Here is a 61,640-nt window from a genome sequence, read left to right as displayed (position 1 = left end):
GGGGATATTTTTCTTCACTTATACAAAAATCACCACAGGGACAATTGTACTCTATGCGTAACCGTTGTCCGCAGGGACAACTTCGACGGGACTAGCGAACGAGAATTAACGCGGAAATAACTTCGTTAAACTTTGCACGAAGCGATATTTCCTCGATGGCAACACCACTTTCAACCGAATCCTCGTTATCTCATTTCTCTTTTGGTCAATTTTATTCTTTCTTTTCCTCTCTTTCTCTCTCTCTCTCTCTCTCTCCCTTTCTCTTTTCTTTTCTTACAACGCGCCGCTAAATGGATTCATTTACAACACAAAAAATATCTCTTATTTATCATAGATAGAGCATCCGTTTAGGACAACATCCAGCGTCGCGCAGGAAGTTTCGTCAATTTGCAAGAATTGCAACGCTTCGCTAAGTTACTTGCAGCTGCAGGCATATATTCAACGATTTTTATTTTAATACTTTTTTTTTTCGTTTTTTTTTCCTCTCCCTTTTTCAAATTTTTTTTTTCACGTGTTTGCAAAGGTACCTCTAATAACGCGTTAGAAAGTGATCGAACCGAACGGACACACGGCGTACAATTCTACGATTGTAGTTCCAAAGGGAAAGAGTGTATACGTGTGTGAGTGTAATACATGTGTAATTGGTCAAGCTTGAATTCACCACCGTGACTCCATAATGCCCGGCAACGAAGCACGTCACTCTGATTCCGCGTAGCTCTACAGCTAAATAGCAAAATTCGCGCGTCATGGTTTTTCTGCTCTCTCTCTTCTTCTTCCTCTCACTCACTCATTCACTCACACTCACACGCACGCACACGCACACTCTCTTCTCTTTTTCTTCCATTTTTTTAAATTTCCATTGAACGGAAATAATCTTAATGCCCGTTTACACCTTGGTCGCGATTCGTTGGGACTCGAAACGAACGATGAACAAATTCGTTGAGTGTAAATTATTATTATTATTATTGTTAGTACTATTCATCTTTTTTTTTTCTTTTTTTTTTTTTTCAACCAACAGCTCACCCGTGACAAGGTGCACCGAAGAACAGTGAGATTACTCGAGGCATTAATTCGAGTAGAATTCGTTTTCTTTTCTACATTTTTTTCTTTTTTGGTCTCGTCGAGTCATCGTCATCGTACGACACACAGGGCAATCCAAGCAATTATGGAAATTTATTGTACAATTTGCTCAGTCTTTATGGAGGAAGCAAACGATCTCGTTCCCGAGGCGACGACACGAGGATGAGAGAAGTGTTACAATGAGGAATAAAGCGAAAAAGGGGGGTCTCGACGATCGTCGGCAGTGACGATTGGAAAGGATCGTCTCTCGCTCTCTCTCTCTTTCTCTCTTGCGTTCTCTCTCTCTTTTTTTACAGGATATATAATAAATAAATTCTATTACACTAAAAAACATCTGGCTCGGTACATACAGTTTATGCGTGAATTTCATACACCTGATGCACGGTTTAGGTACATACGAACGCTCTTGGCCTACTCAGGAAACATGGAACTTCACGCTATTGACGAGGCCGCCACTGTCAGGATCTGAAGAGTCGAATTTAACACGTATCGTTATAAAATTTAACAACCAATTGCTTGCCTTAACGAGATCTTAATAACATATACGTAAAGTACAGGTAAGAAAAAAAAAATAAATTCATTGATACTAGTAAATGTCGATACTCTCGCGTCATTAATTCTCAGGATTGTAATTTTGAAGATTGTAAAAATGTAAGTATAGTACATTCAAGGAACGTTACATGCAATTGCGTGTCTCTATTGTCTCTACTCTAATCATTCTACGTTTTAATCTACGAAAGCAATGAGACGAATTCTGGACTGCGGCGACGTGGTCCCAGTTGTGATACTCGATTTCGACTCTAAATTTACGAATATACAGGAGAAATAGCATTGTGTCGTGTCAACGGACAATTGTTACACAATGTCATACGCATACAGCATATTTTTTAACAAAAAGCTGGTTCCTCGAACACGCTAAAATAGAATCGAATGATTCGACCGATTCTCTATTTGAAAAAAAAAAAAACACTATTGACGTCACGTCATAGATATGTGTTCGGAGTATCACCAATGACATAATACGTAATAGTACAGTGAGAATGCAAACAGTGATTCACAACTATACCTAGGACAAACAGCTATTCAACAGTTGCTACGTAACTACAAACTCTTTTCTTGAGAATGTGAAGTGGAACTGATACGCGAGCAGTATCAATGAATCCCCAAGACGTCAAATATTTTAGAAACATTACGTATTATTTTTCGCAATGAAAAGTTCACGAAATCATCAAACTGAACTGTTCAGAAAATAAATTTAAAATTCGATCTTCAAATGTCTAATGTGGCATACCCTCGATCGTAGCGACACACACACATATATATATATAAAAAAGAGGATGAAAAGCGTGTGCACGTAGAATCGCTCGGATTCAGCGAGAGTTCTGCCGAATGACTCGCGTTCGATCTTGAAGGCAATTACGATCCGTCGAATTCCACAAGAGTTCACCGAGTTCCTTCCGACCTAGTTTTCAACGTTATCGATCGACGCGGGAAAGGAGCGTGCTTTGTCATGGACAAACAGTAGTTTCTAGATTAGCACTCGGTAATTCCTGTTTTGTCTCAGGTTGTCCCGTTTCACAGAGCAGCGTGATATCGATTATACTGCGTTCTCCAACGAAAAGAACGCGCGCATTCGGCAACGACGACGACTACGACGATGACGATGACGTTGAAGATGAAGACGGTGAAGTGTGAGGCGCGCGCTGATACTCGCTGCCAATTGCTTCGAATGGCGAAGAAGATCGTCTCTCGTAACTAGACGACAGAAACGAAACATCGCGCCAATCGTTCCGTTACAGAGTTCTGTCCTAGGGGATTTATATCGATGGTCCGTGGTTCGTAGGGTTTTTCAAAGCGTTATTATATTGTCGCTTGAGTATATCTGAACGATGAGTCTTTTTGAAGAGCAGCTCTTCCTTAACTTCAAGTAGGAACAAAGATATTGGATTTCTCGAAGCTTCGTCCTCTTTTTTTCTTTCCTTGGCTTGACAGGCGTCTACTACTCTTGTGCCTTTGTGAATTAGTTGCATAGTTGAAGCAACTTTTCTTTTATCGAACTTGTTTCGCTTTTCACGCTCGTTGATTCTATAAATAAACTGTATGATAAACTGTAGATCACGAACATTTCGTATCTGAACTTTCTTCTGAACTTCTCTCCTGAAAAAGTCGATACCTCTACCTTTGAGAATTCCCATTGTTTCATTTTTAATGTTCCGAGCAATAGCAGTATTCATCCCCTAGAACCAGTCGCGGAACAGCAGCGGTCTTGATGTTTCTTCCTCGTCGAGTGAGATGTTCGCACGTAGCACCGCACAGTACGTTCTTTGATCGAGACGATACGTAAGTCTAATCGATTAGCGTGTTATGTATAAACGTGGTCTCGCTGGTTTGTCTTCTCCTTTGGAGAGGAGGAAGGAAACGCAAAATCCACTCGTCTTTCGCAGCGAGCTACACGAACGCATGCTACTTTGTCACACATACGAAAATATGGTACGGTAACCGCGATTCTCGCGAGGAACAGTGTTTAAAGAGTATGAGAAGGGGAGAAGGGTGGGTTAGGCAGATAAATAAAGGGGAAACATAGAGGAAGATAATCCGTGGTAGCGAGAAATTTCAATATTCTGCAAGTTTGGATAAGTTTCCTTTTTTGCGATTCGATCGATGTCTGCGCGTTATAATAATTAAGAAAATGACGATAATATTAATAATCATAGTAATAATAATAATAATAATAATAATAATAATAATAATAATAATAAAATATCAATAATAATAATAAACTCTGCAATATTTAATATAGATTTGTTCACACGGACTAGATACACTTCCCGCAGAGCGAATGATCGATAACGCGCTCTCCCTCTCGACACGACCCTTAACATTATTCTGGTCTTTCTCCCGGCTACGCGTCACGTTCAAAAGGTTACAGGATCGGGTTTTCTGCCGGTGTAGCATCGGCCTGGTGGAGGGGACAATGACGTGATCGATCGAATACATTGACCATTATAAACGCGAGCTGCGTAATCGGCTGAGAGGTCGTGGTTGTTAACGATCACCACAACGCGTCGCGTACAGAAAATCCTCCTTGTCTTCTGTTCAAACGCGTCGTACCGCGCCGTCTTGCGTGCCTTTCCTTTCGCCATCTTTTTCTTTCTCTCCTCCTCTTAATTTTCCTCCTCCGTGCACGCGAAACGACCGTCACGAAATTGATTGCACTTCGTGATAATCGCGTCTCTTCGCTTCCTGGGTCGCCAGTGATCATTACTCGTCGACGAAACAGCGACGACTCGTTCTTCACGGTCGCACGGACCATCGTTTCGACGACTCCGGATTAAAGTTACGCGCGACTCACCGGTGTCTTCGTCGATGTCCATCGTCGTTTGTGTATCGATTTATTCACCGTGCGGATTCATCAACAGAGGCTGCAACACTTGGACGCGTCGCCCAAGTGAATGTGACAAACGGTAGGCAACGCGCCACACCCTTTTCCCACAACGCTTTCCTGTACCAAATGCGACAGGCCCAAATTCTGGTTAATATCCCCGTCGCTGCCACGATGCTGGTGCTTCGCGTCGCACCACTGTCGACGATCTCGCCACTTATCGTCCGCTGTCGCGCAGAACAACATGGATTTCGGTGACGGCGGACTCACACGATCCCGGGCGATGCTGCCGCAAGACCGAGCCTTGTACAGACGCCCCTTGCCAAACAATCCCGGCAAAGGTACGCACAGTTTTTTATGCACGGCGAAGTACCGACTGAGCAACCGGATCTTCCTGTTCTTGCAGTCGTTTCTATTCATCGACCCGTTCCTGTTCTCCTTGTCGTTGGACGGCATTTGATTGACCGAGCCACCGTTCAATTCCCTCTCGTCGCACATCTCGATCCTCTGACACGTGTTTCGTTGCGTCTCCTGTCTGGTACATCTGCCGCCGTTCGGGTTGCAGTTGGTTTGTTTGTTCGACGGCTGGGACAGCGAGGACTTGCCAGTGCTGAGGGACCAACTTTGCAGAAGCCTCGCGCCAAAACCTTTGGCTTTCTGAACAGTCGCCGCTGCTTGGGACAACGTTTGCGGAAGTCCGTGCGAACCTGTACTGCTCTGAGACACCGACGACGAAGACGAGGACATACTTTGAACGCCTAGAACGGCCGAGTTGCGAGACGCGTGGCAATAATTGTGACAGGACGAAGGACCTTCTGCTTCCTGAACTTCCGTAATGCGATTCAACGATTGACTCTCGCGCAGTCGAGTTTCTCCGGTTCTTCTCCTGCCGGCACGATGCCTCCTGCCGAATATCACCTGACTTTCCGAGCACCTATGCCTTCCCCCCGTTGTCGTAGTCGTCGTCGTCGTTGTGCTCGTGTTGCTTCCGTGATCTTTTCGGCTAGTTTCGCTCGACGGTGTCTCTGTTGTGTGTTCTCCGTTACCCACGCCTCCTCCGCCTCCTCCTCCTTCACCACCTCCGCCGCTGCCGCCAGGATCCTGCGAGTCACTGGAATCATCGTGACTATCGCGTCTAGAAGACATCGACTTGCTCGCGGAGGTGCTCAACTTATGCGCCCTTTTCTTCCTGCTCTCGCTGTCATCGTCACTAGCGTCTGAACTCGAGCAAGAAGTTGTGCGCGTCTTGTGGAACTTGCTCTTCCTCTGTTCGTACCCCGTTCTCCTAACCACTCGGCACTTGGAGCCGCTGCTCTCGCTACCAGACACTGGCAACGCATCTCCGTCTTCCAAGATTTCGTTCAGAGGCGTGGACGTGGAGCCAGTGCTTCCTGGCGAGGGCATGGTCTTGTATTTTGGCGTCAACGATAGACTGTCGCTTAGTCCGCTCAAAGGTCGCAAAGGAATGGACACTGTGGACGATTCCGTGAGAATGGTGGTGGTCGCGCTGGTCTCGGACAGTTTCGACGGGCCTATCGCCGATGAGGAGTCCAACGACGAGGCGGAGGATCGATGTTGCGATCCCATCCTCCATTTGTTCGTCGGAACAGGCCCCATCGATTTTAAGCAGTCGGACACCGATTTCGGCCTGTTCTCCGAGGACCCTCTCCTCGACCAGACAGGCGACGATCCGTCGTCGAAACGGTTCTTCAGGTTCTCCTGGCTGGTGGGATCGAGCATCGTTGCTGCAGGTACTTGCTGATTCCCTACTTGAGGCCTGACCGCTGTCTGGACAGGCAAGGAGGAATCGCTGTTCCCACTCTTTGGACTAGAAGACTTCAGTCGCTCCTCTCCCTCTGCGACCGCAGAAACCACGTTGATGTCCTTCTGCGAATTTCGCTGCGACGACATGGGCTTGTGGCTCGTTTTCTCTGGAAGCTGGGACAGCCTCTCCTGCAGGATGTGCGACAGTTTACCCTCTGATCGAGAGCCTCGACGATTGAACGAGTTCAACGTGGAATTGCTGCCGCGCTCGTCGCGTCCTGAACACGAGGACACGTCGTCCTCGTCCTCCTCCTCTTGGACGATGCTGCACTTTCGCGTTCGAACGTTCTGAAATGAAGAATAAAGTCTTTTTTCCCCCCTAGAAATTCCACTGTTACGTTGTGCATTTTTAAATTTTATATAAATGCATTTTACATAAGTGCGATCTAGTCGTTGGATCAATTCATTAAATACGACTTGTATTTATACGAAGTACAAGTTTGTTGGAAAAGGAATCACTGAATACGTACTTGAGACACGTCACCTGGCGTTCGTGGCACGCTCAACAACGATTGGTTGATCGTGCTCAATGAATTTTGGTCGGCACGTATGTTAGCGGCCGCGTCATCTTGCCGGCTGAAAATAATCGACGCTTATATGTGTAGACAATTGATATATACTTAACGTCTTTTATACTTAGCTGTCTCTCTATGAACGAATTTTGTATACCTGACTGAGACTTCGAGGATTTCCGGACGAGTATTTTGCATTAGCTCCTGACGATGGGCCCGCAACTTCCTTTCCGCCAGCAGGAAGTACGTCGCCGTTATGTGATTGTACTCGTTCTTGTCGAGGGCTCTGCCATTAAATTAATAAAGAACAATTTCGTATCGAGTGTCACCGAATGAGTTTATTGAAAATTACACAGACGATTTGATGTACACGTTTGACAAGCATTCTTACTCCAATATTTCTTCTTTGGTGGCGATATTCCCGTTGACCATCTTGGTGATGATGTGATTGTGATGATCGTCGGACACCTGTTGCCTGGAGACCAGGGGCAACGCTTCCATCGAATCCGAATCTGGCCCAATGGCCAACCACGGATCAGCCGCTATCTCCTCGAGCGTCGCTCTGCCCTCTGGCTCCCTGACGAGCATCCTCGCGATCAGACGCTTGCAGCCCTCGGATACGTGCGGCGGTATCGAGTACTTGCAATCCATGATCATCGTCAAGGTTTCGCTGTCGTTTGCCTCTTGGAAAGGCGCTTGGCCGCATACTAGCATGTACAAAATTACGCCTAGTGACCAAACATCTAAAAAGCCGAATTTCAACGATGAATACCACAGACGAAGTAGAGGGCGTACGATATATCTATGTACATGTAAAAAGTTGTACGTTGGAAATTCTCAAAGTCTCGTGTGGATACACTTTGTGTATTCCATTCGTACTTCGAAACGAGTGGAGGATCTCGTGCGACTCACCGACGGCAGGAGCATCGTAACTATCGCCAAGTAGGATTTCCGGCGCCGAATACGCCAGGGATCCGCAGGAAGTTTCGAGCTTCTGGCCAGGGCAGAACCTATTGCTAAATCCGAAGTCGGTGAGCTTCACGGTGCCGAGTTTCTCGAAGAACACCACGTTCTCGGGTTTCAGGTCCCTGTGCACCACGTGCAATCGATGGCAATACGATATGGCTCTGACTATTTGCCGGAAGTACGTTCTGGCCACCTGTGTGATAAATTGAAAAGTATTATCAGCGGCTACCTTGAGAGAGCAACGGCCACCTTGATGTTTCATCGACCATGTCGAAAACGCAACAACAGATCGAGGGTATTCTCCGCATCCGTAAAAATCGGTGTGAATGAAACGCTATCTATCGCTATTCGCTGACGCAAATATTCGTGACACATTTCCTGCGGCATTTCCAGTAACGAGTGGAGAAAACGTTCCCCGTCTATGGTATACGATGATTAATAGATTCGCTCGTGATTGACAAGTGGTGCATGATAAGTACACTCTAATCAATGGTATAATTGTTGTTAATAGAACTGAAGATGGAGTTAAAAGCTGACAAGTATTAACGATTAATCTCGAGCGAATGGTGCGCGATACTTTTGAGCGAGGAATAAATTTTGATTAAATTCTTCGAAAATCGAGAGAAAACGATTTGTAACTGATCGATCGAACCTTCGTTAAAACAAGTAAAAGGAAATGTAGCGCGTACATACACACACATACGTAGATAAAACAAGAAACTGCGTAAGAAGAACTGCTGCACGAACGCAACGCGTGTAAATTGACTCGGGTCTTTCCCGGCAGAGCAGGATCATTACACGCAATAGGTTCAAATGATCGAGTATATACCTCCTCGCTGAGTCCGCTGTCGTGTCTCATGATGTAATCGTAGAGGTCGCCGCCATCTCCGAGCTCCAGGATCAAATAGAGCTTCGTCTGGGTGTCTATCACCTCGTAAAGCCTGACCACGTTCGGATGTTGCACCAGCTTCATGCATCTCACCTGTGAAACGGAGAAACGAAACGGATGATCGCGATACGCACATCGACGATGATGTTTGACGTTTGCCCTCGTACCCAACAACGCTGGTCAACGACCCTTTCTCTCCTTCCCCCTCGTGTCATTATCTCGTTGACCTTAACGAGATCTACAAGTTCGAAGCGGATCGTAGGATATTTCCTACGCGACACCGTCGGCCGGATCTTGCGCAATCGGTCGTTAATATTTAACGCTGAATGTCGCGGAACGACGTGATCGTAGGAAGCTGCTTCGATGAAAAAGGCGAAGAATTACAGATTCTGCTACGACACTGCCCGATTTCGGCGACGTTGGACCAAAATTTTATAATTGTGTACGTTAATCGATGTTAATGACAAGGAAGAAAAGTTTTGTCATCTTAGACTTTATGACTTTATTATTTCGAACACCTTGGAAACATCAAGTAAGAAAATTTAGAAATTGCTTTTGAATTGAAAGTTGAAAGATGTTTATACAGCAATTTAAGAGGACAGAGATTCTCTCCATTACTCACGACTTCTCAAGTAAAGAGGGCTTTGCGTTCACCTAAGTTTTAACGAACAATACTTCGTTCAATCAGCCACTGGCAACAAATTTCGATAAATGGAGGTCTACCGTAAACCCTCTGGCTTTCACGACTTTCGACATTTACTCCTCCGAGTAGAATTCACCCGAACCTTTCAAACGTACGCCGACTACCACCGGCAACGCTCTCCAGTGCTAATCAAAGGCTTCGCTGCTAGGCTAGAGCTTCTAATTAATTCCAAATTACCACTCTCTACCTCTCTGCTCTACCGAAAATCTATTCGAGAGATGGTACATCCGCGGGAAGATCGTTAGACGAAAGAAGCAAAGCCCTGAAAGAAAGGCTAGAGAGAGGAGGGCTGCAGTAAAAACCTCGTGCTCTCGAGGCACGATACGCGATGCACGGCTATTGAGCGAGCAAACGGAAAGAAGGAAGAGATTAGCGCGCGTTTCCATTTCCTTCGCGACCCGCTTTGTGCTCGACATATTCCTATTCACGCGATGCACACGAGGGGGGGACCAGGAACAAAGGGATGAAGGATATACGCGGTCGCCCTCGTCGACGAGACACGCGACGAGAATGAAAAGGAAAAAAAGACGAGAGAGAGAGAGAAAATGAATGCCACCATATCGTCTATGTGCTCACCTCCTGAAAGAGGTGCGCTCTCGAGACCTCGTCAAGTTTGCTCTTGTCGATGACCTTCACAGCGACCTTCTCGCCGGTGAAAACATGCCGGGCGAGCTTCACGACGGCAAAATGACCGCGGCCAAGCGTCTCCTCCAGGTCGTACAGGCCGGCGATCTTGCCATCGTAGTTGCTGTAGCCCACTCGCCGATGCATCTCGTGTCGCTGAAACAGGGAAACAGCCGTAAATTGCCGATCGGATCGCGCCACGGCGAGACTTACTCCGTTTTCAGCATGTTCGCGGAGGTGTAACGCCGATGGGAACCCTTTGGTTTGGATAGCGGTTCACGTGAGGAGGACGGTGGTACCGGGGGATTGATGAACGAGTGGACTGTGGATTTTTATACATTCGTAGGAGGATTTAAGGGCACGAAAATTTCGCAGAAACTTCTGCTCGAGTTCTAGCGTAAATCAGTGACTTCTAGCGAATCAGCGCGGATGATACTGAAAAAAATGCTGTTCTTATTGATACTTCAATTCAGGTTTGATAGGCATGCGAGATAGATAAAAATCTATTTTTATAGTTCCCCCCGAGTTGGATAAATATTATCCGGTTTATCACGGGCATAACAAACGTAATCTAATCAGATAACGTAGAGGATAGTTAATCGGTCCAATTTTTGGCTGGTGATCATGGCGAAACAGATAGGGATCGTTATTATTATTGTTGACGTTTCAAGTACACATTAAACGGTAGGCCTTTGTTCTCTGATATTTGATAAAAAAAAAAAAAAGATTCAGAAAGCGGCGATTTTTCCGCTCTATATATCGCGCGTTTCGCAACTATTTTTACGTCTTTTCGTTTAATGTTAAAAGTTCATACCTTGAAATAGAAAAATGCAGACTGCTTGTGGCAGCTTGTGATTTCACTAATGAAAAATCAAGACCTTTGAAAAAACAAATTTGTTCAGACTGATTTAAATGACGATCGAGACGTCTCTCGAACAAGCTTTCGTGCATTTAGAAATCGCTACGAGGTTGCTTCTATGAAACTTAACATCTTCCCGACTCGAAAGTTTCGAGGTAAGTGCTGAACGCACTCAAGCACAGTCCTCTTACCAGAAGATTTCCAGAAAACCGTAGCCAGATCCTCCTTTTGCCGTAACGTTTTTTTTTAAACGTTTGGTTATAAATCAAGCTACACTCTCGACGAGCTGTCTGCTTTCGTACAATCTCGAGATTTCTAATGTGTGTTTAAATTATTCGCTACGAGAACGAGTCTCCATTTACGTTCTATTTCTTCAATCGAATATAATCGTAAACAAATAAATATAATTGTACAAAAAGACCTAAACATCTGTCACAATAATTGCTTAAATATCCTAGATAGTGCTTAGAACTTCATAAAACCGTTTCCCAGCTAATCGAACGTAGAGCAAGCATAATGAATTTATTTCCCCCGTTTCAAACGAAAAGGCAAACGTAACGAACGTTCCCACCATTTACAAAGGTTGGGTTCGTGTCCAACACTCTGGCAAATCGCGGCAAGTACTAGCCGTTGTCCGGCGAAACAATTCGAGCACCGCGACTGCAATAGCAACCGTGCACACACGTGCATCGCGTCCGTAAGTGACACAACGAACCGATTGTCCGCCTTATATGGAAAATAAATTTCAACGCCCACTGGACGCGGAGAGGATCAGCCTCAAGGTAGTCAGTAATCGTGCGCGCGCGCGTGTATGGGGTTACTCTCACTTTTGCACTGTGTTTCTTGTCTATGGGAGTGGCGTTGGGGTTTTAGGGTACGTTTACAACGAGAGCGAAGCGTAGAGAAATATGCACGTCCCTTGTTTGGAAGTGGAAGTGGACGCTGTGAAACCTCCACAACATCTTTGTTCCACTGTCGTCTGTCGCTTAGACTTTGGAATGTTTTGCCCGTCCTTTCCCTACCGGTGAAAAACGTACGGTAGTATATATGGCTGAAAGTGCCATTCTGACCGACGTTTTCTTAGCTTTTATCGCGGCTAAACGTTATCCTACTCACCGTAACGTGCATAAAGGTCTGGCTTCCGGCGTCCCTTCCCGGAACACCGAAAACGGCATTTGACTTTACCGTTGCAAAAACGATCGATCGTTCCTCCCTCTCTCTTTCTGGTCGACCGTTTTCCAGTGCAACGGGTTTCACGGATCGGGAAAAAGAGGGTCGGCGATTATTTTTAGAAGTTAGGGTTGGAAGAAGTAATAATTAAGCGGGCCACGATCGACGAGGAACCAACCTCGATCGATCGGCAAAAAGCGTTTCCACGGTGGCTTCTCCAGCTGGAAGCGGTCACGTACCGATTCCAATTTGCGATCACGATTGTTTCAGCGAGCACGCGAAATTGCCTTTCTTATCGTTCGTTACTCTGTACAAAACACACGCCGGAGAGAACCAGTTGCTCTCCTCGTCGCTCCAACGAAGAGAGGGCTTGAATAATTTACCGCGCCGATCCCGAGGCTTAAGTCTCAATGGCCGCGATTTCGCTAAAATTGAATCGTTGATAAATCATGTAAAAAAAAAAAAAAAAAATTTGTAACGCGACGGGTAAGTTCGACAGAGCGAACGAAACAGGTAGCAGGTTTCGCTTCGCAGGTTATCTTTGCGAACGTGGGAATCAGACAGAGGATCGCCAAGTGTCGAAAGAACGGCCTTGGATGAAATTCTTACGATGCATATTTGCATATCTCTACTCCCTGTTATGATATTTTGTTTCTTCGCATATTGCGTATCGCACATTTCGTGCGTTTTCTTTTTCTGAACGTGTGCGCGCTAATCGAATACCGAGAATATATAACCAACTGTTACAAATCATCTAGATTTACATAATGATTCTGTTGCAACGCTTAAGCCCTACAATATATAACTGCGATGCACACAGCTGCCACGGAAAATAGCTCAACGTGTATCAGCTGTAAATAATGCACAGTCACGATCTATAGAGGATGCGCTCTATTTGTGCAGAATATATAAAACGGCCACTAGTAAAAATATCACCGCATAAATATCGTACGTGTAAATCCGAATCGTTTGTACGTTCGAACGGTGAAAAAAAGGACATGCAAACGATCCCTGTCTTTCGTTCAAAGGCAAGAAGAGCAAAAACCACGTCCACAGACTGAAAATATCTACGAATCAAGCACAAAAGATGCGCTTTTTAAAACGAATTCCCTGTGTCTTAAAAATAACTGACCTGTTAATCTTGCTTCGTTATTAGCAGCGAAAAGAATGGTGGATGACAGTCAAGGAGAAGGTACCACGTAACAGATATTCGCGAATATTTGTCCGACTGTCAATGGACACGCGTCACGCTAGTTCCGGTTTCTTTTCCTGCCAGCCACGCTACGAAACACATTTACGTCAGGACTATGTCCGCGTGCGCTACGTCAAAGCGAACAGACGACGAAGACGATGCCTTTAGGAGGAGCATCGACGATACACGCGACTCGTTTCGTGAACGAAACCGACGCAAAAATACATTTTCTTTGAAAGCCACGGAAGTATGAAAGGAATGAACAAAGACGCGCGCGTACGGGATAACCGCCCCCACCGCGGTTCCCCAGTACCGCCATTTAGTTTAAAATTAAACGCGCAACGTTGCGAATTTTACACGCGCAGCAACAATCAACAAGCACACGGATCCGCGTGCCTCTTGTCGTCTCTCCTAATCTCGAAGATATTCGGAAGGAATTACGAACGCGTCGCAACGCGAAATGGTGATAACACGGCGGCTCCTATAACGTGTGTAGTCCTTTTAACGTGTTCACCTTACATAAGCGAATCCCTCGCACGTGTGTGACAAATGAATTTATCCTTTCCTGCGAGCACAGCGATTCGAATCGTTTCATCGATTCGAGATTTAACAGACTTGTTTACTTGTTCGCTGAATAAATGACGTAAAAGAGAATTGTCGACGGACGCGTACTAAATGGTTGACGATACACGATGGTCGGTAATTGTCGATTGATAATACCGTGACATAAGAGAGGGCGATAATTCAACGCGAGGAGGACCTTATATCGATTCAGGGAGAATTGCAAAAAGACGAGCCCGGTTTTTGGACATTTCGCACAATTAAAGTGTTGGATGATCAACCCGGACAATATTGAATCAATGCAAATACTGACAATAAGCTAGCAACAGTCCACATAAAAGTGGACTGTGAATAGTTAGTCATAAGGGTAAGACCCAATAGTTGGTCATCTATGCTCCATCCCCTTCCATTTGACGATGATAACCAAATATATATAAGGACATATTTTAGAGACATTCTCTCTCATAAAACATTCTAAATCATTACAGAGACATTCTATATCGTTAAGAGTATTAGACATACGTCATATTCTAAGACATTGTATATCATCCTATTTCATACACGACCACGACTGTAAGGGAGTAAACTCTTCTAAATTGTAAGCGTGTTGACTCCATTACACGGAATCCAACAGATGTAACTTTTCGTTTTGCGTAACGAGGAAAGGATCGAATAGTTGTAAAATTATTCAAGATCACGATCGAGATAATCCAACAAATCACAGAATCGTAAAATTCTAAAACCGCGTAGAACAACGTGTGGTTTTGTAATGTAATAAATAACTTGGCATTAGACGATCTAGACAACACAGGAAGCGAATTTGAAGATCCTTTGTTGCTCATATTACAGATACACCATTCACATTTATTGTGAACTATATATATATAGCATTGATAACAAGTTCAGTTATAATATATATATATATATATATATATAGATATAATATATAATGTGTGTCCAGCAAGATTCAATACGAAGATTTCATATTCAAACAGTTTCTCTCGATTTCTGCTAGAATTGCCAGAGAACGGAGCTTGGTTCCTCGTAACCGCAGACCTTTCGATTCTCCTTTGCAACAACCGGATAGCCGTGGCGAGCACATGTGTGCCAGAGAAAATACTTCTTCGTATTGTCCGATCGGGGCAATCTCAGAGGCAGAGACAGACAAAAGTGCCTCCAAGGTTCTAAGAAAAGCGAGTAGCGTATGGAGCGAGTCGAGTTAGATCCTCACCGTCCGGCGAGAGGACGGACAGTCTAGGTTACAAAGTTAGTCGACCATTATTTTTGGTCGAGTTGTCACGGCGTGTATTTCTACCACCGTGCTCGGCACAACACCAGAGAGGCCAGAGACGGTGCAGCCGTTTCGCCCCGATTAAAATGCACGGTATGCGGAAAATGGTTTTACAATGGCTATCGGCCTGCCTGGTAATTGATTCGAAGCATCGTTCGGTATCGTTCGGTATCGTTCGGCGATGTGCGTCATTATTGACGGGACGATTTAAGAGCGGAAATAAAATCCCGGTCGGGTATTTTTGCGCTTCGAACTGCCGGATCCTTCCAATTGCCAAAGGAATAAATTATTCATGAATCTTCTTTGTTCCTTCGATCGGCCGGAGTATCGAGAGAAAAGGATAAAAAAAGTTGGAAATTAATGCAAAGGCTATGCATATCATATTATCTACGTTTTAACTTATAAAATGGAAACGATTCGATTGACCCAATAACCTGCCTTATCTGCGCTCCATTACTTAATTACCAAGCGATTAACCAAACCACGTATAAATTCCAGTCCGGAAATTCTTTTTCTTTTTTGTTCACCAGGCTCAATCATTCCGGATAACAACGTATATAAACGCAACTGAACACACAGCGCGCATCAATTGGAGTGTGAAAAAGGTCTCACACTCGAAGAACTTGTACGAGTCATTACATCATATCTGCAATGTGCACTAATAGCGAAACAAGATCAGTCGGAGCGTGTGCTCCCTTTAAAGCCTATCTACGTCCCTCTCCTCTTTGAAATACTCAAGGGTATATATCTTATGGAACTCGCTATTACCGTGTACCTAATTAATTTTATCGCGTTCATCAGTGGTTACCTGTACCTTATCGAGCGGCCGATATTCCGGAACTCGAACACGGCAGCATTGTTACACGGGAAACGACGATCCAACGAGAGTATGTATATACACACGCACGCACGCACGCACACATACATACATACATACATACGTACACACATAGAGGCGGATGCTGTGTGCAGCCAGCTATGAAACCTTTCGCCGAGAAGTAGGCGTGAAAAACCTACAATACGTCGATTCGTCCAAATATCTCGCCGCGACTGATTGGACTTGACGTTTTCCCGATAACAACCTTACATTCGCCCCAGTATCATCGTCCACCTGCGCACGACGCGTATATATCTCGCCGCGCTCGCCCGTTGACCTGGTTCCGTTCCGCGCTCGGAGTTGCGAGCCGCGGGACCGCCTATCAACTACCCAAAGATAAAACTTTCACGGTGTGTCCCGCTCGAAATCCACCGCGCACACGGGACCGACACGCGCCCATCGCGACTCGGAAACTATGTTATCAATGCGCCAACGTTGTTGCGTAACATGTTGGAGGAAGTGTAAACTCGTGTACACACCACGGGTCGCTGCATTCCTCCGCGAATCGACGACACACGACTGGTTTATCTCGAGGACAACCGTATCGGTGATTCGAGCAGAAGGGAGAAAAAGAAAAGAAGAAGAAGAAAAAAAAGAGACACTCCCGTTCAACGTTCGAGTGAATTATGAAATAAAACGACCGTGCTTTCAATTGATTCGCGGTCGATCGACCGATCTTTTTTTTCTCCTTTTCCCTTCGCGGAGCAGTAGTATCGTGTCACCGATATGACTCGACGAGTTTTGTCGAATCGAAAATTATGAAATGGTAACGTACAAAGCGAGCACCGCGTAATCTGTAGCTTGCTGTAATTTGCTGATTCGTCGTTGTTATTAATGGTAGATTGTTGTGCAAAGTAGAGCGGTCAACGATCATACACGGCTACAACTAGCGCCATGCGAGTGCTAACTACATATTAGACAACAGTGTTCCCAATATTCTTGATTCTACGATTCTCTGAAATCGGAATAAATGGGGAATGATTCTCTAATAATCGAAATAATGATAAGATTGACAGACTGAATTTTATAAAGTTGATAACCACTGAGTTGCGACGTACTGACACGCGCCGAAAACAGATAATGATGAACGCGGGTAAATTGGATTTAAAAAAAAAAAAAAAAAAAAAAAAAACGTGGCAACGGAGATGCTTAATCCGGTCATGCAAACGGAATCACACACAGGATTATCCAGAGTAATTCAATTAGGATTTGTAGAGTCAATTTCACCGCAAGGACGCCGTCTATTTACGTCTGAAGATCTGCAAAATAACGCCGCTTCGTCGTGCCTACTATCTATCGGCCGAATATGATTTTTCACTTAAAACATCGAATTGCACGTTTAATAGCTGCGTCGTTAAATTTTATGTCGCACACACGGTTACCTTACACAAAGAGTATTTCAATGCGCGTTTAAGCGCATCAATTTAAAATTGTCCGATAATTCATCTTGTCATTTAATTGCTCGCTTAAAACTGGCTATTTAATTTAATCTCATAAATTACAGCTCATTAACTATACAGGATGATTCGACATGTGTTTAAAGTCAGAAAGTGAGATAAGAAACGAAAATAAATCATGATTTAAATAATTAACAATTCATCTCATCTCGAATCATCTCGTACTACTAGTTGCAATATCGACTGAAAACGACAGCATATTTAGCGTTGCAATTTAAACGAGACAAGATCGGATCCAGCGAAGGCACGGTAATCCAATTTCCCGGTTTCTCGGTTAGTTAGAAATCAAGTAAACGGCAATTCGTTGGAAAGTCGGGTAAGAAAAAAACATTTCATTACCCTGCAATTTCTTAAAGGAGAAACGAGTTTCGCTGATCACTGCTCGTTAACATTGCCCGGACGGATCTCAACGAGGAACAACGACAGGGACCCTCGTTGAGCCTAAAGTCGTCGTCGTCGTCATTCGTGGGAGATCCTCCCATAAATTTCCTCTTCGTCGATGTGCCTCTGGGACGAGTGAAATGCCAACGAACGACACGCACGAGTCGCGCTGTTAATAACAAGCAAATCGAGCAACAAGCTCTGCCTACTTCTGCTCAACGCAATAGGAGTGAATTAATCGTTCGTTCGATTTCATATAGCGCAAGAGCGCTACACCAAGTGTGCCTCGTTCACATGTAAGTAGACATGTGTACAAACAACGCGGTTACCATTCTTTCATTTGTTTCATTATCACCCATCATTGTATATATTATCAGCTGTATATCGTGCCTCTCACTGCCAGATAACGTACGGATTCCGATAGAAATTATCTACCCGATCGTTTTGCATTTCACGCGCAAACAACAAAGAACGAGCTGACATCGTAGTCGTTATCGTGACTCGGACGATTTTCGCGATTTCATCGATAACTGTTTTACCATCGTTTTACGCTGCCGGATGGTCACGTGTTAACGCTTTCCAGCGAAAAGAAAAGTGTGTGTGTGTGTGTATGAGAGAGAGAGAGAAGAAAGGGAAGAAAGCAAGCGAGACGAAAATGTGCGGATTGCACAACGTTCCTTCGCGAAAACGATGTTTCACAATGGCGCGAGGGGAGAAGAACGGCGGTCGTTGTGCACGCGTACGCAATCCCTTGGCGAATTTTTCGCGATTTAAGAGGCGATAACCTGTGGTAATGTGTAATGTAAACGCACCACCGCGGCTGCGTAACAGGTAGTGCTCGCGTCCCGTTACCGAGATTCCCTCTTGGTCTTTGACACGCGAAAGATGCCGCGGTTGTGCCGTGCACGGAAACGCGTCTAATAACTCTCGCTGTATAAAACGGTTACCAATATCCTTGCCTATTGTTTTAGCTGTTCGTCCTTCAACCGAGAACAATTAGAAACGATTAGAGTGTTTCTCCTCTCGCGACTATGGGGCGCTGTAGAGCGAGACAATTTCACGGGTGCAACGCGACCAAGTGCGTGCATGCATTCCGCGTTATACGCACATACGCAAAGGGAAATGAAAAGAATTAAACGAAGAGGGGAAAAAACTGGACTGTCGAAGCGTTAACTGACCACACACTGCGACTCGATTATCGAGCAAGATGTATCTATTCTCTCATTGAACGCGAGTAAGACACGGACACTTCTTTCTTCTATTTATAAAACTGCAAATAATCGTGCAAGAAATAAAATTCAAGTGGATATGTTTTTTTTGTCACGTTTCTTTCGGGAAAGATTTTCTCGCAGAAACTCGTGTCAGTTTCAAGAATCTAGCAGGGATAACTATAGCCAATTACGCGAAGCGTACGACGCCTGGTCCTAGTTAAACGTGGCACCACCACGATTAGAGATTCTGTAATCTGTATCCGTGAGACGATGGTGTACAGTGTGCCACGCCATTTTTAGTCGTCTCGTACTCTTTTCCTCCTCCTCCCTTCCCTTTCGTCTCTTTGACCCCTTTCTCTGACCACGGTAAACGAACGTGACGTAATAAGACATTAACATTTCAGAGAGCTCCTGGTTCGTTAACCTGCCGATAATATCGAGGGCCCCTCTCTCTCTCTCTCTCTTTTTCCTTTTTTGGGTCACTCTCTTTCCGAACCGTTCTAGTTCAGACCTACTCGATCAAAGTACATATTTTGACTCTATCGTATCACACATGTTGCATTGTGTTACACTGGACTCAAAAATGAGATCGGATATACCTGCGTACCTCTCCGTTGCCCGTTTCTGTTACGATAACTTTGCGCTAGTTTTCCAACACACGAGTGCAGAGCAAATACTTTCACAAATATTTCAAGTAGGTGTCCGAGATATGTCGAGTTTTTTCCAGAGATACTGTTACAGTGGAAATAACGAAGGATCTATGACACCGAGAGTGTATAAACGCACGTATACCTTTCGATCGTGCAACTTTTTCGAACATTGGCGGACAGGGTCGAAGATGCGTGACACGTAACTTTGCGCAAAACATTCGAAACTAGTTTTAGACGATTGTTCGTCTAATAATCGCGTTTCAAGGTCGTATTCTTGTTATATACCTACATGGAATGAACATGGCGGAGTGTTAGACTCGCAGAAAATGCAAAAAGTTGTCCCTTAAAATATACACAACATAGAGGAGTGTCAATTACGTCACGGGTGTCAGCGTCTCTTGTCAATTACGTTTTATCGCATGCAGGCTGCGCGCTATATCGCGCAAGTATATATGTACTCGGGATAGATCGCGAATGTTTATAAACGAATCACGTTCGACCTTATACTTTCAGTCCTGTGCACAGGATCGGGGGAAATTCTGGCATACAAGAATCACGTAACACGTCAATGGAGGATATTTCGTTTAGGAATATGATCTCTATCCCAAGATTAAGCTTCACCTGCAAGAATTTTCTACTTATACCCGTGACTTATGTGCGATAATACAATTCTCGATTCCAAAAATACCATCTTTAATTTGTAAGAAACTCTCGATGGGAAAATAGTGGAAGGACAAGTGGATTTCACGCGGAATGCCGGAGGTTGCTTAAAAAAAACGGATGCTAGACTAGAAAGTGGGAGTGTACGGCGTGTTATACGGAAGGAAGAGTGAGGAGCCATTTTTACAGAAGAGAGGAGTCCACTAAGTGTACCGTTGAATAAAAATTACACGTACCGCTTTGCTCGCTAGACAGACGAATCCAGCCAGCACTCGACTTCCCTGTCCGTCCGATTGACTGTCATTTGTGAAGTTTCATACGCGTGTCAAACACCACGGGCCCCGGGTTAGTTGCCCCGTTACGATATTTTCGTACGTTTGTTCCCCTCCTCCTCCCGAGTTACGAGTTAAACGTTCCCTCTTCTCTTCTTGTCGCAAGGAGAGATGCGTCGACCATGTACTTTCGTACATACGATCTTGACGATTTGCGATGACGACGACGACGACGACGACGATGACGACGACAACAACGGCAACGGCGATGGTTAAGTCGTCGGTGATTGCCACTCGCGCACGCACTCACGCCAGTAGGATGTATGTTTACACACGGCACACCGCACTGTCTCTTTCTCGCACTCTCTCGTTTGTCGACACGATACTCTTTCCCTCCCGGAGAGAGAACACGGCGACGGCTCTCCTCTCGTACACCCTTCGCGGCTGGATTATCTCCACCTTTTTCGAGCTGTCTCCTCTTCCCCGTTCCTCTCTTTTTACCACCCCACCCGCCTGCACACCCTCTGCCCCTTCGATCCGACTGTACGAAGAGGAAACGCAAGATTTCCCTGCTCGTTCCTCGATGTGTAGCGGCCCGACACACTTCTACCTTCTCTCTTCCGTCGTTTAGCTCCGTCCTCGTTCCGACTCACTCTCTCTCCATCGCGATCGTTCCGTATCCCCTGTTCCCCCTTTACATGCGTTTTCTCTTTCTCTGTCTGTTCCCGTGGCTCGTCTCTCACCGTCGACTGACTGGTCGTTCCGTCGTCGTCCTCCTCTTCCTCCTCCTCCTCCTCCTCCTCTTCTTCTTCTTCTTCTTCTTCCTTCTCCTTCTCCTTCTCCTTTGCCGTTTCTCGGGCGACTTCTTTCGATCGCCTGCAACGGCGCACACGTCTCGGCCCGAGCACTCGCCACCACCGGTATACTCACACTCTCGCGGAATTGAATTTTCCTTCACCGATTAGATAAAAAAACCGACGGACACCGCGAGCGTCCAACGACAGACGCGCTCGCGACACCGTGACACGGGAAAGCTGAGAAAACGTACTCGTCGGACACGGGCCTCTACCAACGATTCTCTGGCGTCTGTGTGCTTACGTTGCCGCCACCTGCAGGCGACTGCTGACAAACTACTGCCGCCTTTAAAGACCGCGAATATTTGAAACAGCCGGAGACTTTCTCGCGATATATCACGTAAACGATTCAACTGTAGAACGTTTGTACGTTCGTGGGAAATTTGAGGATGCACAAGCGTACAGGAACGTGTACAAAGAAATGGCCAATTTCCATTTGCAAGAAGGCTAATACGTGACAACGAATGTACATTAATAGTAGAATTATATAATGATTACGTAATGAATAATTTGTTTTTTTTTAGTACACACAGTTGGCTAGTTGTGCCAATTGATATCGATATATGGGTGAATCGTTGAAAAACATTGTCGTTATTTTACCGACCGAGTCGAGGCGAATGATTCCGCAGAGGAAGAGATTGTTCAGGGACGTACCGACAGATGTCCACGGTTCGTACCGCAATTTTATTACTGGCGGAATAATTTTAATCACACTTGCCCTATTAATTACACTAATTACGCAACTCCAACTTGCCCGATAGTGAAGACGTATCTTTTCGACTCCAATCTCTACGAGTCATCATGCCATTTTGACTCGAACGAAACTATCGAAAACGACGAGCCTGGTACTTCTTATATACCCAAAAGTCATTCTTATATGGCCGATGATAAATCGCGTAACTATGTATTTCCTCTGAAATTGGTCTACCAACATTTCGCGAATGCCACGCAATCCGCTAAATATTCCTTCTACGTGGAAACTAAATTTTCTAGTAGGGCCAGCGCGACGCAGCCGAAATAAACGCATTTATCTCACTCGAATGGACGTTTAGCACATTCCTCGCGAAATATATCCACCGTTGTTCCACTTTTCCCCCGAGGGCCGTGTTTCCACACGTGAAAATAACTCGCGAATTAGTCATCGTTTCCATAAAGCTCGCAGAAAGCTCATCGTGTCGCGACGCAGACGCATCAATTTTCCCCGGGGCCGCGATTACGCGTTCAGCCACCTCGTGGCACGTGGTTTCTCCCGTGAAAATCGCAAAATTAACACCGGTCGTTCGGAACAATCGCGAGTCAACGTGGAAATTCACCGCGTGAACGAGTAAAAATTCCGCTGGATAAACGAGCGTTGTTCGACCGATCGACGACGACCAAGTCGATTCACACGAAAAGACGACACACGTCCGCGGCGAGGCGTTAGCGCGCGCGGCCAAGCCGGCTCGGCGCCAAAATCAGCTCGCCAGTCGCGCTTTCCGGTCGGTGTTTTATAAATACTGCAGACAGCCGAAGAGTGCAGTGAACACGGGAGTAGCTGTAAAATCACGAATCCCGGCGGACACGTTTACAGTTACAGCAGCCGAAAGGAGCGAAACTCGAGTTTCAACGCTTCGAAAAGGCAAAAACGATTCGGCGAGATTTTGGAACGCTGTGAAGTTGGGAGATTGTCGAATAAGTGTCTGTGATAGCGGTGACATTTTCGCGGATTAATTGTGGCCCGGGTTGGCCGAGCAAATTCTTGGGACCAAGTGCCAAAAGTGCGAGCGAGTGCGAGTGTGTGTGCTCGGGAATCGGAGTATTCGGTGAATCGTATTATCCGGTCTGGGAAAGTGATAAGAAGCCTCTAACTCGGGGAAAGTGCGATAAGAAACAGTAAAGTGATTGCTTAGGCACCAGTTGAATCTTTCATGGGCTTTTTTGGGAACTTTTTTGCTACTTTCTTAGGTGAGGAATTAAGTATTCGAACCTATTTCTAATACCAATTAAAGAGAACCACTTACATTCACATTGACGAGTGGAAACTTGTTAAATTAGAAAATTAAAAGAAGTTGTTGAATCATCGCTCCCTTTCTCGTTGAAGATTAAACGACAATAATATTTAATATTTTAATATTTCAACACTCGATAAGATAACGCAAAATCTCAGAAGCTTATCTGCCCCACGGTTCGAAGAGAAATAAAATCGACGTAGATACTAGAGAAAGGGAGTTTCACATCCGGTGAATATAAGAACGATATAGCTAATGAAATTTGGCCAAAGACGAAGAATCCGTATGTATCGGTGTTTCGTTCGTCGTGTTTCAAATTGCGCAACAATTATCGCGAATGAAAAGTACAATGGCGGACATTATCGAATCCAGTTTCTCCAGTTGGAGAAAAAATATGCCCAAGCCTGCGCGTGGCAATTGCAAACCGAAACAACTTATTCGGCCCAATAATATACAACGACGATTTATAGCCAAGAATCTGTAACGCTATTTTCGTCGTAGGCACGTGTACTTTGCTCTAGCAGACGATCTTGTCCGAACGCTGTTACACTCTTTCCTCTAATTTCTCCTTCAATGTGAGAAATTCATCTAAACTACGTTGAATTATTGCTCGATTAATTTATCCGAATTCTTTCAAGCAATTCGAAATTCGTTAAATTACGAACGATACAGAAGACGCTACTTAGTAAAACTCGAGTTTTATAAAAATGTAAATTCTGAATTTCGTCCCGTCCAATAGTTCCAATTTCCAATTTTTCCAGAAATTGTGTGTTTAATGAAAGGTAACTAAAACCAACTCTGGCACTCTCTGTAATTCACGCGATACCATACATCTTCAACTTCGTATTTTCACGGTCTTCGTTCTGTTTCGTTTATTTTTGTCTGTCTAGTATCGATACTTCTTTCTTTTATTTCCTTTTTCATCTTCGCGTCGGCATGAATGTTTCATGGTCTGAATGCGCCGCTCTGTATCGTAAAAAAAAAAAAAACGCGTTCTCCATCGGAAGTGGCTGAACATCAAACGACGCAGGCTCGATTCTTTTCACGATCTCTGATACACCCTCGCTCCAAGCAAGTACACATCTTTTTCCTTCGAGACGGCGCGACGTGACGAAAGCGAAGAACCTTGCCCAACGCAACGCGTCATTCACCAAACTCTTCCTCTCTTCTCCCCGCTCTCTCCTCATTTTCTCTCTCTGTTGCTGCTTCGTAGGTTTCTCTTTCCCTTTCTCTTCTCATTCATGAGGAGGCCGTGTCCACTTACGAGCTTTGTAACTCCGTGAAAACGCGTCGTTAGCCTGCACGGGGCGCACAAAGGGCGCATTATCTAAAACTTAAGCTTTCGCTTTGCGGCCACGCGGAAGCACGTGATCGCGGTTTAAGTGGCTTTCGGCAAACTTTCCCCTACCGGCTTCGCCAGTACTTTGACGAACACTTTAATTCTCGACAGGATCTTGTTGCTACAAAACGCCGCTAGCCTACTCTACGAGCGGAGCTTCGAACGCGTTTACGTAACGTTCGCGAAACAGAATGGAAGTTAATCGGACGAATTGGCGCAACTTTCTTAGACAATTGAGAATTATGAAAACTACAATCCTATTTAGTTGATTTCGACGGTTACGACGAGAAGACAAATCTCGGGAACTTGGAACTTTCTCTCGGCAATTTGTGGAAAATTTTAAATAAAATTATTAAATCGATGATTTATCGCCATGGACGTTCAACGTCTTTTCGACGAGTCTTGAAATTTTTTTATTCGTTCCAATTTGAGACTAGCTGTGAATCAACCTACGCACGTTCGTAGACCGTAGGGTGAAACCTTAGTTCTCTACCCTCGAATGCATGCGAATAAACGATACACGTTTCGCTCATCCATCACCGGCCGCGATTGAGAACATGCGGCTAGGAAAATACAAACGACAAGAAATGAACGCGAAGCATGTAACCAACCACTCGAGTGGTATAAAATGTGACGCTTGTAAGAATTACGGTTTTCATCGTTATTGACATTTGTTTCGTTTCCGATCGAGTACTATGTGATACGATTTTCCGTGCAAAACAATTCGTCAAGAAACTCGAATTTCATCCAACTTTCGCTTCTGACATTTACGTTAATCGTCACTGGAATTCGTCAATCTTCAATGAAACTTCATCCTCAAACTCGTAACTTCGACTGCAATCATTGCAGGGTGAATATCCATCGACTTTGCGAAGGGATCAAGGATTGATCGACGCGAGGATCAAGACCAACACGCGACAAAGGTGAACGTTCACCGCGAGATGATAGAATGTGAAGTTCGCAATCTCCTGGTCGACCACAGCGGACAGTTAAACGCGACGTTTGGCTTGACTTCAGCTTCGTGGCAAGCGATTGACGACCGTCCGTCAGAATGAGCTTAATGAAGAAAGCCATCGGCGGGTCCATTCACAGGATACGAGAGTTCGAGCTCGAAAAGGTAACTCGATTGACGAATCGAATCTTCCTCGTGATACGACCAACCCCTTTTTCTCCTCCCTCTTTCCTTCGTTTGCGCGTTCGTTTCGATCGTTCGGACCGAGCCCTTTTGATGCTCTCTCTCTCTCTCTCTCTCTCTCTCTGCTCTTTCTGGGTAATATAATTTTTCGATCGACCAGATTGAATGAAGCTGTTGGTCCAATCGAATGGGAAGGATAAACACGATAGACGTAAATTCAGAGTACCTTGACTGAAATTGCTCGATTACTCGGGGCTTTTACCGAGAATTCCTCCGATTGTCCGTATATTGCAGTCGAATTTAATTATCAAGCCCCCTGTTTGCCATCCGATAACTTTCGCGTTCTGGAAACGACAAAGATTGCTTTTATCATTAGATTGCATGCAACGCGCGAAACGTTCGATTCGTATTGAATTTTGAAAGAAAGTCGAGGCGAAACAATAGAATGATCCGCGACGATACAATAATCCACGAAGATAACGATATTTGCTGGGGACTGAAAGCTTCGGGAAATTTGATGTTACGACCCAATGAAACGCGCTTTTGCTCGCTGGAAAATGCAACGTGGATATGCATGCATATGCATAGGGTGCAAGAGCGGAGGACGATTTCCTCTTCCGTTTTCTGGCACTAAACCAACCTTCTCGCTCGATGCTCACTTTATGACAGTGCGCGACGCGATTGTAACCTTTAACACCTCGACAAGTTGCGCGAAACAGCCTGTTTGCGACCGCTCGAGTAATAAAACGGCGCCGGTCGTTTCCATTGTTCCATCAAGCATGTTCTGGCAAATCGTGTTTCTCCCGGCGAGTTTCTCCACTAATTTCGGAATACCTGAGAATCCAGCGAAGAACGAACGACACGCCGTTTACCGCGGTGAAGTCTATGACTCTGTTGGCGCTTTGCTCTAATGATTGCCTGTCGAATGAATATGTGTCGCCACGTGAATGAGACTTCTTTTCCAAGGTTTTGAAACGCGCTTCTCGCGTAAATCAGCCCGCAATAGTTACACGACGTTAACACAGTTTCGCGGGTTTTGTAGCTTCGTGAAAATAGCAGGCGATAACAGACGACGTGATTCGTTTTGATGGAAGAAGTTTCAATGGAAGCAAACACTGGGTTTTACAGTTTTACAGAGTGAAAGCGTCGAATTTCACAGTTTCGTAGATAAAACAAACTGTGTCGTATCTCGTAAAAAAAATTTCATCGCTTTCATTGGTTAAATCAAGAGAACTCTCGCACTAAATCACAGAAAAGCAGAAAGCCATTCGCGATTCCCACAAGTCATTCGAGAATTTTTTCTCAGCGTTCATGGACATCGAATCCAATCCTTATTCGTGATTTCACTTTCAATAATTGAAGATCGCATTACGCTTTCTGGCCGTTTTAAAGGTCGTTTGACGTTTGCAGCGCGCTTCACTAAATTATGCATCTTCGTGGATCCACGAACAGCTTCTGGTCGGAGTAAAAAAAAAAAAAAGAATCTTCTACCCTCGGACCGAACGTTATCCATCGATCTCACAGCAGAATCGAGTCGTGCCTCGAATTAAAAATCGACAATCTCGACCAAAAGCTGTAGATAATGTATGAGAGATTATAGCATCTTCTTGTGAAATATTTTGCACGTTAAAATGTGAGCGAGACTCTGGCAGATAAAATATTCTCTTGATATTCTCCTAATATTGTTCTTTTAATAATCGTCTTGCCCGAGTATATGTACATCTCTCTCGTTCGAAGCAAGCCTAAATTTGACAAATATTTGCTAAACAGGTGAACCTGATCGACGAGTTCGATATCCTGCAAATCGTCGGGGAAGGATGGTTCGGCAAAATCTTGCTAACCGAGCATCGGAGCACCCAGACCGAGATGGTGCTCAAAGCGCTGCCAAAGGCGTACACCGGTATCTCGGACTTCTTTCGCGAGTTTCACTACGGGCTGCACCTGGCCGCGCACAAGAACATCATCACCACCTACGACGTGGCCTTCGAGACCGCTGGCTTCTACGTTTTCAGCCAGGAGTACGCTCCACTCGGTGAGAGTTCCCTTCACGTACACGTCAGTTTTCAGTTTCATCTTCACCTCACGAACGAATCCCGAAAGGAAGAGCAACGAAAGTGACAAAGAGTGTGTGTTATCGCAAAAATTATATCTGCACTCGACGAGTATTCCTGGTACTATCAGCGATTGATTCTTCGCTGATAAGATAGTTAGGCGAATTCTGACTCACAGTCTTTGAGCGAGAAATTCAATTCGAACTTTCCCAATGGAATCCGCGATGAATGGGGGATGAAACGAAGTAATCGATCGCGAATGCTTTATGGTTTCGACGATTTTTCGAACGTGGATTTATGTCGTGATGGTGGTAAAAGTAATGTCCTTGGGAACTCAAATGCGTGGGATAATGGAATATTTGATGCAAAGGAATCTTGATAAAGTTGCGGGAAAAGGGGGAGGGGGGAGGAAGTAAAGGCCGGCAAAAATGTCGAGATGATGAATTGACGGTCCTTCTTGAAATTCCAATTTCCTTTTCGCTGAGTAATCGTCTGTGCTGAAGCACACCGCTCCTCCCTGACAAAATATCGTTCCATCGTGATGGTGATTGCAAATTGTTTCTCACATTCTGCGTGAATTTGGAAGCATGCCCGCAATTGATGTAGCGTCCCACCTTCTTTGCACTTCTTCCTCGTGTTGTACGCAAAATTATCGAGTAGCAGCACAGCACCGTGTTCAATACGGTTGTACACAAATTTCAGGAGATCTAACGTCCAACGTAACAGAGACCGGTTTAGGCGAGCTTCACGCAAAGAGGGTGGCCAGACAACTGGCCGCGGCGGTGCATCACATTCACAGCCGCGAATTGGTGCACCGCGACATCAAGCTCGACAACATCCTCGTGTTCAGGAGCGATTTCTCGCGGATCAAGCTGTGCGACTTTGGCGAAACGAGAAGAATAAACACGGTGGTGCGACGGCACAACGAGTGGCTGCCATACTCGCCGCCCGAGGTATTGCAGATCGACACTGACGAAACGTACAAGTAATTATACGATTGACCATTATCAGCATATATCGTGATTATCGTTTATCTCGACCTCGTGCAGATAAACGTCGTCCCGAGGTTACTCGTCAACGCGATCACTTTATTTGTGATAACTTTCAAACCGATTTGAAATATACCCGAGATAAAAGTTTCGATTCAACAGTATATAACAAGTTCGAGTAATTAACATTTTTAAACAAGTGTTGTGTCGAAATTGGCACGAGAATCGCGTCCAGAAGAATTTAGGAAAGTACTTATACACCGGAGAATAAGTAATCTCGCCGTTGACGTAACCGGTGTCCAAATGTTCGATCGATCGACGATATGAAAGATACATCTCGTGTTTAGCCTGTCCATTCTCTGAAAAGACGAATGGAACGTAATACGAACGTGTTAAATTCACTTTATTACCCGCGTTAAATTCAGATAAATTCACTTTATGGCCGCGTTAAATTCATTTTATGTTTGGTTCAGAAAGGGACATATACATAGCTCTTGATACATATATTTTGTAGAAAGCTTCATTATGCACTATGCGCACGAGTCGTTAATTTTGAATGAGATTTCTCTAGTTCGTTGTAACTCTCGGGTATTTTTGCATCGAATCGTACAGCAACGAAAGCAGACTGATCGTTCGAGGCTACCTCGTTGTGGTCGCGGGCTTGCGTGATCATGAATGACAAAATATGCAGGCGCGCGCGTACATCTTATTTACGTTTGACGTTTTCAGAGCTCTCACGTCGCACGACGTCTGGCAATTCGGCATTGTCCTATTTGTCTGTCTGACCGGATGCTTGCCGTGGCAGAAGGCGGCGTTGGACGACCCGCGTTACACCAGATATCAAAACTGGCACAACGCGACGCTCAACATAGCCAAGAAACCGAAATTATTTCAGCTGATCAGCTCACGGGCGCAGAGGTCAGTTTCTACTTGTGGGAGGGAATCAGGCGCCAGTCTGATTAAATTACTGGAATGTTGCAAATGATCGAGATATTTCGCAATTGAAACGTGATTAAACAACAAATTCCAAAAGTTTATTTCGAACATTTATATTTCTTATGGAATAATTCCAAGCCGTTAAGGAATTATTCATATTTCGAGAAATTGAGAAATCTCAAGTATCTCGGAATTATTCATAGCTCGAGAAATCGTAGAATTTACATTCCCACGGAGTAGTTTGAAGTTTTGAAAGCCGGCAAAGTTCAATTCTCGTTCGTGTTTGATACGTTTCTAGATTCTTCGTCAATATTCTTCACGTTTCATTATCATTTCATTTTAATTCCGTTTCTGCCAATTCTCATTCGTACGTTCCTATTTTTTCCAAAACTTCTGGATCAAGGCGCGCTTTCAAATTTCAATATCCCGATTTCTAATTGTAGATCGTAGAATTCGCCGAACGAGTAACATTAACCGGTGGCGCGCGGCAACCTGGCTAAATAGAAAGTTAAAAGTGTAAATCGGCGATCGTTTGTTAAACGCTCGGCGAAGTTCATGAAAAGGGTGGCGTTTTCAGGATTGATTCCACGCGTTAAAACAAGCAGAAGGATTCACTGCGTGTAACAGATCATATCGTGCAAAGAGTGATACCGAGAAACGTTTCCATTTTAACATCTCGGTTTGTTTTCGAAAGAGGCGCGAGAGCGATTGAAAGCGAGCCACCCCTGGTTTATTGTCTCAGGATACTGAACGGAGTCGTTAAACGTAGCAACGTGACCACCCATTAAATTTACGAAATTACGTGTAAAAGGAAATATGACGTTAACAACGATTACAATTTCTGGATACGTTCTGAAATTTCCGCCTGAAATATTCTCCCCTATAATTATTATTTAACTATCATTATTTTCGTTTTATCGATTCTTCACACTGCTCTGCAGGATGTTCAAACGACTATTGGACCCCAAGGCCGAGAAGCGTCCCGTCAGCGTGTTGGAGGTAAACAAATACCTGGAGGACAGGTGGTTAGCGAAACTCGGCACGGAGAAGGCCCTGAACGGTAACGATCGATCCGAATTAAAGACCTTCTCCTCCTCCTCCTCTTTCGCCCGTTCTCTTGTTGACTATCCTCGTTGACTTGACGTTTGCACAGGTGGCGCCGACGAGAGGGACGAACTCTGCCCCTCCATGTACAGCTTCCACAGCTCTCTCGAGGAGAAGAATCAACTGCTTCACACCCTGACCACGTACGGCATCGAGACAACGGTGAACCGTGCTAAGAAGAAGGACCGAATCAGAGAATGGATCCAGGCGAGCGCCATCGTGGAGGAGTACGAGGAGGACGAGTCGGATCTGAACGAAGACATTGCTCGTATTTACGAGGACGAGGACGAGGAGCCCAGTTCGATGAAAGGCAGACACTTTCCGGAGACGCGTCCGATGGTGAACACCGAGTCCAAGAGACACAGCAGGAACAGCAGAACGCACACATCCTCGGCGCGGAAGAGGCAGCCGATCAAAAGACAGCCAACCGAAAGGAAGATTCCATTTGCGCCTCAAGTAGCCGTGGAACGAGAAACGATCGCCCGTTTCGCCAGTTTCCCCAACGGCGATCCTAACCTCGCGGCGCGTACCAACGGGACGATCGGCGATGCAGCAGCTTCGCTCGCGCTACCTCTGAAAACCAGCGTCGAAGATCGGAAATCGTTGGCCAACGGCCAAGCGAATAACTCACCGGCGAATAGTTCGTTAGCGAATAGTAGTAGAGACGAGCCTCTCGCGGCGGGATACAAACCTAATCTAGCCGAGGGGAGTGTCGAACTGGCGAGAACCTCGCAGGATATCCAAGATCGGACAGTCTCGCTGATAGACACGATCGGGGATCGAGGTTTGCCAAGGAGTCCGCAGATCCCCGCTAGAAAACATCGTTCGCAAACCGCCCCGTTTCCGGCCACGCCGAACTCGAACGAGAACGAAGAGGAGTCTGCGAGAAGAACGCAGTCGGCCGGCGCGCTGGCTGGCTCAACGCAGCCAGACAGGTTGAACATGGCGATCGGTCGACCGGCGGAGAGGTCAGGTGCTGCACCGGTAGCGAACGGCCAATCGTCGATGGCTTGGGGCGAGAGCTCGACCCCGAGAGCCGAGCATCGATCCCTCGCGCAATCAATGTCTCGAGTAGAAAACGCACCGGTGGTAATGCTGCCTGTGGCGGCAGCGGCGGCGGCGACAGTTCGAGTGGAGAATCAATCGGTGACTAGAAACGAGAAATCTGGGCCCGTGCCTCTCGTGTCGCAATCCGCCAATCCTCTCACCATGTCCGTTGCCTCTCATTTGGTCATGCAGAGCTTCAACGCGCTGCAGGGGATTAACGCGGTCGCCCCCGGGGACAACAACAGCCCGGCGACGGATTTACCGAACTCGCCGAGGAACAGTCCGTCTTCCACCTCTAGCAAGGCCCTCACGCCGAAGAACAGTCCGACTACCACTCCCGCGAGAACGTCCACGCCACCGAAAAATAAGATCCACAGGGAGGAGGCGATGATCTACAGGAAAGATCCGTTCGAGCACTATGGAATCGCGCAGGGGGTGATACTGAGAACGGAGAGCGCGCGACGGAGGGGCTCGACGGAGAGCGGCAATAGATCTGCCAGTAATTGAGAATCGATGTTTGATTTCGCTTTCGCGTGACACGGAGGTGGACGGTTGTAATGTCGAACCGGTGGGGATTGTGGATGGCATGCGATGCCGTGTACATCGTGTGTTCTGGTTTGGTAACGGTTTACGCGTCGTGTATCTGGTTACGCAGCCGGAGTTTGGTGGAGGAGGGAAAGTTGTTCCCAGTTGTGTTACTCGATCGAGAAAACCGGTGATTGAATATCTTTTTTTAAATGAATTTGAGGTACATTGGCGAGAGAAGGAAATATTCTTTTTGGAGATGGCTGTTGAAGAAAGACGTAGATTAGATCTTGTTCTAACTCTCGAAGTAAACCTGTTTTATCATATTCCAAGATGTAATACGTGTATTTTATATAACGCTGAGGATGAGCACGAAAATATTCAACGACATAGAATAATTACAATTACACGAGTACAACTTGGTGCCTTATTTTTCTGAGAACATTTCCACTAAACGATTTGACGTAAATGCGACAATTATGAGGAACGATATTAAGATGGTGCAGAGAAAACGACCGAGACCGAATAAATAAGAGAAAAAAAAAAAAAAAAAACGACCGAAAAATACGAAGAAACTGGACAGAAATCGCTTAACGCATCGATTCGTCGTCTATTCGATCGTCGTACCCATCCAACTTTATATTAAACGATACAACCACATAATACTGCATCGTTTAGACTTGGACTGTCCCGTTTGTTGGACACGAGCCATGACCGATGCCCATTACAGCGATTCTTTTGTTCCCTCATGCTGATTCTTACGTTGCATAGCCAACATAGATAAAACGAGCCTCGCACAGTCTCGATAATTTATGGATTATTGTTTCCTTTATCGTTTTCTTTCTACTGCAACGAGACACACCGATGAATCGTCCAAGAGGACATAAAGGTAACGATCGTCCTTAATAACAGACTTCGAATAAAAATAAGAAACATCATTCGATAACTGACATGAAACGCACGCGATAAAAGAATTTCCTTTGACCCAAACGAAAAAAAAAATCAGTTCCTTGTTAAGACAGACTAAGAACGTATAATTATTTCAAAACACATTAATTTCTTAATTTAATAACTTTCCAAATATTTTGTTTAAATATCTAATACCCAAGCTTATCGAATGCTGCCACTGGCCATAATCATTACACATTTGAACCAGTATGTCATGTATTTCAGGCACAATTTTCGTGTCTATGATCGTCGATCAGCCAGGGACAGCAGAGGTGGACAAATTTTGGCACGTTGCTTCCAGAAAACGCCAGATTCTTATTCTCGACAGGAGGACTTTCGATTTTCCTTGGGAACTGACAGTGCTGATCACGATCGCGAGATTCCAAGTCGACGTTAGGCTAATTGAAATGTAAATATTACATTGCACACCGTGGACTGGTTTCTCTCCATGCGGTTCGGAGTAATCGAAGGTGTGGCTGACGGAATGTGACGCGAATTCGATTGATTGTGATGTAGAGGACACGTAGGATCTTTTTTGAATTGTTACAATACATATATATATATATATTGGATCCGCTCCAAATGATTACAAACGCACGAAGGATGTACAATTTCATAGTTGTGAATGGTTAGTTATTCATATATTCGCGTACAAAGTTGAAAAATTTTAACGATTATCTGTATTCCACGAATAAACGAGGATAGAGCACACGGTACGACAACGACGACGACGACGACAATTTAATATATAGTTTACGTAAGATTACGTAATGTGGTATATATCGAATCGTTTCACCGATATCGTTATTTCTCCGTTGGAGATATTTATTTTACGTTCTAGGCAATTCATTTCTCAAAAGTAAAAAATCCGATAAAACGCGAGTGAAACGCGAAATGCATAGCAATTCTGAGGAATGATAACAGATGGCAGTCCAAGGTATCGGAGCATAGAGGGAGAGACATACTGTTACGAGATAGTATTTCCTCGGCAATTATTAAATACAGATGTGCAATAAATCGTCGTACTTCCAGATTTAACGCGGCGTATTTATTCGATAAATATTTATCATCGCGATATGAACAAAATCAACCGAGAAACACGTAGAAGCGTTTCTTAACAACGATTTATTTGCTCGAGTATAAATAGATTATCCAAACAGTATACTTTATAGGGGTTTAAATTGTTTTTCTAAAATAAAAATATCTCATATAAAATAAAAATATCGTCATATTTGAAGAAATAAAAAACATTTAATTAGTGGATATACGTTTATAAGATGTATATTATAGAAACACGTTTAATTAACAGCTAATTAACTCTTCGAAACTGTATACATTAAATTAAATATTGGTAGTTACCTGAATACTTAATACTTCGTTAATAATTAAAAAATAGGAAATTGACGCATTAATTATTCATTGATCACCATTAAGGATGCAAATTCTTTCGTGCGCTTATCCTATAAATTTTAATTTCCTGAATTATACTAAGAAGCTTTTCTCTAGAAAAATCGAGCATTCTTCTGGTGTTTCGCAAGAGGAAAGATTCATCATACCATCGCGCAACATCATCATCACGCACAGAACCAAGTGAAATCTGCCTTCGTCATCGACTCGACTATTAAAACTAATTTCAATTTCATTTTTGCAAAAAAAAAAAAAAAGTCTAAAAGTCTGAATTCGATTTCTACGAGGCAAGGAGATCGCTAAGCAAATTCTAAAACCAGGCATCGCGAAACGAATCGACCAGGCCAATAATATCTCGTCGATTAGCGAGCTCGATGAACGAACGAACCGCGAGGGGCAGGACTCGCAAAGTGTAATTGTCTCGTGATGATAAGCACTCCTCTCTCTCTCTCTCTCTTTCTCTCTTTCTTTCTTTCTTTCCATCTTGTCTGAACCAGTCTCGCCCCTTTGTACGCAAGCAACGCGTATCTCGTTGCCGCGTAATTAATTACGAACGAAAAATAAAAAGCGAAGAAGAAGAAAAGAAAAAGAAGGCGAAAAAGGCGAAGCGATACGGCGACTGAGCTTGGAAATGCTCGATACTCTCGACGCGCGTGTCCGTGGCTCTCCTCGCGTCGCTTTCGACTTCGTTCTCACGATCGTCGACGTAGACGTAGACGTAGACGTAGACGTAGACGTAGACATAGACGTAGACGTAGACGTCGTCGTCGAGGCGACGCAGGAGGGCTACGAGGTACGTGTCTGGCGATATGGAAATAATTACCGGGCGGGGCGAAGGCACGAATTAATTAAGAGATACGTAAGTAGCGTATATTGCGCACGAGATGCAATTACGTCGTCTTTGAGTCCGCGGTGTAGCCAACGCACCGGAGAGATATAACGAAGTGCAAACCGACAGGCGGCGATAGGCGCTTTGACACCATTTGACACCGAACCGAGCCAAATGAACCTTCGTCGTGGAATTCACGTTTATCGGTTTCTTATCGGATTAGGCCATTAGGCTACGCGAATTATGGGACTTTTTTTTTCTTCTTTTTCGACTTCTTCCTTGAATATATATATAAAATACATGTATACATATTATATTTTTATATATATTCTAATCTTATAAATATATTCTTTATACCAAACCAAACAGAGACAAACCACTACGTTTGCAAGGATTCACGTGTACGAGCAAAGTCGCGACTGCAATCTTAGACCGGCTGTCGATAGCGAAAACCGTCGCGATCGTTAACGGAGCACCGAGAGGAAGTCGAATAGATTGTATATACGGGGAAAAGGGAGAGATAGAGAGGGAAAGACGAGCTTAATTGCTCGTGGCTGGGACGAATTCGGATGATTGATGGTTTCATGGATTAGATGGATGGCGTTTCAAGGCTAGCCGAGTAACACGGGTTCCAACTGTTTTCAACGACGCTTCGAATCCCCGCGTACCGAGTGTAATGGTGGAATGTCGCGCTGGGTTTTCATGCTTTTACGATCGTTGCAATATTCCCCGGACGTCGTAAAATTTTCCCGACAACACTTTCTACAACAGTTTCGTCACGTTCTGCCCACATTCTTAGCTTTTACGTATCTTAAATTTCTTACAAAATTACGGCTCGCGTGTTTATATAAATAATAGTAAATTGTGAATAAAATTCGGAAACGAATCTGTTTTGAATTTACTCGAAAGAGACTAGACGTCTATTTCACAATTAATTTGACACTGTCATCTCTCTCTCTCTCTCTCTCTCTCTTTCTTTCTCTCGTCGATTCGAGAAACTCTCTCGTTAAATTCATTTTTACGATATTCATCCCCGAGCAAACCTCGCTACCGACTATATTTCACATCCCAATTAAACTCTCTGCTCAAACGGAGCCACCCAAGCGCAGCGGCCGCGCGCGTTAGGTCCGCCCAGCACCCAATGCATCAATCTACCACCAAGCACAAGCAACACGCCAAGCAAAAAAGCCATGCATACATTCAGAGCGTCGACCTTGCTCGCCAAGTGAATCAGGTTCACGTTCACGTTCTCGTGAGACCCCGGGGAACGGGTTCCCAATCCAGGATTCCCGAGCCGTCACCTTCGGCCAGCGAAAGCAAGGATGAAAATTAATGAAACCACAATTGGCGTTAATGGCTTCCCGTGGCACCAACCGAGACAGAGAATGAGAAAGACAGAGTGTACCATATATATCTGTGTGTGTGTGTGTGTGTGTGAGAACTCCTGCATCCTCGTTACGAACGAACACGGCGGTTTTCCAGGGGACCAGCACCGCGTTGGAAACGCGGATAATGCAGAAACGCGCGTTGCATATTTGACACACGCTTGACTCGACTACATTTCTGTATTTCGAGCATTTGGGAACTCCGATAACCGACAGAGAGTTTGGCTCTTGGACTTACTCTACTCTACCATCTACATTTCTAACAATTATCGTAATTGTCACTGAAGAAATATCGCCTGAAGGATGACACGATGACGTTGGTCCTTAGTCACAGAGCGAGCGGAGTCAGTCGCGTGACTTTTCAACTAATTGCAGCATCGTTCGTTTGGTTGACGGTTCGTGAATCACGGCGAGGAAGGAGGCGATGTGCGAGCCAGCGACAGATTTGTTTGAAAGGCTGGAAGAACCCGGGGGATGTGCAAGGCTAGCGACACGATCCAGATATCTCGAATTGGTTCGAGAAGATGGCAGGTTCTGCGCGTGGTACGCGTGGCTCTATTTATAAATGGGCGACTCGCGCGTGTGCGGCCACCGGTAACACGCTCCCGATGTTAATTCACTCGATTCTCGGTATCAAGGGCTGCGATCTTGTCTTCAACGCGTTAGGTCCTCGGCCTTGACGTCCCGTGTAATTACATCGCGTGGTCGCCGCGCGGTGAATCGCGCATCCGCAAAACGAGTCGAATCGGAGTAACGTAACGCGCGCGATGCTTTTTAATGAAACTTCTCCTCCCCTTGGCTCCCGACGAGGCTCCAACGTGCCCGGTGGTTAACGATATGAATGACGAAATGAAAAGATTGACCGGATTGACGCGAAGTTTGTTGTTAACAGTATACACGAGCAGAAATCCTCACTCGTTGCTCGAAGGTGGTAATTACAGTTAATGAGCAAGCAGATGGCAAGCAAAGATTTCGAACGTGAACCTCTGAATTCTCGAAATGATCGTGCATCTCTGTTCGAACGAGTTTTATACATGCTACGATGAATTTTTTCGTGCGTCGCTTTCAGTTCGAAGAGAATATACCGAGTTACGTGCATGTGGAAATATCACTGTATCAACGGAGGAGGAGGTAAGCGATTGCGAGCGCGTGTTTACACGAACTTCCTGTTTCATTTTCGGTGCTTCTATACACTCCCCAAGTTTACCGGGTGAAACCGGAAACACCCTGTACATAGCGTGTTTATCGAAGCGGACGTACATATAAGATATTACATTCTAGACTCAACAAACAAATATTTGGTGCGATGAAAAACTTCGTTTTTTACGGGACGCACTATACCCGAGATTTTTACGAGATTCGTCCGTTAGAAGATAATTAAATTAATTGACAATTATCGACGTGCAATTTTTTTACTTTTAATCCAGTTTAAAATGAAATGAAAAGTTTTTCTATTTAATCAACAATCCACGATGACTATTAAAATATATTTCCATTTACTTGTTGGAATATTTTTGAAATAAAGGGCAAGGTTTCCTTTCCTCTCTAGACATCAAATTTCTTCCCCAATATTTCACACTGTTTAATTCCTAAATCGACCAAGCACACCTGTTATAGTTCCCTCCCTCAAACCAACCATCCCTCGTCAAATAAGCCCACGACAAAATAAATCAATACGCCGTTGAAGCAAACCACAATCGTCTTACGGGTAAAACAGCTGTAACAGCAATTTTCGAAAACAGCAAAGTACAATATCTTACGTTATATAGAGACGAGCGAGGAAACGTTCGCGCGGCTTGTTAATTAACTCGCAATCCGGTAATTGGCCGCGATAATAAGCTGCAGTTCTGGCACGCGGGGTCGTTCCACGGGTCATCGTCGGGTGCTATCTGTCTTGTTGGTATGCACAGGCGACCGTAGAAAACGTTAGAACGATAAAAAAGTTGCAAAGGGTCAAGTCGTTTTAATCCTTCTTTCTTGTCTTTTTCTTTTTTTCTTTTTTTTTTTTATGGGTTGCGAAGCGCTGCCATAAAAGCTTGCGACGTTACCCAGGATGAAAAGATTTAAGATACACGACTGGGAAAATTCAGCCTCGACGTTATCTTCAACCCTTCCGGTTAATAGCAGAGGTTTCTCTCCTTCGAAAAATTTACCTTAATTCTCGCTGGCTCTTCGCAGCGTGAAGTAGTGACGGGGAGGGTTACTGCGACTTCTCATCGAAAAAACAAAAAAGACCAGGAGAATCTGGCTACGTGCACGTGGAGGAGTCTGTTCTCCCATGTTTTATGTGGTGAAACGAAAGCTTTACCAGTCATACACTCCTTGGATTTGTTAATTGTTGAACGATACTCAGCTCGGTGTGTTTAGAGTTGTAAATTTAAACAGTATATTATGATGTTTGATGTTTACGGAAGGAAATAAATTGTTGCTCGTTTATGAAGTGAATATACGATGGTATATCTCTTTCTAAAGTTTACAGTAGATCTCTCGCAACAGTAGACGAATTTTAGCAAAATGTTTTAGCAAGACAAATATACGGCAACTTAACGATCGGAGAGAAACGTGCGCGTTTTACGTCGAGCCCGAGCGTCGATTTTCGTTTCCAAATCGACGACGTAAACCTTCGAACTCAATCGCAACGCAGCAAACGGCCCCTAAAATTTTTATCACCGTCAATGTCCGACACAATCACGGCCAAATCGACGCGTGAGCACCAGCCACAAAAACGGCATAACCCTATGCCACCCCTTATAAGTCTCGATATCGCGATAAACATACCCGAGCGTGTCATGGTTGACGCGAGGAGGGGACGCGAATCGAAGCAGAAACAGAGAGGACACGCGATGTGCCGGGAGCAGAGAACGTCTGCCGGTCCTCCATTTTCATAAATCAGCAAGTAGCGATCCGGAATGATTAATCCTCGACTCGGGTAGGGAAAGCGCGGGGATGAAAATGCAAATTCCGATCAGGAGGTCCCCGGACGCGCGAGATTGTACGCCGACACCCGTCGAAAGTGGATGACGAGCCATCCGCGACGAGATTCCGCATGCAATCGGGGCCGCGCGCGCGATCGGGGAACTCAGTCGCGAATAATGTCCTCCGGCTGTCGTGAAAGTAGGCGTCGCCAAAGCGTATGCGTACATTAGCATTTAGCAATTAGTAGGGAATGGTATTCCATCAGCCTCTCCCCCTCCCCCCTCCCCGTTTCACCCCCGGTTTCACCCCAAGTTTCGTTCGTTCGGCTGCCTGCGCGAGGATTAAGAGCGCGAAAACGCTCGCGCCACCGTCTGCGCGACCGAGAAGGGTTGAAAACACTGTTATGGGTATTGCGTGTATATGTACGTGTATGTGTGTGCATGTAGGACCGGTGTACACGCGCGAGCGTAATGGTATAAATATGGAGTACCCGCGAGTTAAACGCGGTCGTCGTGTTTCGCACTTTCTGCAAGGAATTTCCGCTTTTCGTCGCGTTTGTCGCGCGAGACCCTGTGAGCGGCAGCACGTTTCGCAAACGCGGCACGTTTTTGATGTTAATGGCGAGGGTGGTCTCTTCTATCGCGACGAAACTCGCGCCTTTCTCTCTCGATATGTATACAGGCCTCCGATTTTTTTCTTCTCTTCTCTTCTTTTCTTTCTTTCACTCTTTTTTTTTTTTTTTNTTTTTTTTAATGCAAGAAAAACGTTTGCCGATAAACGGAAAGAGTTGGGGGAGCGCGTTTCTTTTTTCTTCGATCGCTTTGATCAAATCTCGCGATGGAAACGAAACGCCTGATTCGTGGATTGTGACGAACTACACAAAGTCCTTTTGGCTTGAATTCTCTTTTCAAAGAAAATTTTGGCTCAAAGGTCTAACGGATAAAGTTGGCCACCCAACTCCTTATTCTTACTCGAAAGAGATTGGAAATTTAGAAACGTGAAAGTTCTTGCAATTTATCCTGCAACATCTTACACTTGGAAACTTTGAACGATCCCTTCCATAACAGCTTTCAACGTTATTCCTTTTCCACGTATTATCCTGCCATCGCGAAACCAACCCCTTCACCATCCCGTACGTTACACCGTCTCTTCTCAGCCGTTTACAACCGTTTTCCCATGCAAACCATCCTTCTTTCTTGACTTCAAGCAGAACTTCAAGACATCCGTTTCGTTCCACGAACCAGAAACCGAACCATACATAAAAGGTTCCAGCATCTGCTCGGGAGAGATGCGCGGAATAAGATATATATTTCAATTTGTTCGCTCTTTTGCTTTGCTTAAGAATGCAGCCACCGTAAAGATCCTGTCCGCTCTTCCACATCTGCCTTTCGTACGCTTTACGGACAAGAGTTTCTCTTGCGCGGAACGATATGAAAATTCAAGTCAACGAGAGGTCGGTAAATATCTCAAGCCGTGTAATGGAATATTCGCACATTAGCGACAGGCCATTAATACGGTAGTCGTACTCGCGGAGAGTGACGTTCCGCTCTTCAGCGTACGGTAAGAGCCCGGTCACACGAGCCTTTTTTTCTTCCAATTCGAGCCAACGATCGTAGTAGATTCTTGTTCTTCGTTTTAACGTGATAATAAAAATTTCTCATTTCTCATTTTTGTTTTCTTTCTATTGCTTTTTTTTGATTCCTTCAAAACATTTACTTGATCCACTGACTTCCGCCAATTTTATAACATATGGACAGATATTGATCTGAAATTAACTTGCTACAGATAATTGAAATTATCAACAGAGCTCTTAACTGAAATTAAGTTGCTATAGAGTCATAGAAAAGAAAGAGTTAGGCTAGATTAAAAAAAAAAAAAAACATTTTACGTGTGATCAGATCCGTGAAAAGAAAAGTCTCGCGTGATCGAGCCGTAATATATATGTAATAAGTGGGTTACCGCAGATGCTCGAGCGCGCGAATGCGCACACACACACACACCCCTGTATAATTGTTTGGACACGAAAAGCTGCGCGCGTAAAACACCGTTTCCTTACGTGCCCGTTTCTCTTTGTTTGTTCTTCCATGTTTCGCGCATCGCACCCGTTAAATTCAATTTACCTCCGTCGTTCCGTGTATTTGTCTTCAAAAATACGCGGGAATTCTGATCCAGCGAGGAACAATCGAAGCCACGTCCCGTTTCGTTTCCAGTCGTCAGTTTGTTTTGCTACCTGGCACGATGGCCGTAATGAAGCTCGATAAATGCCACTTATAAATCCTCTCCGACGAATTGGGGATACGTTTCTTCGTTTTAGGAATTATTAATGGATACCCGTTGCTGCTCGTGCGTACATATTTACTCGGGCGTGAATGATACGTTCGTCGTTGCGATATATATATATATACATTTCGACATAAAACGTGTATTTTATTAAAAACCTTTAATCAAAAATTTATCGCTACGCGGACGATGGTTGTTAAAAAGAAAAATTATACTCCTCTCGATAAATTGGATATTTGTCGAACAACTGCAATAATTTATTTCTAACGAATTTTTTTCAATTAACAAAAAAAAAAAAAAATCAACAAAGAATTAAACAACGTGGAATTGATAGAAATCAACGAAACGGAAGGGGAGACAAAAAAAGGTTTTTCCTAGCACGATTCCTCCATTGTTCTCGGATAATTGCGCTATAGAAACGATCAACGATCGCTAGATAGTCATTAAAACACAGGGTGAGAATCATCGACCTCGTAATTGCGGGTCGTCGGGCAAGAAAGTAGCTCGATTCGCGTTAACACAATGATCCCGCTTAATGGGTTTAGAAATGACTTCCGACCTCATTAAAAAAAGCTCGCGGAACACGTTTCGTGGTTCCCCTCTATTGGGGAAAAAAAGAAAAAAAAAAAAAAAAAAAACGCTACCCTCAAACGCTATTGACAGTGTATCATCGAACGATCAATGTAACCGATGATGGGACATCGTTAAATGCGTTTCTAGCTCGTCTATCATCGTGCAGCGTAGCTCGTTCACGCTTCCGAAAGCTTTTACCGCGATGCTGAACACGTTACAACGTATTACATCATACTCGTCACCAGTCGTTGTGACATTAACGAGCGATAGTATTTCGTAGCGTGCGTGCGAGAGAAAATTCTCGTTGTCGACCTACGCGAAAAAACTCGAACTGCCTCGTTGAATGAGCAATAATTTCTATCCGCCTGTACACTGTTTGGGCATATTTCTCGAAATATACGGATGCACGCTACGCGTGACAGGTATTTCGAAAGCGATACGTGCTCTGAAACAGGCAACTGAAAATGGGATTTATTCCTACGGGATTGCGAGAAAATATGATATCCTGACTGTTGAAAATTACTATTAAATAATTTCGATCGACGACTTACTTCATTTTTTCACGTTAATACTGTAATAGAATATTATAACATTAATACGATATATATAGAAAAGCATCCAGCAACAGAAAGGAGATTTGAAAATAACTGTGCAGCATCGTTCGAGCAAATAAAAGAATCCGTATTTTTTTCTGGACCATTTCCGAATCGGATTTGATCGGCTATTCACTTAGGTAAATCGGTCTGGATTAAACTGTCTCTATGCCGGCTTAGGAATGGAACGCGGTAATCCGACACACGGTTAATGCTCGACAGAAAGTCAACGGAAAGACGAGGAGAGAAGACACGATCGATGAGCGATGTCAACCGCTTTACAGCTTCTCTCTCAAGGAAAAAAGTCACGCAGTGTTTTTTTTTTTTTTTTTCCTAAATTGTATCACTTTATAGTATCATTTTTAACTGTTTCTTCAACGAGCCACCCATCCCTCTGTCGCTCGAGAAATTATTAAATGCACCAATTATAATTAAGCCTCTTGGTAACTTAAACTGATCAACTCAATACGCTGCAAAATTCATTTATTTGAGAAAAAAAAATTTGAAGGTTTCAGGTACATGAAGCGAGATCGGTAGGAAGAATTGTCTCTCTTTTTTTTTTTTTTTTGCAGCACGAATAACAGACGTAGAAATTCCCGATTAAAAACGGCAAGATCCAGCAATTTAACGTGGAATTCCCTGGCGTGGAAAATGGTAAAGCGGGGCGCGATAGACAACGACGAAGGGGCCCTGCTACGCACGCAATTGCACGCGCGAAGGAAACGCAAAATCGTGATCACTCCTGCCGGTGTTCGCATTGTTCGCGCGACTTCTTCCTGCCAAGGCGATGATGATGACGGCGCGTTGCCCCTGGCGTTCGCCACGTTCGAAGGAAAATGGAAGAAGAAAATGTCATTGGCCGAGTGCGTGAGCTCTCGCGTGCTTTGTAATTGCGCGCGATCGATCCACCGACGCGTTCGCCGTTCGTCGGGCACGAGGGGTGCGAAAACGATCGTCTGTCTAATGGAAATCGGCTGTTAGCTACCTCTCGATGGTTTCCCGATTCTTTAATGAGAACGAAGGGTGATCGGGAACCTTTCGAACAATAGCAGTATCGTCAAATTGAATACACGTGAATACATGTGAACGAAGAACAATGAGAGCTTTCGCGTACGTTTTAATTACTGTGTCATTGCTTCGTCGTTATCAACTGTGGATGACTGTGATTTGAGAAAATTAACCCCTCGTCAGAGAAACTGTGAAATGCAAAAAAAAAAAAAAAGAAAAAAAAATTAAAGTAGGAAATAAAAGTACAAGATTGCAACAATTAAGTCTAGATTTCCAACGGGACACGTACGATCCCGTGACGTACTGTCAGAAGGTGAATAATAGCCTAACGGCGTATCACAACGCCTACGTCATTCTCCTCGCTTCATCACATAACCATTGTACCATCATCATGTCAATTACACAAGGTAAAGGATCGAGTAGGCTGAGTATAATGCGGTAAATATGTTAGAGAAAGTCTACGTTCACCGAACTTTTACTTTACCGTAACGGAGCTTGCAGATGGTATGCAAGCAAGTTAACTCTCCGCGAGAGAGAACTGATTGAAATTTATCCTGTGCCCTCAAGTCTCGCGTGAAGAACGGGAGAATCGCAGTTTTTAATTTGACGAAATAATCTGACGAAAGATTTCAATTGTTCATTCGTAGCAACTTTTCAAAGGGCTACGAATCATCGCGAGACGCGTGCAATGCAAAAGGAAAAAGAAAGAAAGAGAGATGCGCGTAAAATTAAATTCTCCCGTTCGACAAAAGACGACGTTTCCCGTTGCGACTCGCTTCCGGGCGGAAGTCGGGGTGGAAACGCGGGCGTAACTCGCAATCACCGTTCATATTGCTTGTTGCTCAAAGTAAGAATTGCGAGAGGTAGTTTGAGGGCTCGAGCAATACCTGGACAGCGTTACCTCGGTGTTTCCCTAATCCGGGAAATTGCTCGTCCCGGCGCGGCGATTCTGTCACGTGTACGAGGTGAAATGAGTTTCCATGAAAACGGGGAGGAACATTTCCGACGAATCCGATCGAGAGGAAGAATATTGGAACGTTGTTATCCCACGAATTTAGGTGAAACCGCTGAATTCGAGTATCAGCTAACAATAGCTTTCCCGATAAAGATATCGCCATTGAGGTTTTTTCCAACTCACTTTCACGAGCATCCCAGATACCAAATTTATCGCACTAAACGTCCCTATTAATTTTTTTCTCTAATATTCTACCAACGAGAATTTTTTAGAAAATCCAACAAAGCTCGAACTACAATAATGGAGATTCTCTTTTTGTATAATAGAATCAACGTCTGGTGAATCCCTTTTATTTGAACGAATGTTTTACCATCCAGTTATCTTATCCGAAATTTCTAATACGCGAGAGTGTAGAGAATCCATTGGACCGTAGTTTCAACTCGTTGCTTCTAAAATACTATCTTCACTTACTGTACATACTGTATACAAAATCGAGGACAAAAAAAAAAATCCTCCTGACTGCGTTATAACTGTAGGAATACAATACGAACGACGTCACCATTGAATAGCCACGAAAAATCGAGCGGGGCTCGATCGCATTTATGGGCAAACAAAATGTATATCAAGCGGCCGCAATCTGTATTCCGATCTCGGGCATGAAACAGACCGGCCGGTAACAAAAGGTGACCAAACTCGCGGATCATAAAATGCAGCAAAAATAACTCCGAATTTAGCGTGGTACATGGGCCATAAATCCACACTGCTTCCGACGTTAAGAGTGCACCTCGATCGGCCTCGCGCGCAAAGTTCTTTGACCGGTGCACGTCGAAACGTTTGCGAGGGTGTATACATGTTTTCGCTACGGCGCTATGAACTCAGCGACTCTGGCCTCGCTCTGCTCGTGATTCAAGGGGTTGGCGAAATAAACCGAGCTACACGATGCTCGGCAATCCTATTTTCTCCCGATGTGAAAACCTCGGTCGTTGATTTTGTTTCATCGAAACGAGAAATGTATCGGGGATAAATTGTCGGATAAATCATCGTCGACTGTATCGGAACTTATTTATCAAGGCGGTAGATGTATATAGAAGAATATTATGATGATTTTCGAAAAATCATCAAGTTCCTAATGTGATCGACGATTTACAAATATGTATACGAAGTTTCAAAAAATTCACGAAAAATGGATATTATAATTCGCGCAACTTAATTTCACTTGTGTGTCTCTCGCCACGAAGGCACGATTCGAATTATAATTCATAAAAGTGACGCATAAAAATGGCTATATTACTCGAGAAATACCAGTAAACGGGGAACAAGTGGCGATAATAACTCGATATCGCGAACAACCATACTATCTTTTTCCCAGACTGATACCTATCGATTCACTCAATCAAAAAGTAAACAATTTAACTTCCTCGTTCAATTTTTATCTCGACCCTCATTAAAGTCTCAAACATCGTTTATAATTACAATTGCAGTGTCGTTTGGTAATTAAAGGTTTCTTAAATGAGATCGATATAATCGAGTCTAAAGAGCGAAATAAATCGGTCCGTTTCGTTCGATGGAAATCGTGTCGCACGGTATAATTAATCGACCGAGATAGAATCAATAACGTGTTTCTTAACCGGCGAATCGTCCAATAAAATTTTTCCCAAACCGACGTGAAACATTTTTACTCGACTGTTTAAGATCCGCTCGATAAAATCGCTTTTAATCTCAATTTCCCGAGCTGCGAACAAAAAAGAGGAAAACGAACGATCGTTGTTCGAAGAAGGATGCGGAATCGGGTTTGGTTCGGTACGCGTGATACTTAAGTGCGATTAATTCGCCATGTTATGTCTCTAGAATCCTGTGGGACCGTTTTACGAGACGTCGTTCCGTATCACACGAAATTGGAAACCTGATTCTCATCCGTGTTTCTCTTCGTTGAATTAATTCGACGACCCGCCGCGAATATTTAGCGCCCGCAGCTCCGTGCATTATTATTCGAATGAAATTCTTTTAAATTCGCAAAATTTATACAGCGACTCTTTCTCTCGTTTCGCATCCACCGTTTAAATCGCGATCCAACGATACCAATTAACGATTCGAAATAAGATGCTCGCCGACTGTAAAATAAAAAATGTAATACAATGTAATTGCACGGTAGCTTGCGAGCAGTACGATATAAAGAGAGCCAAGAAAATGAGCGAGGCGCGATTAAGGAAGATCTTAAACGACCCCATAAAACATAAAAACGTCCATGTTCGCGAGGCTGGCTAGCGTGAGGTGCTACGAATCACGCAGCGTGTTTTATATCATTTTTTAATCGAAGCGGTAACGCAGACTCGGAAGACTCACCTCGCACGTCGGATCGCGAGGATAGATATTAAACGCAAAGCGGTCCTCGGCAGCTAAGATGGATCGTGCGAAAACTATAACGACGCGCGAACAAGACTTTCACTTACACACCCAGCCCGATTATACAATCACGCCAGATCTTCCCTTAATTATGGCTCACGATCGCCGGCCGAGATATAACAAATTACCGGATCTTAATTCTCCTCTTCCTTCCGACGTTTCCTCGAACTCGCTACTACAAACTGGGAATAAATACGACGATGTGAGAAATTATGGGTCTGGAGGGAATTGCTTCGACGCCAGAGCCAAGTATCGAACTGGCTGCCAGAGAGAATTGCATCGCGCAACGATCGTATTTTAGAAACAACTTACGTACGAAATGAAATGTTGAATGTTCGAATATTCAACGATCTCGAGCTGGCGTAAATTCTTTATTTACTCTCACTTCGTTGGCACTCGGTTAATTAATTTTCTACTGGAAAAATCGAGACGTTCCCTTATGAGGGACTCTGGTCTAAACTACGTCAAACTAACATCGAACTAACAAAATATTCTTATACACAAATAGCCCTTAGAATAATTTGCAATTACGGCAAATTAAATTATCTTTCCATCAAAATGGCGATATCTCTCGTAGTCTGATTTCAAATATTTCACAAACATTTCACAATTTCTCAATCGAGTAACTGAATTCCGAAACAGTCAGACCAAGTGAATCTTGATCACACAAGCGTATTCTCATCCTGAAATAAAGATTCCTTGACCCTAATCCTACTCGCCATTCGTGATCGATCGACGTCCGTAATATAATAAAGAAAATAAAGACGAAACGCATGAGTTTTACGGCAAACATCAAGCTGTGAAAGGAAGCAGCGAACGCGGATATCGTCGATAAATCGACATCGATCATTGTTTCGTCTCGGCGATCAAGGGGGTTGATGTTAACGACGGAATTCAAGCCTGGATGGCGTGGCTCGTAAAACCGATCGCCCCTTTTCTCCAAGCCTGTGCACGGAAACTTCAGCTGCTCGGACGGCCGCGAAACTCGAAACCCTGGCGTTGAATCGAATTAATTGAAATGGCCGGAGCTATTATAAGAAGTTGCGGTGCTCGTTTCGCCTGGGATTCGATCGATACCCCTTGGTACCATGAGAAAAGGAGAAAGAGAGGGGGAGAGAGAGAGAGAGAGAGTGTGTGTGTGAGTGAGAGAAAAGAAAGAGCTTCTCCTTCGCTCACGGGGAACCAGTTTGTCGTCTATCATTACTAAAACAAGTAATTACAATCTTATTATAAACTTATCGTCGCTCGACGGTCTCTCGAGAAACGAACATTCCAGGCCATCGATGAAAATTACTTGTACCGCTTTTCCCCCGATCCCGTGAACTCGATCGATTATTCACGGATCTATCTTCTTCGGATCGTTTCGTTCGATTAAAAGACAAGATTGCGGCGCGCCATTTAGATTTTTTCTTTTTTTTTCTTCCTTTTTATTTTTTCTCGTTTTGTTCGCGTTTGACAAGTTAGTTCATACTTAATTCGAACATTAGATAGATCTCTTCTCCATTATGTTATGTTGAAGCATTTATCTCAATGGCTCGATCAGTCGCGTAATAATGTCAAATTTACGATGATTACTACGAGAATGAAAAGAAAATTGTGCAGAGCTTGGTTTTCTCTACATTATTTTAACAAGTATTATCTTACTATCGAAGGATTACTAAAAAAAAGAAAGAAGTGACAAGTTTTCATTGCATCTATTTAAGAATAGATGAGAATCTCACTAATGGATTAATAAATCTTCTAATTCTATGAAAACGTAATCGCGACCAGCCAATCAACTCATGTTATTTGCTATATAATTCACAACTGCATTATATAATGATACAATTAGTAAATGTATATCAAATGATTATCCAAGTCTAACCACATGGAGGTTGCTACGCATGGAGACCCTCCCTCTCTATCCGCAGCCCATTCTCCCTCTTTGTGCACAAAAATTTACTTAAAGCATCAATTCATAGACAAAAATACTCCTTCTGATGCGCATTTGCGAAACGTTCACTCTCTTGATCGTTATACAAAGGACGCAACAAAAGAAGCTTCAAGGAAAACCCGCGCGCGGAAGATTAAAATCCTGAAAAGAAAACTTAAATTAAACCTTAAGCGAATCACATAACTCTACGTGAGACGACTCTGTGTGTTATAACTCATGTTTTATTTTCATTGCTAAGAATAGTACAAGACTGAAAAATAAAATTAAATCATGTCTCATAGAATTATATTCATTAAATTTATCTAAATACAAGCTTATTACTACAGCAACTATATTAAGCAAGCACTTAATAAGCAACTATATTAACCAAGCACTTATTAATAAGAAACTATAATTAAATATCCATATACACACCAACACATACACACTACTACCTAATCATAAATCTAATTTAACTTGAAAACACTCAACCTCCAGCACTGATTTAGTGTAATTAAAAATACGCTGACTAAATTTAAATTAACTGTAAATCTAAGGGTTTTAATAAAGGATTTTTGGATTCTATGTAACTAAAAGTATAGGAAGAGATATTTTATGGAAAGGAATATTCTATGATTTTTCTTTCGTTGGTTCCATGGTAGTTCCTGTAACAAACTCAAATTATGAGATTAGATAAAATTTGGCGAGGCTCAAATATTTTTGTGGCATAATCATTTTTTCTTTTCCTTTATTCATTTTCTTATTGGACTCTTTAACTTTGAGATGTAATTTCCCTGTACTTGATAACAAATTTAAATTTAATAGATTAATATAGAATATAAGAAAAATTGTAGCTAAAAATATATATTTTTATAATTATAATTATATACTGCCAAGTTTCAATTACTACATTGAAAGCAGGAATTTTTGATAATACAATTTGAATTTAAACTTGAATCTGAATGTGAAAATACATGCATATTGCAAATACTAAAATGAATGAAAAACCGACTGAAATCGTATGATTTTTTTATTTAATAAAATCGTTTAAAAACGAGCATGGTTTTAAATTGTACTGTAACGAATAAAAAATATTGTTCTCTAGCAAATAAATATTATATATCTTTCAGCAGTATTTTCAATAACAAACGCTCTGGTAATAAAGGACACTGAAAAAGAAATGAGAAGTTCAGTGACAAAAATGAGCCACCAAAATATGAACTGAAACAGCAAACCCGAACAAAAAAATAGAATATTTTTTCTATTTCACAACACGAAACTAAAAAAACAAAGAGTGGAATATTCTTTCCATTTGGCAACTCTAAAAAATTTAACTCTAAAATAGCAAATTCTGAAATAAATTCCGTGACGAATGCCTCGTATATGTAATCAAAATAACATTGAAAACAAGGAAAAAGAAAAGAATGAGTAATATAAAATTCCCGTAGTCACACACCACCGAAGCGTGCTTTAGATTTTTACGCAACACTAAAAAATATTAAACTGTGCATTCATATTAAAATATACGCAACGCTAATAACACTAGTGCAGCCATATTGGAGACTGCCGATGCACAACCATCTTTTTGCAACTATTTGTAGCTGCATTAGGTGATCCAGGACTTCCACAACTCCAGTAGAAAAAATTTGGGCATCTGACAAACGCAACACTATTTAAACAAACACGATCATTCGTCAACGCAACGCTAACGATAAAAGTACTCGGAACAACCGCTATGGAATAATATCTCAAGATTAAATTTCTTAAGTGAATTCAATGAAAATTATGACTCTTATGTATTAATTATTTCAGCTATTCGCGATACTCATGAATCGCAACGCTAATCTTTATAGTGAACTCAATAAAAATTATTTCTGTGAATAAAAAGCTACTTTAACTACTCGCGATAGTCGTAATTCACAATGCTAGAGAATTGATTTAACATTGACATCTTTTTAATTCAACTATGAAAAGGACAAAACGAGACAAATTTTCAACAATTCATGATAAAAAAAAAAGTTAACAAATCGCGATATTTCATACTAATACAAATACGATTATCATTTTATCGCAACTCTAATTCAAACCGATATTAATCATTCGCAACACTAATAAAAAACCGAGATTTGCCCAATATGATGATAAACCGACACATATGCCGGCCAAGAGAAAAATAAAAAATAACTACGTACTACAAATACTAAAAACAAGCATAGTGACAAAGTAGTAACGAAAATGACTTCCCATACTCTGGACAGATTTTCCATCCAGAGGATGATGAGCCATTAGTTGCTGCCCTCTTCTATGGCAATTTGCCGGGCCTCTTCGGCTTAAAGCCACTTCTTTCTTCGGCGGTCCTGCCAGGCTGAAACTTAAATCTAGGCTCGAGTCTTTCTAATCGCAAACTAAAAAATAACTTATAAAGGTGAAATGAAAAGATAAACCGCGAAAGCTGACCCCAGTACACATGGACGATCATCGATCATAGTGATCGTTGTCCGTTCGCACGTGCGTGCTCGAGCAATACCTACATAAACGTTCGTTTCGGGACCTACTCACGATCTATCCGCGACCGCGACCGCGATACTAAATTCGAAAAATCGAAGAATAAAATCAGAAACAAGTGGCATGCTCAACTTGTACCAATTTCATTGTCGATTTTTCAAATTGGATTTCCTGAAACAGGTTGGACACGCGAAAAGGGGACACGCGACCAGAGACTGTGTCAACCTGCCCGGCCCTACTTACTTATAATTATACACAGACACACCAGAAAGTATGCTACCTATCCTAACACGTTGTGCTATATTTAAAAAATGGCAAAAGACAGGCACACCAACACACTCGCTCCACGGTTCTCACACATACACTCGGGCGCGACCTAAACTAGGGAGGACGTCCCGGGACACCTCCGACACCCGAGTGTCGCACACAACATTCACACTCTAATTTACGTACCATTTTCCTGAAATCAACTGATGATGGCTAGCGACCATTGCGTAAAATGTGATAAAAGTGATCTGTATTTCTGTTTTAATTAAATACATTTCAATTTCAATTTTAATTAAATATTCATAATCGTGTTGTTATAGTTTACTGTATTTAACAGTATACATTGTGACTGTATTGATTGTAAAATTTATTCATTTTATGAAATTATATTACCTGAAAGATAATAGCAAATACAACGCATTTCCACAACCTAACCACACACACACAATGTGGAGAATACGTTGTGCACGATACACTAACGCATCATCAGTCGCTAAAAAATGATTAAGCTTACAAACTATGATCGTCATGCCATTGTCTTTCTCCCACCCAAGTAGCACCTGGGCACGTGAGTGAGGTTTTGACAATAAACATGGAAAGGATTAAACCTGAAAATCCTAAGCTAAAAAGATAATTAGTAAATTTATTTTGTGTCTAACGGACAAATATTTTTTGATATTAAAATTTAATGCAATGTAATAATGCTTTACTTCATACTTTACTTTATTTAATTTATTATTCAAATTCTCACAATAAAAAAGTAATTGGCAACAAAAAAAAAAATTTATTTAATAATTGACTCTACGTTAATATTAATACAAATAACCTCAGACGATTCCATTATCAAAGCACATCTTTGAAAGCATAAAAGCAGTGTTCAAAATTTATTGCTTTGATTCCAAAATCTGTCTGTCGCGAATTGTTTTCTTGCACTTGATATTTCATTCACTTTTATACGAAAGAGATCAATTTCAATATATAATTTTATATTTTAAATTGCATCCGAGTTTATAATATGACCATTCAAGCAATTAAATTAATTAAAACATCCCTATGAAATATAATAAAAAATGTAATTAAAAATTATTTATAATATAAACATATTATCATTATTATGTAATATTATCATTAGTATGTAATGATTGTATTTATTATTATAACGAAATCAGAGGGTAACTGATTTCTTCACTACGTCCTATTCAACTGAAGTCATGTCAATACTTATATTTTATACATATTTATCTTTTGCAAACATCCATTTTAATATTGCATAAAAATTATAAATTTCAATTAATAATTAATAATACATATCTCGTTTACTAGTTATTTATATTAATTATATTAATATTACTAGTATAAAATTTTAATTATCAATATTATGTAAAAATATGGGAAAACGCGATGTACAAGAAAACCTATCCTGAACTAATAGATAAAACACTGAATAAAGAAGTGTTACTACTCATGGGTATAGGAAATACCCACGGTCACTATGCTTGTAAAAAAATCTACGTATACAACCAGTCACTCGTGTCGATTTGGAACTTTCATCCTACGACATGATTAAGTGACCGGAGGAACAAAAAAGCATGCGACTCACAATTAGATGCGTAGGACGTTGTCATCGATACTATGGCACAGGAAAAGACATTATCAAGGAAAGGCCGTCAAACACCATTATGAGACCGAAGACAGTGAAATATCTGTAATAAAACGTGAATGTTATAATTTATTCTTAAAGATAGCGTTCATGATTTGGAAAATTTGAGAGAATTAAGATTTCCAAAATTATATTAAATTGTATTTCGATTGAAGAACAATTAATACTAATTAGAGCCAAAGATATAAGGAATAAAATTAAGTAGAGCACAATATGTAAAAATACTTACATTCTTGGCTTTTGAAGCACTGTAAATTTTTTCAGGAAACAGGAAAAAAGTAGAGAGTAGTATAAGAAATCTGCAATAAAATACAAAATATTGTTACTTGCAATTGGTACTTAAAAGTACAGTGTTGATCATTTAAGAAATTAGAGATAATAAATCTATTAAAATCTTGAAAATCTAGTAAAATTTCAAATGCCACATTAACAGAAATTAACAATAATTCAAACAAAATGCAGAGAACAAACTAAATTGAAATTTGATATATAAAAAATACTTACACTTCTAAGCTCCTGGAGAGGCTGTATCCTCTTGAGCACTGATTCATAACACCGAGAACGAATACAAATAAAAAATGAAAAATAAAAAACTATAAACGCGCTCGATTAAGTGAAAACAAACGTCGAACAAACACTGACTCTAATTTCGCGTATGACTATTGAATGATTATGTTGAACTTAATAAGAGCTATTGTGCTCTGAGAAATATTAAAAATATTATGCAGCAAACACTGACTTTACTAACCGCATTGCACGCGGTCACATTCTCTGAAAATAAATCTGTATTAGCAGTAAAGGAAAAACAGGAAAAGAAGTGAAACATTTTATTCTCATCGAGCGTTTGTTTTGAAAAGTACTGCTTTTCTTTATATATATCTAGACAAGTGATATAAAATATTTCTACAAGAAGTGAAATGACATACTGTATAAAATTGTATTGTGTAACTGATTTAGAAAATTATAGCATATTATATCATATTATGATTCAATATTATCAATAAAATATTAACAATAAAATAAAAAGACGAGAAAAATGTATATGTGAGCCTTTCAATATAATAAGTGAAACATTACCAAGTCTCCACGAAAAGTACCAGATTAACCATTAATCATCATGGCGTCCATATTTGATTTTGTACTTTTTCGCGCCAATATGGCATTCTAACGGACGCCATTAACCTGCACAAGAGAGAATCAACAATTTGAAATAAATATTCAAACTCAATACCATATTATACTAAGATGAAACAATAGTCGAATTCAAAATCCGTATCAAAGCGAAAAATACAAGCTATTGGAAGCGCAGTCAATAGAAAAAAAACAAAAAGAAACTTCGAAGTTTCAATCTTGTTACATTAATGTTCTATTAATTAATTAATTAATTGCGTATTAACTAAACATATCTAATAATAGTGTATAAAGACAATAGAGCAAGCAGTAATATAACAAGACTGCAACAATGAAAATATGAATTATATTACGCAATATATTAAGAGATCACGCACCTTCAATCGATACGTCTTAACAACACAAACCTCGGTACACAAATGACTCCCCGCGCCACAGTTTCGCCCAGCGAAATTAATAAAGTGGTGGGGGTATTGTGCCCGGCAACAAGGCCAAGTGCGAGTCTAGCGAATTCCTGGAAAAGTCATAAGCAAAAAAGGTGTTTTTAACAGCGAGGAATAACAACAGTATCGTATTTACGTACAAAGGTGTAAATTCCTGAATTTTAAACGTAAATACACTGGAAGAATATTCATTCAGACATTTAACATAGTCAAATAAAATTCATATTATTCATACGATTCCCTTCGTTAATACCATTCACTACTACTATTGTTATTACATAATTTATTACAGTGTATTGTTTAATTATTCATATTGTTACTAATCATTAATAATGAAAACGTTGAACAAAATACGAAATAAATGAAGAGTGTTTTAATTAATATTATACTTAATGAGAGAAGAATGAAGGTAAAATATATTTGCTGAAAAGTAGTATCTAATATTTGAAATATTTCAAATAACAAATTGTTCAAGAAACAAATTAACTGTATTATTTAATATAATGTATACTATATTTAAATAAGAATTATAGATAAACCTTTTTAAAATAGACGAAAAGTGTTTTCAGAGAATTGAAATATATCAAAAAGGGATAACTACAACAGTAAATTGTCAAGCATCGTTGAATTCATTTTTCTCTAACATGGCATCGCATGACAGCAGGGGGAAAAAATTGTATGATTTGTGACTCGAGGTTTTCCCACTGCGGTATTTCTATAAAAAAAAAAAAAAAAATACCGAAGGACCGGCATAACTAAGTGTCAGGAAAGAAGTGACAGCTTTATGGGAACCATATCCTTGACCTGAGCTTCTAAGCAAACAATTCGAGATGTACCTTGAAAGTTTCTTGCAAAATTTATTCTAGAGTTATTGTTAAAATACAAAAAGTTTTATATATGAGGGACGTATATATGAAAAATTACATATATATGAAAAATACATACATATATATGAAAAATTATTATAAATATACAGTCTAAATATACAATTATTTCTATCGAGAAAAATTTATTATTTTTTTACAATGTAGATTCATAATTATTTAACCCATAATTATATCTTTGTCGTTTATGACATATCCTTCGATCGACCAAATGATGGATGATGAAATTTACATCGATATTATAACATATATTAAAGTACAATTTTTGATTCGTATAAATTTTTCTCGTATTAAATACTTTAAAAGCTTTAAAAGTCTTGTAAATCTCGAAGAAACTCAATAAATTTGATTGAACTAACGAGCTATAATATCCAGGAAAGTCTTCAGATCCCGGTTCTCTTATGAATCTTCCAATTTACCATTAAACCAGGCTTGAATGTAAAATCTTTAATTAGAGTAATTCTCGATTTATGCACGATCATAAAGAAAGAAGCAATTAGATTAATGACGGTACTCTTTTCTTCGAACACCGATGAGATCATTTATTAGTATCGCGTATCGCTACATCAAACTAATCTTGTTAGATATCCATGCGAATTAAGGCGATCTATCTTTCTTATGACGCAAAAATAACTTGGTTTAAATCTACCTGGATCTGTAAATCTTTACACGACGTTGCGACACGTTAATAAAACATCCTTTTACTCTTTATTGTTTATAGAGTGTCAATGCATCCGCAAGAATTTAGATGAAACAACTTGAGTTCGTTATACTTTCCAAGACTAGTTGGATAATTTTATCGCTTCGTGGAACTACTCGCGTTCAAAGATAAAAGTATAATATACCTCACTTAAGCATTTTATGAATATGAACATGGAATCTGAGATTTCTAGAGATATTTCACAATACAAAAACTTTAGTGGAAGTGCATACTGCGATTTCAATGTCGTTAAACTTCTTCGAAAGCGTAACTACTCCGAATACGCGAATTGCAACAATACGAAAGCGTCGAAACATTGTCAAAAGACCGATACAATTAGTCGAAAGTCAGTCTGTCTCTATATTACCAGCATTCAGAGAATAGAGAACCCTCGTCATCCACGAAACATATACAGCCGTAGTAACAACCAAATGTCATCCTCCACTGTCCACGTCTCTTTTCCACCCTATTCCCGTGAATCACCTGGTCCAAGCAGAGTTACACAAAGAACAGGAAGACATCAGTACCCCATACACTCCACTTATCACTCGTGTGTCCTAATGGACTCTCGAACAAGGGGTTGTCGGTCGATCGATCCCGCCATGAAGTTGACTCTAGCCTAACTAGATACGTAAATGTTGTTTCAACTATGTTACTCGCGGCTACTTATTCTCCGAAATCAAAAGAGAATAACTCGAGAATGGGGGTACGGGACGAATGAAGAGGAAAAGATGCAAAGAGAATATTGCTAAGATTAGAGCTCCGTGTGTGGGCGTCGTAAACACACGGCAATTTATATTTCCATTTAATGTCACCATATAAATCCCACATACGACAATACTTTTTCGTAAATGATCTTGATTTTTCCTGATTTATGAGAGCAATTTGTAATCGATCGGCTTATTTTTAGAAGAGTCGAAAAAGGAAATTCGAAGAGGAAACAAAAAGGGATGAATGTGAGAAGTTCGAAGATCCTTGTGGATTGCGAGTTACAATTGAACAAAAGTCGATTGTATTCGTAACAAAGTTCAGAATTTAGAATTCTGGTTCAAAATAGTGGAGCTGAAATTCTGCCGGCACCAGCGTGATTTACGTCGGCCCTTAACTCATCGTCCCTTTCGGTTATCTCGCGCCACGAGGACGGAAGGTGTGTTTCAGAGAGAAGAGCGGACGCGACGATAAGCAGCATCTTGTTTCGGTGATAACACGTATCCAACGCGCTGCTGGAGGAAAAGCTGTGTACACACTTGTGAGAACACAATTCAGGGAAACGTCTTCCGTTCTAGATGCTATGCGACACGCATGTTTCCTCGTGCTGACAGTCAAACGATCCACCATCCCACCCTTGGAATTCCGTGGGCCCACACAAGCTCGTGTGGACTCGATCTCACGATACACAACCGAGTAAAAACCACGAGAGACCACGAGCTAGCGAAACGATCCGCGAAAAGCATCGCGAGCAAAGTGCTCCGGTCGTTTAGCCGTCGACATCCTTGTACGAGAGATCTGGCCCTGGCTGCGAGAAAAACTCGGTTTCGTCGAGAGACTAAAAAAGAACGGGATAAATGGTAGAAGTATCGCGGTGGAGCAGATGAATTTTTTGTTAGAGAGTATTAAAATAAGGAGGCTGAGTAATGGATGGACCTTGACGATTAAACGATCCAGGCGTGGTCGAGATTTGCATTCGAATTAATAGTCGCAGGAAGATTGAAATGACAGATGAAAAAAATTCTTGGACCTATTTGGCTCCTGCTATTCTCGCAGGTGCTGTTACAAATGAGGCTATTTCACTGATTTTTAGCGAGCCTATGTCGTCTATATTTTATTTTTAAAACAGACTACTATTTCTAAAATAACATTCTAAATCCCTGCTTTACCTCTAGAAGTATTTTGTATTCTCACTCTGACTACACTCGACGATTCAGCTTGACCGCGATCGATCGACTGCGACGAAAACTATCTTCGGTCGAAACTTCCGGTCGCGATATCGCGCAAGACAGGCCTTGGGTATACAGATTTTTATCGCCTTCTGTCGACTCTATATTTGACACGACAGTGAGATCTACCGATCTCCAGGCACGCAGTGTAATTTCCGCGAATCGATGTGTACAAATCGATTTTTATACAAAAGACTTTTCCAATTATATTTTTACTAAATCTTCCCCTAATTATTAATTCGAAATTAACAAAGAGAAACAAGAAGTGAAAAAAGTTAGACTTCCGTCAAATTCCTGGCAACGCGTTCCAACTACGGCGTCAATGACCGACAGACGGAGTTCACGATTCACGGCGGATCAGCTTCGTTGAAAAACAACAGTATCGCGAGCTTACGACGTACCATGGACAGCCGCCCTTGTGAAAATATTGTTTCAACAGCGGCCACGAGGCTTTACGAGACGGCTATTATCCGGGAGCCGCCTCGTTTCGTCGCCCTGATACGGTACACGCGCGCTGCCATGAGCATGGGGTGATCTTTAATTGAGCGTCGATAGCCCCGTTACAAGGGCTGAATCTGGAGCGCGAAACGAGGAAAATATGTTACGCGGACGTACGGCGTAGGGGGTTTGTTTGCTGAGCCGTGAGGCGTTCGAGTATGTGGAATTTATACCGTTGCTTATTGATGCCAGGGGATTTTTGTCTGTTTGTTTTGTAGCACGCGAAATTTTAGCCTCTTAGCCGCTTATGAAAGGGTGAAAAGGGTGTTTTAAGTGATGCGATTAATTACTATATGCTAACACGTATCTGATAGCTACAGTACGGCAAGAAAGAGGAGATAATCAGTTTTTACCGACATCTGCAATAATGGATTAAATACAAAGAACAATCAGTCGTTTCCACAAAACGCAAAATGATAGAATTGTAAATGAAAAACCATGGAGGGGAGCCAATTTTCTTTATACATTCTTTATAAACCTTGCCTTCTTTTACTAGAAATTTTGAAGCATCGAAAAGCGACAAGCGTTATGCATTAACCGCTTTTAGCGCTATCAACCCAAGACACACACCCTCTGATAGGTAGCCATGTAAATATACACCCTACATTTTTGGGCCATACTTTTTTACGTGCTTTTCTCCTTAATAAATATAGGTAAACGTTATCCAATATTTCTCTAAAACAAAGAGATAGAGAGAGGGGGGGGGCAGAATTTTCAACTTTCTCTACCTTATTGACGAGTTATAGATGTTACAAAAGATTGGTATTTAATTCTGACCGACTAATATATCATTTCACTCCAGCGAACAATTCGATATTTCATTTACTCTACTCCAAATATCCTTTATAATTCTCCACTAGGCGAATCGTTTGTCCTACCCAAAATCCTCACTGGCTCAACATTATCCTCACACCCCCCGAGAACTACGAAGCCTGCTTGCATTTACTGAACATTCTCTCTTCTCGATTTATTTCCCAGAAGTGTCGACGAATCGCGAGAAGAGTGACAGAGACGAGATTAATCGAGTTGTGTTCGTTTGGCCCGTTAATCCATAGCCGCAAATAATTAATGATCAGCTGCGTATACGACGGTACACGCAGCTGTTGGCATCGCAAAGGAGGATTAACGGTACAAGGGAATCGAATTTGAATGGAGTCGAGGACCTTCGAAAAACCCTTCCTCCGCGGTCGGGCGCATTATACGCGCCTCTTGCAAGCGATGCGCTCACGAGTGCAAGCGCGATCTACGACCATCGAGGAACTCACGTGAGGTAAATCCGTCCAGGAATAATTTTAGGGTGAATTGGAACCGGCGTCGCGGCCGATTATGTCACTGAAACGACCCGTTTTATTGACTGATTAGCTTTCCGTTTGTAGACTCGGTTTAAAGGAACATGCTTCGAATCGTGACCAACCACAAGTTAGTTATGCCAGCCATTCTTCTACCGATTCTAACATTAATTAAAAAGCTTGATTTTCAAAGAGATGAAAAATGAATAGAAAATTTAAGAATTCAAGTTCTTTTTTTCACTTGTAACATCTTAGTAATTTCACATTAGAAAGTAAAACGTTTTCAACGCAATTCAACTAAATTATACTGAATAACTAAATTATACTGCAGTGTTAAATGAATTGAATAATATCACGAATTCCGATTAAATGTTAATTCTTAGACTTTTATAACCACTTACGATAGTATGAAAGACGTTATTTTTCTATCATAATGCGGTTCGTTACGGGGCACGATAACGGACAAGATAGAAACGAAAACAAGATAGAAACGTGAAGGTAGCAGCTCGAAGTCCGATTACATGTTATCGCGAGGCTCATTATATTTGCGCGTGTAGGCAATTTATGCATATGAACGTTACCACACGA

The 61,640-nt window shown here is 42.4% G+C and overlaps 2 protein-coding genes across 5 annotated transcripts; one reads left to right on the top strand and one right to left on the bottom strand.

Annotated features, from left to right (window-relative positions):
- Positions 1-981: 981 nt before the first annotated feature.
- LOC122538804 (SNF-related serine/threonine-protein kinase) lies at positions 982-21,828 on the bottom strand. Of its 3 annotated transcripts, none has more exons than XM_043673186.1 (8): positions 20,526-21,828; positions 9,933-10,136; positions 8,594-8,746; positions 7,711-7,957; positions 7,190-7,505; positions 6,956-7,084; positions 6,757-6,862; positions 982-6,574 (listed from the first exon to the last, which is right to left on the bottom strand). In XM_043673186.1, exons 2-8 carry the CDS (start codon positions 10,125-10,127, stop codon positions 4,493-4,495), a joined length of 3,228 nt encoding a protein of 1,075 aa, XP_043529121.1. In that variant the 5' UTR covers positions 10,128-10,136; positions 20,526-21,828; the 3' UTR covers positions 982-4,492. The 3 variants fall into 3 exon arrangements, with proteins under 3 accessions (XP_043529121.1, XP_043529119.1, XP_043529120.1); XM_043673184.1 differs by having other exon boundaries at positions 7,190-7,541; positions 20,526-21,826; XM_043673185.1 differs by lacking the exon at positions 20,526-21,828 and adding an exon at positions 13,142-13,457 and having other exon boundaries at positions 7,190-7,541.
- A 586-nt stretch (positions 21,829-22,414) lies between these two features.
- LOC122538805 (hormonally up-regulated neu tumor-associated kinase) lies at positions 22,415-33,782 on the top strand. 2 transcript variants are annotated; one of them, XM_043673187.1, is made up of 8 exons: positions 22,415-23,359; positions 25,592-25,859; positions 27,648-27,909; positions 28,631-28,913; positions 29,647-29,835; positions 30,795-30,913; positions 31,007-33,418; positions 33,703-33,782. In XM_043673187.1, exons 2-7 carry the CDS (start codon positions 25,794-25,796, stop codon positions 32,509-32,511), a joined length of 2,424 nt encoding a protein of 807 aa, XP_043529122.1. In that variant the 5' UTR covers positions 22,415-23,359; positions 25,592-25,793; the 3' UTR covers positions 32,512-33,418; positions 33,703-33,782. The 2 variants fall into 2 exon arrangements, with proteins under 2 accessions (XP_043529122.1, XP_043529124.1); XM_043673189.1 differs by lacking the exon at positions 29,647-29,835.
- Positions 33,783-61,640: the final 27,858 nt, after the last annotated feature.

The sequence above is a fragment of the Frieseomelitta varia genome, unplaced genomic scaffold, assembly GCF_011392965.1.
Source record: "Frieseomelitta varia isolate USP_RPSP 00005682 unplaced genomic scaffold, Fvar_1.2 scaffold_178, whole genome shotgun sequence".
Lineage (NCBI taxonomy): Eukaryota > Metazoa > Arthropoda > Insecta > Hymenoptera > Apidae > Frieseomelitta > Frieseomelitta varia.
Note: the sequence above shows the minus strand (reverse complement) of the source record. Positions and strands in the feature narration are given on the sequence as shown.

Coding starts and splice junctions, on each gene's coding strand:
- LOC122538804 (XM_043673184.1), bottom strand. CDS start 10,127: ATGCATCGGCGAGTGGGCTACAGCAACTACGATGGCAAGATCGCCGGC. Junction 8,747..9,932: donor GAGCGCACCTCTTTCAGGAG/GTGAGCACATAG, acceptor TCCGTTTCACAG/GTGAGATGCATGAAGCTGGT. Junction 6,575..6,756: donor CGCCAGGTGACGTGTCTCAA/GTACGTATTCAG, acceptor TCTTCATTTCAG/AACGTTCGAACGCGAAAGTG.
- LOC122538805 (XM_043673187.1), top strand. CDS start 25,794: ATGAGCTTAATGAAGAAAGCCATCGGCGGGTCCATTCACAGGATACGA. Junction 28,914..29,646: donor GACACTGACGAAACGTACAA/GTAATTATACGA, acceptor TGACGTTTTCAG/AGCTCTCACGTCGCACGACG. Junction 30,914..31,006: donor CACGGAGAAGGCCCTGAACG/GTAACGATCGAT, acceptor ACGTTTGCACAG/GTGGCGCCGACGAGAGGGAC.